The sequence below is a fragment of the Ranitomeya variabilis genome, chromosome 2 (assembly GCF_051348905.1).
Source record: "Ranitomeya variabilis isolate aRanVar5 chromosome 2, aRanVar5.hap1, whole genome shotgun sequence".
Classification (NCBI taxonomy): Eukaryota; Metazoa; Chordata; class Amphibia; order Anura; family Dendrobatidae; genus Ranitomeya; species Ranitomeya variabilis.
In genome coordinates, this window is record NC_135233.1 from 775,686,735 (window position 1) to 775,758,823 (window position 72,089).

The following is a 72,089-nucleotide window of genomic DNA, read 5'->3' on the forward strand; positions in this document are numbered from 1 at the left end:
GGACTGAAAAATTGAAGGCGCATTGGAGAGCCCAAAAGGCATCACCAAGTACTCAAAATGACCTTCGGGCGTATTGAATGCGGTTTTCCATTCATCACCTTGCTTAATGCGCACAAGGTTGTACGCACCACGAAGGTCTATCTTGGTGAACCACTTGGCACCCTTAATCCGGGCAAACAAGTCAGACAACAGCGGTAAAGGATACTGAAATTTGACAGTGATCTTATTTAAAAGCCGATAATCAATACAAGGTCTCAAAGATCCGTCCTTTTTTGCCACAAAAAAGAATCCCGCACCAAGAGGGGAAGAAGACGGACGAATATGTCCTTTCTCCAGAGACTCCTTGATATATGAACGCATAGCGGTATGTTCAGGTACCGACAGATTAAACAGTCTTCCCTTAGGAAACTTACTGCCTGGGATCAAATCTATAGCACAGTCACAGTCCCTATGAGGAGGCAGTGCACTGGACTCAGACTCACTGAAGACATCCTGATAATCAGACAAATACTCCGGAACTTCCGAAGGCGTAGAAGAAGCAATAGACACAGGCAGGGAATCCCCATGAATACCACGACAGCCCCAACTTGAGACTGACATAGCCTTCCAGTCCAGGACTGGATTATGGGTCTGTAACCATGGCAGCCCTAAAACAACCAAATCATGCATTTTATGTAAAACCAGGAAACGTATCACCTCGCGGTGTTCAGGAGTCATGCACATGGTAACCTGTGTCCAATACTGCGGTTTATTTGCTGCCAATGGTGTAGCATCAATACCCCTAAGAGGAATAGGATTTTCTAATGGTTCAAGAGTAAAACCACAGCGCTTAGCAAATGAGAGATCCATGAGACTCAGGGCAGCACCTGAATCTACAAACGCCATGACAGGATAAGATGACAGTGAGCAAATCAAAGTTACAGACAGAATAAATTTAGGTTGCAAATTACCAACGGTGACAGGACTAACAACCTTAGCTATACGTTTAGAGCATGCTGAGATAACATGTGTAGAATCACCACAGTAGTAGCACAAGCCATTCCGGCGTCTATGAATTTTCCGCTCATTTCTAGTCAGGATTCTATCACATTGCATTAAATCAGGTGTCTGTTCAGACAACACCATGAGGGAATTTGCGGTTTTTCTATCACATTGCACCGAATTAGGTGTCTGTTCAGACAACACCATGAGGGAATTTGCGGTTTTGCGCTCCCGCAACCGCCGGTCAATTTGAATAGCCAGTGCCATAGTATCATTCAGACCTGTGGGAATGGGAAAACCCACCATAACATTCTTAATGGCTTCAGAAAGGCCATTTCTAAAATTAGCGGCCAGTGCACACTCGTTCCAATGTGTCAGCACGGACCATTTCCGAAATTTTTGGCAATACACTTCAGCCTCGTCCTGCCCCTGAGACATAGCCAGCAAGGCCTTTTCTGCCTGAATCTCAAGATTGGGTTCCTCATAAAGTAAACCGAGCGCCAGAAAAAAACGCATCAAGATCAGCCAATGCCGGATCTCCTGGCGCCAGCGAAAAAGCCCAATCCTGAGGGTCACCCCGTAAGAATGAAATAACAATTTTTACTTGCTGAGCAGAATCTCCAGATGAACAGGGTCTCAGGGACAAATACAATTTACAATTATTCACGAAATTCCTAAACTTAAACCTGTCTCCGGAAAACAGTTCAGGAATCGGTATTTTAGGTTCTGACCTAGGATTTCTGATAACATAGTCTTGTATGCCCTGCACACGAGTAGCCAGCTGGTCCACACTTGTAATCAAGGTCTGGACATTCATGTCTGCAGCAAGCATAGCCACTCTGAGGTAAAGGGGAAGAAGAAAAAAAAAAAAAAAAACTCAGAATCTTCTTTCTTATAATCCCTCTTCTGCAATGCATTAAACATTTAATACTGGCCTGGCAAACTGTTATGACCCCAATGGCGAGGGTCTCAGAGGAACGTGGAAGTCTGCAGAATACAAAAATCCAGCTCATAGGGCAGTGGTAACTGGGTTGACCATATATCTACTCCTAACGCCAACACTAGAAGTAGCCGGGGATCATTCCTACGTTGATTCTAGATGACACGCGCCAGCCGGAGAATCTAGCTACCCCTAGTAGAGGAAAACAAAGACCTTTCTTGCCTCCAGAGAAGGGGACCCCAAAGCTGGATAGAAGCCCCCCACAAATAATGACGGTGAGGTAAGAGGAAATGACAAACACAGAAATGAACCAGGTTTAGCACAGAGAGGCCCGCTTACTGATAGCAGAATAAAGAAAGGTAACTTATATGGTCAACAAAAACCCTATCAAAATCCACACTGGAAATTCAAGAACCCCCGAACCGTCTAACGGTCCGGGGGGAGAACACCAGCCACCTAGAGCTTCCAGCAAAGGTCAGGATATAGATTTGGAACAAGCTGGACAAAAATACAAAACCAAAACAAATAGCAAAAAGCAAAAGGCAGACTTAGCTGATATAACTGGAACCAGGATCAGTAGACAAGAGCACAGCAGACTAGCTCTGATAACTACGTTGCCAGGCATTGAACTGAAGGTCCAGGGAGCTTATATAGCAACACCCCCAACTAACGACCCAGGTGCGGATAAAAGGAATGATAGAAAAACCAGAGTCAAAAAACTAGTAACCACTAGAGGGAGCAAAAAGCAAATTCACAACAGTATCCCCTTGACATCACCCATCTTTCATAGCTTTTTTTCTCATCCTCAATTGCCAAGCTCCATCCTATTTGGGTGTGACATATCTCCACCTTTCTATCCATATCTTCCTCTTAGATCAGCCTCACAAACCACCCGAGCTGCCGCCTCACCACCACCAGAGCTGCCGCTTCACCGCCACCAGAGCTGCCGCCTCACCAACTGCCCGAGCTGCCGCCTCACCACCACCAGAGCTGCCGCCTCACTGCCCGAGCTGCCGCCTCACCACCACCAGATCTGCGGCACCCCCGACCTTCTGTCTCTTCCCCAGTATCCCATAGAATGTAAGTCAGCAAGGACAGGGTCCTCTCCCCTCTGTACCAGTCTGTCATCGTAAATTTGTGTACTGTAAGTGATATCTGTAACTTGTATGTAACCCCTTTCTCATGTACAGCACCATGGAATTAATGGTGCTACATAAATTAATAATAATAATACCTTATCCCCTCCCTCCTTTTGCAGTCTAACCCCACTATGGTCACATCATGCTTCAGTCTTGGCCATGACTCTTTCCTATTGCCTACATCCTCTCTCTTTATTGCAGACAGGCTTGGACTGGCCCACAGGAGAAACCTCCGGTGGACCCCTGTGCAATACTGTGCCACCACCCTCTTATATGAGCAGTAATTGTCACAATATACTTGAATCACTATGTACAGACAAAGGCGGCATCTTATTCATTTAACCCAGTTCACTGTTATATAATTTTGTGACTGAGGATAATGTTACATTAGCCTGCAGCTGAAAAGTGGGGCCCTGAAGTTGGTTACTGGTGGGCCCTTGGCACCTAGGTCTGCCACTGATTGCACTTAATGGCTACTTCTGTTATGCTAATTAGTTTAAAGGGCACCACTTTTGCTATTTATACCACATACATGTGGACTTTTGCTATATTTGGTCTGGTGAAGATACCGATTTGGTATCAAAACGCATAGCCTGAATATCTTCCTAATAAGAAATTTGGATGGTCACTATCAGCTTTGCCCTTGTCCTGCAGTTTCTTCTGTATTGAGTATCTATAGTGTTGTTTGTTTGCCCATCATTGCCCAAGAAAGGCACTTACCAGAAGGTGAGCATATGGCCAATAATCTACATATATCTCTACCTTATTTTAGATTTATTGGGCTCAGAGGCGTTATGCCTTTTCTCATGTTTTGCATCAACTATCATTCCTCACTGCAAGCAGGGAGTAAGCACCTCAGTTAAAGTCTTCGTCACCGCTGTCAATAGAGACTGTGGCATCTAAATGGTTAGACAGAGGCCCCACTGGCCCCCTACCACTCTGTACAGAATAAGACCCTATTTCAATTTAATTTATTCTACAGCTCTGGCAAAAATGAAGAGACCACCACATCAAAATCCTGTCATGGGCAGCCCAATCTCCAGACCTGAACCCCACTGAAAACCTCTGGAAAGTAATCAAGAGGATGATAGATTGTCACAAGCCATCAAAGAAGAAGTGCTTACATTTTTGCGCCAGAAGCAGTGTGAAAGACTGGTGAAAAGCATGCCAAGATGCATGAAAGCTGGGACTAAAAATCATGGTTATTCCACAAAATAATGATTCCTGATCTCTTCCTGAGTTAAAACATTAGTATTGTTGTTTCTAAATGATTATGAACTTGTTTTCTTTGCATTATTTGAGGTCTGAAAGCAATGTTTTTTTGTTTTTTTTAGACCATTTTTCTTTGTCAGCAAAAAAATACACAATTTATTGCTTGGAAATTTGGAGACATGTCAGAAGTTTATAGACTAAAAGAACAATTTACATTCTGCTCCAAAATATAACTCTAAAGAGAAAAATCAGACAACCTGAACATTTTGCAGTGGTCTCTTAATTTTTGCCAGAGCTGTGTATTCTAATAATTTATTTTAATTTGCACTGAGATATCTGCTCGTTGTCAATATTCTTATATGTTTTCAGCTCCATTATTATTTTATTGTAACTGCGCTAATAATATTATTTTTCTTCTATTATCATCACTTTATATTTATTACTCCATTTACATTGGCCTGCCGCACCAGTCACAGAATGGTTTTGCACAAATCCTCAGATTTTACCCAATGTAATGTTAAAGATAAAGTTTCAGTCAAAGGTTTTATGTAATTTTCAGATTTTGCTTCAGTTTCCAATGGCTTTGGCTGTTTTCTTAAAGGGACTGTTTACGTTCTTTTCTTTTAATCAGTTTTTATTTTAATTGTATTTTATTTTCTGCACCTGATTATGAAAGCAATCATCTTTCCTGCATTGCGGATGATGGCATTTAGAGATTTGCTTTAGGCTATGTTCACATATGTATAAAGCCCTGGAAAGCAGGATTCGGACATTTGTGCAGATGTGACCATTAACTTTAATGGTGCAGATGGGAGTCACTATGTGCTCTGTCGGACATTGTTTCCGACAGTATCCGCCTATTTCAGATTTGCTTCAAAATCTCTTAGAAAACTCAAAACTCTTCAAATTAATTTCTATCTGAGAAATCAACTCTGATGTTTCATCAAAGAAAATTTGAGATGTTTTTCACCTAAAGAGTTTTTCAAAATTTCTGAAGGAAAAAAAGAAAATTCATGTCATTTCTTGGAAGGAAACCTCTTCAAAATAAGCACTATCCAAATGTTCCAAAACAGTTTCAGGAAAGACTGAAGAAACCAAAAAAGTCCTCCAAAATCTTTACAAACAGGAGTGTTTCCTCAGGCTGTTTCTGCTTGAAAACTTATATTTTTTTGAAATTCTACAAAAAGTGTGAAAATATTCTTAAACCCTGTAGCTTACATTCACATTTTTTTCAGGTGGCCGCACCATAGTATGTAATAAGAATCTTCTGTCAATACTTTATTTGATGCATTTTTGTCCATTTTGTTTTTAACAAAAATGCTTTGATTCTGCACTGCATTTTTTTAACTAGCATTTTTCTCAGGCTCCCCATTGAGAAAAATGCACAAATCTTCAGTCTGTCTTCAGATGCACAGTGTGAAACAATTTTCATGACATCACATCCACTTTGGGGGGACAGTTACAGGGGTTATCCGGCGTTAGGTTGCAAGTCTGCAGTCACTATGTCCTGACATCTTGCTCACTGCCTGCTGTAAGGATTCTCCGGTGGCAGCGGTGGTGGAGACGTGACCACAAGTATGTGATTTGCATACTTGCGGTTGCGTGACGACTAGAGAGGCACGGCCTCGCTCAATGCAAGTGTAGGCCAGATACAGTGTAGTCAGAATATGGTTGGAAGTATGCAATTTGCATACTTGCAGTCACATGACCACCTGCTCCCGTCACCGGGGAATCCTCACAGTGTGCAGAGCACACATTTTTAGGATTCATGAGTTTGCAATTGCATAGAGTGACTGCAGACCTGCCGGCCAAGATCGGACAACCCCTTTAAATGAGCAGATTTTCAGCACACAAAAAAAAGCAGCATTTACGTTGAAAAGACTATTTTACCAACATGTAACCACTCTTAGGCCAAGATCACATTCTCTTTCGGAGTGCTGTAGGGGAAAAAACGGACAACAATCAGACCAATGTTATTCAATGGGGCAGAGCAGATGAGCAATTTTTTTTTTTTCACGGACCAATTTTGTGCGTAAAAAAAACCAAAAACATGCAGCGTGCACCAATTACTTCCATATGTCAGATGAGACTCCCCCTGCCGAGTATGTGGGCACGCAAAGAAAGTCAGATTCCATACGGAGCTACTGTATAGCATTTGATTTTAAAGGATACATTGCAATTTTTTTTTACGTAGAAAACTGGTGTAAAAAGTCTTGCAAATTTTTAACATTTTTAATACAATAGATGACAAGTGAGAAAAAAAAAAATCATGTTTTTTTTATGGATGAAATGAAGGCGATTTTTTTATATGGTTGTGTGAACTCCGCCTTAACAGTGTAAAACACATAACAGTGATGATCTGGATTCTTCTTGATGTTCACACGATTACACATAAACCAGACCGTGTACATGGAAGGTATCAGCTTTATTCTGCACTTTATATGTGGTGCAGACGGCAACAGAACAATTCTGTAAATCACATAACAATCTTCTTTCTTCTTGCTGATAAGTCTTCAGTAAGAACCAGAAACGTCCATGTCTAGGGTATCACCCGAACTTAGGATTCCTCCACATCTCTTGTTAGATTAACCTTAACCATGTTTGTAGGCTTCGATAACCTGCAGCCGCGTAGCCCTGACAGGAAGGTCTGTGGCTTCGGCACATTGCTGGCACTATCCCGTTTTGTCTGTGTGCCTACTTGTTTTGGAAGATACACCTGACTGAAGTTCTCCCGTCTCATGTGGCTGCCATGGGTCTGCATGGAACGAGTCACCTTCTGGCGCAAATTTGTCTGGAAGAGAAAGAATGGATGTGAAAGCTTTGAAAAATGTAAATCATCGCTCCGATCTCACAACAGTGCGCGATGTATTATATAGCGGGAGGGTATTAAGACTTCAGATTTTATCCCAAGGAATTATATGGATTACGAAGCAAATGCCACTTTATTAATGTGATGCAATTTTTATAAAGTTTGAGGTGAGAAAAATTACACATTTTAGTGCAGACATGGCATGTCGCAAATTATACAAGGTTTTTTATAGCAAATAAGTGAGCGTAAAGCTGTCGATAAATTCCCCCTATAATGTTCTTACAGGTATTTAAGTCATCTCATCTTTTTCCTCTCACCTTCACTGCTGTCTCTCCTCTCACATTCAGACTTTAATCTGCTTGCATATAGATTTCTCATTAATATGCAACTCAATGGACTCGATTCATCAAAGCGTTTACGCCAGTATTCTGGTGTAAAAAGCTTTGAAAAGACGCAGAATTGTGGCGCAATTGGTGGCTGCCCTAAAATTTTGCAACTTTTGGTGTTCTCTCACCATTTTTGCCCAGCTCTTACAAAGTGGTTGGCGGGACGAGGGCTTGGTGACTGCCGCTTGTCAAATCCATGGGGTGGCGAGGTGCACACTTAGATGTGCCCAACTTGTTCTGATTCAAGAACAGGTCTACACCTAGTATGAAGCAGGAACGTCTGACTCACGCACACCTCCTCAAGACTGGTGTGAAGAGCGTCAGTCTTAATGTATCGGGACAAATGTATCCATAGTGTAGGAGTCTCTTTATGGCATCTGTTCATACAGTACTGGTCAGTATATGTTTTGCCCACTGTACCAATATGGATAGTCCACTATGCTTTTGAGTACATACGGTATATTGTAAATTGCTCAGAAAAGTTTTGAGAGTTAATTTACCTTTTAGACCGTGTACATCACATAGGCTTCCGCATTTGGTACGCATAAAAATTACATTATTACCCCCCTAGGTCAGTGGAAATTTACTACCCACCAAAGGGGAATCATTACTGAAATGTCAATAGAGGCAGAAATAAGGATCTCTATTCTGCTGCTGTTCAGATTTCTACTCTATTTTACAGTAATATTTCAGAACAAGTATTTCCATACCAGTTTGATTGCTTTTCTCCGCAGTTCCCATTCATTCCACTCATAGGACTTCACAATGTTGGTTTCCAGGATGTGTGTGTCAGTTTGGGTGCTGCTATTGCACTTAGTGATTGGTTTCATCAGTAGTTTTTCAGCAGCCTGAGCCTGTTAGGAAGATAATGTTTAGTATTTCCTCGCACTGAGGGGTCGATACATCAAAATGGCAGAAAACACTTTGTAAAGTCAGAATTTTTTATCGGACATTTTTGCGACTGTTGGCGTTTTCACGCCAGTCCCAGCCAGCTCCGCCAATGTATGACCAGCTTCCTGATTGGAGCAAGTTTTGTGACCAGGCACTTAGTGGAGAACCCCACTGCTAAGATGCATGATTCATTAAGTGGGGTGCAGCTCTTAATCAATCAGGCAATACCCACTCCACCATACCCCTTAGTTAAGACTCACGTGTACAACGCCAGTCTTGATAAATCAAGGCCCATGTCTGTATTGCTGGGTTTTTAAAACAGAAACTCTCCAAAATCCTTGGCAAAAATTTCTTCTTCAAAAACTTAGCATGAAGACTCAGTGTGAACACTGGTGACACTAGTCACACACAAATCTGCTCCGAGGTTAGTAGACAACTATTTGAAGTCTTCTCCTAGTGAAGAGTGTAACAACTAGAAAGGCATTCTCTATGGAAGCTGAAATCTGAGGGTGAAATCTGCTGTGAAAGTCCGTAGCTTACGAGGCCAATGACAAATCTGCAGCGAAGGCCATTTTCCACTGCAGGGATTTTTTCCGTTACGAAAATATAGTTGAAAAACCCGCTGCATATTCACACCGCTGTGTACATACCTAATGTTGATGTCCATAATAAACCCTTTTATCACGTCAGTGTCATGCCAAATCTATATATAAAGGGTTCCCTGGTATACACAGCTCTGGCAAAAATTAAGAGACCACCACATCAAAACCCTGTCATGGGCAGCCCAATCTCCAGACCTGAACCCATTGCAAGTCTCTGGAATGTAATCAAGAGGATGATGGATAGTCACAAGCCATCAAACAAAGAAGAACTGCTTACATTTTTGAACCAGAAGCAGTGTGAAAGTCTGGGGGAAAGCATGCCAAGACGCATGAAAGCTGGGATTAAAAATCATGGTTATTCCACAAAATATTGATTTCTGAACTCTTCCTGAGTTAAAACATTAGTATTGTTGCTTCTAAATGATTATGAACTTGTTTTCTTTGCATTATTTGAGGTCAGAAAGCACTGTTTTGTTTTGTTTTTTACTTTTGACCATTTTTCTTTTGTCAGAAAAAAATAGAAAATGTATTGCTTGGAAATTCGGAGACATGTTGTCAGAAGTTTATAGAATAAAATAACATTTTACTTAAAAACATACCTATAAGGCCGGAGTCACATTACAGCGAGATACGGCCGAGTCTCGCAGAGGGTGAAAACCCAGCTCTGGCGCCGGCACTCCGGAGCGGAGTGTGCAGCTCCATGTATTGCTATGCGGCCGCACGCTCCGCTCCGGAGTGCTGGTGGCAGAGCTTGGTTTTAACCTGCGAGACTCGGCCGTATCTCGCTGTGTGTGATCCCGGCCTAAAGAGAAAACTCAGACAAACTGAACATTTTGCAGTGGTCTCTTAATTTTTGCCAGAGCTGTATATTTAGACTTCACAGGGAAAGTGAAGCCTGAAGAAAGAAAAAAAAAAGACAGACTGTAACTACAACTAGAATTGGCTCCAGTGCTGCCACTCCAACATTCTCCGCCGGACTAGAAGGAATGGTGTCCTGACCACGAGTGACCCAACCTTTAGGCCACTGATTGGCTGGTGGTAGAGATAACTTCTGGTCTAGGTTGAACTGTTGGGCTTGCAGAACTGGAGCATGGGATGGATTCTAGAGGTATATACAGGTGCTTCTCACTAAATTACAGTAGAATATCATCAAAAAGTTACCGTATTTTTTGGCATATAAGACGCACTTTTTCCCCCCCAAAAAAGGGGGGGAAATGGGGGGTGCGTCTTATATTCGCAATGCAGGCTTACCGTGGACCGTGGCGGCAGAGGTGCGGCGGCAGAGGTGTGGCGGCAGAGGTGTGGAGATGAGGAGGCGCAGTGAGCGGGGTCCCTTTCCCCGGTGAGGTGATGCAGCAGCCCCGGTAATGCAGCAGAGCCGGGTGAATCCTGTTGTTATCGGTGCGCGCGGCCATCTTCCTGAGGCCGCGCGTTCGCAGATGGAGCTCTGCTGCCCGGGGCTTCAGGAAAATGGCCGCGGGATGCCGCGCGTGCGCAGATGGGGATCGCGGCGGCCATTTTCCTGAAGCCCCGGGCAGCAGAGCTCCATCTGCGAACGCGCGGCCTCAGGAAGATGGCCGCGCGCACCGATAACAACAGGATTCACCCGGCCCTGCTGCATTACCGGGGCTGCTGCATCACCTCACCAGGGAAAGGGACCCCGCTCACTGCGCCTCCTCGTCTCCACACCTCTGCCACCACGGTAACAACAGGATTCACCCGGCTCTGCTGCATTACCGGGCTGCTGCATCACCTCACCGGGGAAAGGGACACCTCTAACGCCATACCGCTCACTGTGCCTCCTCATCCCAACACCTCTGCCGGTAACCACTGCTGCCACCCTCCCATGGACACCAGGCCATGGCGTCGCCCACCTAAGCAGGAAGGGACCCAGCTCAGGTGCACGCCGTACCGCCTCACCCCACCTCTGCCGACACCATGCCTCCTGTGACCCTGCTCTGCCACCACCAGCCCACAGGTAAGATACTGTAAATTCGGACAATAAGACGGACCCCATCTTATAAAAAATCTTTTTTTCTGCAATTTTCACCCCAAATTTGGGGTGCGTCTTATGGTCCAGTGCATCTTATAGTCCGCGAAATACGGTAATTTATTTCAGTTCTTCAATACAAACAGTGAAACTCATATATTATATAGTCATTAGAAAATAAGTAAGCCATAATCATCAACATTAACAGAAATAAACACTTGAAATAGATCACTCTGTTTGTAATGACTCTATATAAATATGAGTTTGTAATGACACTATATAATATGACTTTCACTTTTTATATTGAAGAACTGAAATAAAATAACTTTTTGATGATATTCTAATTTTGTGAGAAGCATTTGCATATATTCTGTTTTCTCTCCGGTGAAGTTTAAAAAAAATAGATGAGGATCCCTCGTAACATAATCAGAGTCATATTTTATCTGCGAGGTCCCATTCAACTACCAATGATGTTCTCCTGCCTGCAATCGAATGATACCTAGGAGTTTAGTCTCCTTCCAGACCTGGCTATTGTCTGGGAGAGAACAAGCAGGGCAGATGCAGGAGGACCAAAGCGTTAAAACTCCAGGTATCGCCTAACCCTCTATACATGTGGCCATCTTATTTGCATCTCAAACATCTTAATGTCACACAGTAAAACGTAACCTCTGAAATCTACATACCTGGGAATAGGCTGTGATGGCTGAGAACTGTTGGTGAAGCTCCAATAACTGTATCAGCTCTGCACACTGTTTGGCTTTTTCCCCAATTAAAGTGATGTAGTGATCCGGATCCTGAGCGAACCTGGAGGCGGCTTCCTTGGAGCTGAAAACGTAATATCCTTCTCTGTGCTTTAGAATACCAATGCCTGGGTTCCCTGATCCAGAACAGAAGGAAGTAGCTTATCATCCTTATATATGTACAAATCAAAACTCTTCCATTACTGAGTTTATGAAGTGCATCTGTCAGTAGGACCAACCCTCCTAAGCCGTCTATATGGACATGTAGGTCATAGGAAGCTGAGCACCATGGTATCTGCGATCTGATGTCTTATTACAGGCAAATCCACGGTTTTGAAACATGTAAATGAGCTGTTGAGGATTAAGGGCCGGACACTGATCTACCGGGAAATTAGATGAAAGGAGGCGTTACCAGTGTGAGACATGTAGATCAGAGAGCAGACTGTCAGTTATTACATAACACATTGGATCGCAGATATCAAGGTATCACATTATTCAGCTTCCTATGACCTATGGTACATGTCTATATAGACGGCTTTGGAGGGTTGATCCTACTGACAGATGCCCTTTAAACCAATGGAAAACTGCTATAACTATTCATACTGATTTAAAATAAGCATATGTTCATTTAAGGGGCAAGTCTCTTCATATATTTGGTGCATCTTTTAAGCTGTCCATGCACCAAAAAATGGTTGTCTAGTGCCATGTAATCCACCTGCTCTGTGTAAGGCCGGTTTCACACGTCAGTGGCTCCGGTACGTGAGGTGACAGTTTCCTCACGTACCGGAGACACTGACTCACGTAGACGCATTAAAATCAATGCATCTGTGCAGATGTCATTGATTTTTTGCGGACCGTGTCTCCGTGTGCCAAACACGGAGACATGTCAGTGTTCGTGGGAGCGCACGTATTACACGGACCCATTAAAGTCAATGGGTCCGTGTAAAACACGTACCGCACACGGACGTTCTCCGTGTGCCGTGCAGGAGACAGCGCTCCAGTAAGCGCTGTCCCCCCCACATGGTGCTGAAGCCGCGATTCATATCTTCTGTGCAGCAGCGTTTGCTGTAAAGAAGATATGAATAATCCATTTTTTTAATGGTATTTCGTGTTTAAAATAAAGCTCCATGTCCCCACCCCCTGTGCGCCCCCCCGCTGTTCTGAAAATACTCACCCGCCTCCCTCGTTGGCTGTCGCTGCTTCCTGTCCTGGCCGCACCTTCTCCTGTATGCGGTCACGTGGGGCCGCCGATTACAGTCATGAATATGCGGCTCCACCTCCCATAGGGGTGGAGCCGCATATTCATTACTGTAAATGAGCGGCCCCACGTGACCGCATACAGTAGAAGGTGCGGCCAGGACAGGACACTGCGAGGGAGGCGGGTGAGTATTTTCAGAACAGCGGGGGGGCGCACAGGGGGTGGGGACATGGAGCTTTATTTTAAACACGAAATACCACTAAAAAAATGAATTATTCATATCTTCTTTACAGCAAACGCTGCTGCACAGAAGATATGAATCGCGGCTTCAGCACGATGCAGGGGACAGCGTTAAACTTTAGCGCTGTCTCTCCTGCACGGTCCGTGTTGTACCCAGGCGGCACACGGCTGCCGCATGTGTGCCACACGGATGGCCTACGTGAGCTCACGGACACGGATAACTCCGGTACTGATTTTTTCCGGTACCGGAATTATCTGGATGTGTGAGACTGCCCTCACAGTGATTGGAAGCTTTCTGTTTAGTGATCATAGAAAGCTGTGAATCACTGGTGTGGGTGGTTATACAGAGCTCAGTATTCAGACAACTGGTTGATCTGCAGCAGAGAAAGCATTGATTTGATCAAAATGACAGCATGCACATCTGTAAGTGACACATCACAGGAATCAGGGTTTCTGTCTCTATAGGAAACTATTGAAGTGAGTGAAAAATAAAAAAATATATCTTTTTTTACAACAATAACCCCTTCACGCCGCACCCCTTTTTCGTTTTTGCATTTCAGTTTTCAGTTTTTCGCTCCCCTTCTTCCCAGAGCCATAACTTTTTTTATTTTCCATCAATATGGCCACGCGAGGGCTAGTTTTTTGTGTGGGATGAGTTGTACTTTTGAACAACACCATTGGTTTAACCATTTCGTGTACTCGAAAATGGGGAAAAAAATGTGATGAAATTGCAAAAAAAAGTGCAATTCCACAACTGTTTTTTGGATTTTTTTTACCATGTTCATCAAATGTGAAAACTGAGCTGCCATTATGATTCGCCAGGTCATTACAAGTTCCTAGAAACCAAACATGCATACGTTGTTTTTTATTTAAATGGTGAAAAAATCCGTATTTTTCCAAGACCCGTAGCGTCTCCATTTTTTGTGATCTGGGGTCGGGTGAGGGCATTTTTTTTGTGTGCTTGGCTGACGTTTTTAATGATACCATTTTGGTTCAGATAAGTTTTTTTGATCACCCGTTACTGCATTTTAATGCAATGTTGTGGCGACAAAAAAAAACGTAATTCTGGTGTTTTGACTTTTTTTTTTCCCTACGCTGTTTACCGATCAGATTCTTTCAATAGCTTGATAGATCGGGAGATTCTGAATGCGGCGATACTAAATATATGTATTTTTTTTAATTATTTTATTTTTATTTTTATAATATTTTTAAAAACATTTTTTTTTACTTTTTGCATGCTTCAGTAGTCTCCATGGGAAACTAGAAGCTGCACTACTTTGATTGGCTCTGCTACATTCAAGCAATAAACAGATCGCCAGTGTGTAGCAGAAATGCTCACTTGCTATGAGTGCCGACCGCTGGGTGGTGCTCATAGCAATCTGGCATTGACAACCACAAGGGTCTCCTGCAGATCCCGGGTTGTCATGCCAACCCATTGGCGACCCGCTGTCATGTGACACGGGTGCCCATGGGTGGGATTAGTGACTCACTTCCGGCGAGATCATGTGAAATGCCACTATCAAGAGATTGATAGCGGCATTTAACGGGTTAATAGCTGCGGGTGGATCGCGGCTGTTAGGGGCACGTCAGCTGCTCAAAACAGAAAAAAATATATAAAAAGTTCAAATCATCTACCTTTTGCCCTACTCAAAATAAAACAATAAAAAATACACAGAATTACATTTTTTTTGGTAACCGCAACATTGCAATAAAACACCATAATAGGAGATCAAAACATCGTATCTACTCCAAACCAGATAGCATCGATAAAAAAAGAAAGTCAGCTTGGCGAGCAAAAAAGAAGCTCTCACCCAGCCCCAGAACCAGAAAAATGGGGGTTTTTTTGTTTTTGTTTTTTTAAATACAAACTTTGTTTTTTTCTTCTTCACCACTTAAATACAAAAGACCCTAGACATGTTTGGTGTCTGCGACCTTGTACTGACCTCGAGAATCATAATGGCAGGTTAGATTTAGCATTTAGTGGACATGGTTAAAAAAGCAATCAAAATACAGCACTTTAAATTTTTTTCCCGTTTTCCAGTACACTATATGGTAAAAACCAATGGTGTTGTTTAAAAGTACAACTTGTTCCGCAAAAAACAAGCCCTCTCTAGGACATATTGACGGGAAAATAAAAGTTATGGCTCTGGGAAGAAGGGGAGCAAAAAACGAAAATGCAAAAAAACGGAAAATCCCAAGGTGGCGATGGGGTTAAAACTCATCATCTGCCACAAGATTAAAGAAATGACAAAACAATACAACAAGAAAACCAAGATAAACCATCACAGTATAAACTAGAGAGATCACTGAAAAAGCAAACACATTGTGTCATGCCTAATGGGCATAGGGCTTGAAGGTGCAGGACAAACACAGGAAATCAAAGAATACCAAAGATCTAACCCTAGTGTCATGGTCCATATGGCACGCTATCCCAGATCACAGATTCTGCCATAATGACGCACACCTCAGCGATCATCTCATCGAGGTCCTTTGGGCACCAAGAGTTTCAGTCTTGGAAAGGATCCAGCATGGTGTGAACAGATGCCACAACCCTGATGTATATAGAGCCATACATTTCATGGGTTCTTCTAGTCAAGCATATAACGTACCTGGTAAGAGAAGCCCATCTCTTGTAGCAATGGTGAAACCACAAAATCCATGGTATTGAATGGGAAGTCGATCATAATTTGCGGTGGTTTCTGGAAAATACCACTCTTGACTACGAAACTCCACGGGATTTACACATTCTCCTAAATGACAGAAAAGGATGAATCATCCGAGTATATTGTTCAAACAAAAATGGTTACCACATAATAAAGTGCCCATACAACGGGTCGATGAGTGACACATGGCTATTAAGAAGTGTTATTTGGAAGTTGTGGATCCAAAAGAAAGAAGTACTGTATTATACAGTCTCCCGAGATCTAATTCTGCGCATGCCCTGCCTCCTGCAGGGAAGATCAACTCATTACAGCAATGGAAGTTCAGGGGCTCTGGCCTTTCACAAAGCGCCGGCGGTGCCCCCGCACCACCGATCATCTGCAAAAGTGCCGCGCACCAGCCCAGGATGGTTGTGCGGGGGCTCTGGGATTTCCACAAATGCCAGTGGAGCCCCCGCACCACCGATCACCTGCCAAACTGCCGCCCATCAGCGTGGGATGGATGTGAGGGGGCTTTCACAAAATTGCGGAGCCCCCGCACCACCGAGCCTGCTGCACCAGCCTGGGATGAGCCAGACCACCGAACACCTCCTAGCACCCCGCTCCACCAGCGCTCCCTCTCACACCCTACTCCCCAGGTAAGCTGAATAATTTGGACTGTAAGACGGACCCTCATTTAACGCGTTAATTTTTTTCTCCATTTTTCTTCAGAAAATTTGGGGTGCGTCTTATGGTCCAGAGCGTCTTATAGTCCGAAAAATATGGTAGTTTAGAGACCGTACAGAAAAATAAGGATCTGTTACTTTGTCGCATGGTTCGCTCATGTGCGTATAAATCTGACGAGTGCAATCCAATACAAAAAAATCGGATTGCTCTCGGCCCAACGTTATTGGATGAGGCAGTGCAGATCTGTGGATTTTTTACTCAGCTATAGTCTGCATGAGAAAAAAAATGTCAGCATGCTGTGATTTCATTCAGAAATAGAATAGTGCGAGAAAAAAATTGCATGGAACATCGGCTGTGAGGGAAAGCAGTGTAAGGTGGTCTTATTTCACTCAGGAAACTTTTGCATTGAAGAAGCAGCTGTCCAAGTAGTAGGCAACCCCTTTAAGAAGACGCAGCAATAATGACACCAAACTGCACGTGTGAACCTGACCTTGAAGTGCATGACTTCTAAAATGTGGGAGGCTTTTATGCAGCCACTGTTGTCTCAACAAACTTTCTAGAAATCAATAGAAGTAGTAAATATAAGAAAGTTTGTAATAAAACTTGTCAGAGAAATCTTGTTTTTCCACTCATAAGTCTCTTCCTTCCTAACCACCTCCCCCTCAGCTCATCATTCACTCAAAAAACAGCTCAAATCGATTTACGTTAAAACAAAATGGACTCAGTGAGGTGTCAGGTGAGAGCTGATTTTTTAAGTATATGAAGAGAAGAGGAGAGAGAAACAGAGTGGGAGTGACCGAGACACACACACAGCACTACTGCATGGTTCATAAATGTTTCTATAATCTCAGTGCTGGATTCACAGCTACACTGCTTACTACGGTTGTATTATGGTCTGTATGCTGCTGCTACGTCTGAAGATATGATACATACAAATTACCCATGTCTTGGTGTACTGTGTATAGGGTGTATCATAGCAGCTACTGTCCACCCACTAACTCAGAGACAACTGGAAACAAAATATATAGCCTCCAGCAGGAAAGCTCATCAAGGTATCAATTCCATTGGTGCCAGAAACTCATAAATGTAATCAAAACTACAAAACGTTTTGAAGACTGCCATAACGATGTGACTGGTTTACTGCAAACCAATAAGCTGTACAACAGTGTGCAAAACATCAGGTCTCTTTAAGGGTCCCACGTTAAGGTTTCTAATCTTTGAACAAATGAAACGCTTTCAGGATTCCTGCTACTTATTGTTAGCAATGTCACCTGTAATTTTGCACACAAAAGTATCCATTTGAATTTAAAGGAACCTGTAACCTGATCTATGCTGCCCAAACTCCAGGCAGCATGAACCAGAGCATTTCAGAGAAAATACACTTTTACACTTCGGTTGAAGTTGGTGTTGAGACTAGTCTAGTCTCTGCCCACGGTCCCCGGCAGGACCTTTAAACGCCATAGAGTTTCAGAGAAAGATATCCCCGGGTGCAACCATGCAGCAAGACTCTGATTTGTGCTGCCCACAGCTTGGGCAGCAAGAATCAAGTGACAGGTTCCCTTTAACCCCTTCCCGACCTCCACCGTACTATTACGGCGGAGGTCGGGTACCCTGCTTTGATGCAGGGCTCCGGCGCTGAGCCCACCTCAAAGCCGGGACATGTCAGCTGTCGTGAACAGCTGACATGTGCCTGCAATAGTGGCGGGTGAAATCGCGATTCACCCGCCGCTATTAACCAGTTAAATGCCGCTGTCAAACGCTGGCAGCGGCATTTAACCGGCCGCGCGGCCGGAAATGATCGCATCGCCGACCCCCGTCACATGATCGGGGGTCAGCGATGCTTCTGAATAGTAACCATAGAGGTCCTTGAGACCTCTGTGGTTACTGATGCTGGCCTGCTGTGAGCGCCCCCCTGTGGTCGGCGCTCATAGCAAGCCTGCATTTCAGCTGCATAGCAGCGATCTGATGATCGCTGCTATGTAGCAGAGCCGATCGAGTGGTGCCAGCTTCTAGCCTCCCATGGAGACTATTGAAGCATGGCAAAAGTTAAAGAAAAATATTTTAAAAAATATGAAAAAAATAAAAAAGATAAAAGTTTAAATCATCCCCCTTTCACCCCATCCAAAATAAAAAAAAAAAAAAAATCAAACCTACACATATTTGGTATTGCCGTGTTCAGAATCGCCCGATCTATCAATAAAAAAAGCATTAACCTGATCGCTAAACGGCGTAGTGAGAAAAAAATTCGAAACACCAGAATTACGTTTTTTTTGGTCGCCGCGACATTGCATTAAAATGTAATAACGGGCGATCAAAAGAACGTATCTGCACCAAAATGGTATCATTAAAAATGCCAGCTCAGCACGCAAAAAATAAGCCCTCACCTGACCCCAGATCACGAAAAATGGAGACGCTACGGGTAACGGAAAATTGCGCAATTTTTTTAAGCAAAGTTTGGAAATTTTTTTTACCACTTAGATAAAACGTAACCTAGTCATGTTTGGTGTCTATGAACTCGTAATGACCTGGAGAATCATAATGGCAGGTCAGTTTTAGCATTTAGTGAACCTAGCAAAAAAGCCAAACAAAAGTGTGGGATTGCACTTTTGTTTGCAATTTCACCGCACGTGGAATTTTTTTTCCCGTTTTCTAGTACACGACATGCTAAAGCCAATGATGTCGGTGAAAAGTGCAACTTCTCCCGCAAAAAACAAGCCCTCACATGGCCATATTGACGGAAAAATAAAAAAAGTTATGGCTCTGGGAAGGAGGGGAGCGAAAAACAAGAACGCAAAACCGGAAAAGGGCAAGGTCATGAAGGGGTTAATTCAAATGGGTTGTTTTATGTGCAAAATTAGTGGTCACATCAGTAACAATAGCAATATCTATATCTTGTTTCCAGTTGTCTCTGAGCTAGTGGGTGGACAGTAGTTGCTATGATGTTCCCCATACACTGTAAACCAATACATGGGCAATTAATGCTGTGTGTATCACATCTTCAGAAGTAGCGGCTGCAGCATGGAAGACATAATACAGCAGTACTAAGCAGTTTAGCTGTGAATCCAGCACTGAGATGATATAAACATTTATGAACCCTGCAGTGTCCTGTGTGTGTCTTCCTGCCTCTCTAGCACTCTTTTTCGCTCTCCTCCTCACCTCTTCAAATACTTCAATAGGCAGCTCCAATCTGATACCTTAATGAGCTGGCAGTCCATCTTGTTTTAACATAGATTAGTGTTTTCCAAACTCCAGTCTACTAGGCCCTTCCTTGTTGCACAGCTGGGAGAACCTGCAGCAATTCCTGATGCCTTGATGATAACTCCTTCACCTGCCCAATAGTAAGGAAATCTTGAAATCATGATCTGTTGGGGGCTACGAGGACTGGAGTTTGGGAAACTGATGTAAATGGAAGTGAGCTGATTAGGGTGAATGATGAGTTTAGGATGTTGATTCTCTCCACAAAGCAACAGGTGATTGACAGATCTCTCTCATAGCGAGACACCTGTCAATCACAGACAATATTTTTACATACGTTGCTTTGAAAAAGTATTCATACTCTGTGAACTTTTCCACATTTTTTCACCTTACACTCACAAACTTACATTTTATTAGCAATATATGTGCTATACCAACACAAAGTACCAAATATTTGTGAAATGTAAAGTAAATGATATTTGGTTTTCTAAATATTTAAAAGATATAAATTTGAATATTGTGACGATTATTTATATTCAGCCCCTCCATGTGACAGTGAGTTGCGGGACCACCTTTTGCTGCAATTACTGTGATAAGTCTTTGGGGTATGTCTCTACCTTCTTTGCGTATCTAGAGGCTGACATTTTTGTCCATTCTTCTTTGCAAACTAGCTGTAACTCAGTGATAGACCGGGATCACACATGCGAGAAATCCGTCCGAGTCTCACATGGTAATACCCGGCATTGCCGCCGTCACTCAGGAGCGGAGCGTGCGGCCGCATGTATTGCTATGTGGCCGCACTCTCCGCTCCTGAGTGATGGCGGCAATGCCGGGTATTACCATGTGAGACTCGGACGGATTTCTCGCATGTGTGATCCCGGCCATATTGGATGGAGGTAGCAATATTCAAGTCTCGCCACAGCTTCTCAATGGGATTTCAGTCTAGACTTTGAGCCATTAACACACATGAATATGCTTTGACCTAAACCATTCCATTGAAGTTCTGACAGTATGTTTTAGGTCGTTGTCCTGCTGGAAGTTGAACCTACACCCGAGTCTCAAGCCTTTTGCAGCCTCTAACAGGTTTTTCTCCAGGATTGCCCGGCATTTAGCTCCACCTACCTTTCCATCAAGTCTGACCACCTTCTCTGATCCCAGCAAAAGAAAAGCATCCCCACAGCATGATGCTTCCACCACCATGTTTGATGGTGGGTATGGTGCTTTCAAGACAAATGCTAGTTTTCAGCCACACAGTTTTACATTTGGCCATAAAAGTTCTCCTTTAATCTCTTCTGATCAGAGCACTCCATACCTTAGATTTGGCAATACACCAGCCTCCATGCACAGACATTACCTGTAGTCTCTTTAATCCTTTCTTCATCAGATTTAACGTGTAAATCACCGAGATGTGGTTGGATGATGTGTGCAGGAAAGAGCTCTTCATGAAGTTCCAGAAATGGTTGCAGATTTGCAGTCATATTACTGAGGACACTTAACAATACAATTTCATCTTGGAAGCTGTTCCACAGCTTAGACAATGAAATAAAAAGTGGCTGAAAGAAATGAATGCAACTGTTTTTTGTATAAAGTATTGCACAGACTGTAAATGATAGTTAAATCTTTCACTACTTTAGAAGAATGTAGTTTATCGGAAAGTTTATACTAAGAAATAAGCTATCTTAAAGGGTACTTATGTGTATATACATCATAGGACGTTGGGCTTTGCCACACGCACATACATTTACATCATGATGATGGCGCTGGCACAGAAGATGATCTTGTCAGCGCCTATAATATATAACTGACAACCAGCCCAACACTTAGGATTCAGGATAACGCAAATTCCAGTCATTTACCCCTTGAGATGCCGTTGAAACGGGAAGGCGGCATTTATTTTGGTTTGACAGAGACACAGCAGTAACACGATTGCTTGGTGATGACGGAATTTCATGGCAGCAGGGGGCCTAATGTGGGTCTCTTGTCTGCCTGCCATATTCGTACACCAATTAGATTCTGCCAGAGACCCGGCCTAAAATGATGCAGGTCGGAATTAGGCTGTCCGGCATAATATAGTGCAACATTTCTGTATTACAAGAGTGATACAGAGACTCATATGCTCTGGTCCCTAATGGAACTAACAAAAAAGGTATAGAATAGAATATGATCAAAAAGCCTCTTGAACCCCAAAATAATACCACGAAAAGCTACAGCAACCATAGAACTTCAGTGAACAGGACTGAACACACAGACATCTGCTCTCCACTGGATGTAAGTGGTCTTATGTTCTGCGCAGGAAATATACAATGTAGCAGTTCTCCAGAGTACAGAGGGTCTCGTGTAAACTGCGCTCAACGCTGAACTCTACACAGTACTGGCCTCAATCAGGACATACCATGAAGAAACTATGCGTCAATGTAAGGAATGTTTCTTTTACCTTCATAAACAATGCAAACAAAAAACTGAAAGAAAGAAATTCTGCGTTCTGTACTTACATAGACCTGTGCCGTGGGGATGGCAGTCTTTGACTGAACTGTGGCTTTTAAGAGTTCCATTTGTGCCCCGTACTGTCTGTCCATCACTTCCAGTTGTTGTGCACAAGTGCTGACATCTGTCTACAAATCATGAGATCAGATATATACCCGCCATACTATAACTAAGGCTAGTTTCACATTTCCATCTATGTGTGCAGCGTATCATCCACAAACGCATGCAAAAACACATGCTAAGGCAGCGTATTTTTATCCACATCAGCTTACGCATGACGGCAAAAAAACGCAGCGTCTGCATGCGTTTTTACTTGCGTTTGCGCTTTTTATGAGCATGCATTCTATATTTCCAGGAGAGCGTGTCTCAAAATAGTTCCTGGACATGCGCAATCCGAAGTACGCAAGCGCATCGAACGCATGCGTTCGCATGTGATCCAGGACATACTAGAGCATTTCACAACAATAGAGGACATACTAGAGCATTTCACAACAATAGAGGACATACTAGAGCACTTCACAACAATAGAGGACATACTAGAGAATTTCACAATAGAGGACATATTAGAGCATTTCACAACAATAGAGGACATACTAGAGCATTACACAACAATAGAGGACATACTAGAGAATTTCACAATAGATGACATACTAGAGCATTACACAATAATAGAGGACATACTAGAGCATTTCACAACAATAGAGGACATACTAGAGCATTACACAACAATAGAGGACATACTAGAACATTTCACAATAATAGGGGACATACTAGAGCATTACACAATAGAGGACATACTAGAGAATTTCACAATAGAGGACATACTAGAACATTTCACAACAACAGAGGACATACTAGAACATTTCACAACAACAGAGGACATACTAGAACATTTCACAATAATAGAGGACATACTAGAGAATTTCACAATAATAGAGGACATACTAGAGCATTACACAACAATAGAGGACATACTAGAGCATTACACAACAATAGAGGACATACTAGAGCATTTCACAACAATAGAGGACATACTAGAGCATTTCACAACAATAGAGGACATACTAGAGCATTTCACAACAATAGGGGACATACTAGAGCATTTCACAACAAGAGAGGACATACTAGAGCATTTCACAACAAGAGGACATACTAGAGCATTTCACAACAATAGAGGACATACTAGAGCATTACACAACAATAGAGGACATACTAGAGCATTTCACAACAACAGAGGACATACTAGAGCATTTCACAATAATAGAGGACATACTAGAGCATTACACAACAATAGAGGACATACTAGAGCATTACACAATAATAGAGGACATACTAGAGAATTTCACAACAATAGAGGACATACTAGAGCACTTCACAACAATAGAGGACATACTAGAGCATTTCACAACAATAGAGGACATACTAGAGCATTTCACAACAATAGAGGACATACTAGAGCATTTCACAACAATAGAGGACATACTAGAGCATTTCACAACAATAGGGGACATACTAGAGCATTTCACAACAAGAGAGGACATACTAGAGCATTTCACAACAAGAGGACATACTAGAGCATTTCACAACAATAGAGGACATACTAGAGCATTACACAACAATAGAGGACATACTAGAGCATTACACAACAATAGAGGACATACTAGAGCATTTCACAACAATAGGGGACATACTAGAGCATTTCACAACAATAGAGGACATACTAGAGCATTACACAATAATAGAGGACATACTAGAGAATTTCACAACAATAGAGGACATACTAGAGCACTTCACAACAATAGAGGACATACTAGAGCATTTCACAACAATAGAGGACATACTAGAGCATTACACAACAATAGAGGACATACTAGAGCATTACACAATAATAGAGGACATACTAGAGCATTTCACAATAATAGAGGACATACTAGAGCATTTCACAACAATAGAGGACATACTAGAGCATTTCACAACAATAGAGGACATACTAGAGCATTTCACAACAACAGAGGACATACTAGAACATTTCACAATAATAGAGGACATACTAGAGCATTACAAAACAATAGAGGACACACCAGAGCATTACACAACAATAGAGGACATACTAGAGCATTACACAACAATAGAGGACATACTAGAGCATTACACAACAATAGAGGACATACTAGAGCATTACACAACAATAGAGGACATACTAGAGCATTACACAATAATAGAGGACATACTAGAGAATTTCACAACAATAGAGGACATACTAGAGCACTTCACAACAATAGAGGACATACTAGAGCATTTCACAACAATAGAGGACATACTAGAGCATTTCACAACAATAGAGGACATACTAGAGCATTACACAACAATAGAGGACATACTAGAGCATTACACAATAACAGAGGACATACTAGAACATTTCACAATAATAGAGTACATACTAGAGCATTACACAATAATAGAGGACATACCAGAGCATTACACAACAATAGAGGACATACTAGAGCATTACAGAACAATAGAGGACATACTAGAGCATTACACTAAAATAGAGAACTAGAGCATTACACAACAACAGAGGCCAACTAGAGCCGTTCACACTATAGAGGGCATACTAGAGCCATTCATGACAATAGAGAACAAACTAGAGCCATTCACAATTATAGCGGACAGCTAGAGTCATTCACAACACTAGAGCACATACTAAAGCCATAGAGAGAATCCAACACCTACCCAGAGGTGGCAACCTGAACATGCACCTTATTGACTGAGGTACTGTTTTTCCAGATGGAATGAATCAACAAAGAGTTAATGTTTCATTTTTAGTTATTATTGTCATCAGGTCCAATTGATAATCACTTTTACACATATTATCCAATATCTAAAAGGTGTTTGATTCTATACAAATGGGAATATTTAATATATCATATGCTTTTCTTTCTGTGTTTCTTTTTTTCATATATTATTCATTCATGTATATTCAGTTGTTTTCTCAAATGACAGTGTCCTATAATTCTACAAAATTGATAGCCTGAGATACAGATATTGTTTTTAAATAGTTTGTTTAGATCGTGGTCATTGCTATTACTCATGGGTGACACGAGTGTGAAATCACATTCAGCAGTTTTGCATTCACATCGAAGACATTCACCTGTCTATTTACTTTCATGTTGTTCAGTTTATACTATGCCATGACCAAGGATGCTTGCAGCATTTGAAACCAGTTGCATTTGTTATTTATGTGTATCATCTTCCCTTGAGAACTGTACAACAAAATTATGTATTATGCATTATTATACATCATATAGCCATTGGAACACTGAAGTCATTGATCAAAAAGTGGCTTAAATTTAGCACAACAGTGACAGTATTTTGAACTAAACGTTCCTTAAAATTTGATGAAAAGACAAAAAGAAAATGTATCTAAGAGGCTTCCAATATCCCTAAAGCAACATTAAAGGAGCTGCAGGAAATTCTTATTGGTTGTATACTGAATATGACAACAACTTCATGTATCCTTCATATGTTTGGTCTGTTGGGTAGGATGGCAAGACAGAAGCCTTTTCTTACAAAAAAAAAAATACATACAAGCCTGGCTATAACAAGTCTGAAAAACGCATGTGGTAAAACTGGTTATGGTGTAATGAGACCAAGGTTGAATATTTTGGTCATAATTTCAAAATTCCACAAAGCAAACAATGTACATCACCAAAAGAAAATCCCATACCCACAGTGAAGCAAGGTGGAGGCAGCATTATCCTTTTTAGCAGTTTTTTGGCAGCTGGAACTGGAGGTTTTGGTCAAGATAGAAGGGTTATTAAAAGTTCCAAATTTCAAAAAACATAAGACATGTACAAAAGATCGGTTGCACTTCCTAAATTTAAACAATATGAGTATTTAGTATGTGACAAACACTAAAACCTAGACAGGACAAATAAAAACATTTGAAAATACGTTCATGGCCCCAGAACCTGTTTCCTAGGCCAAAATCTAGCACTAGGATGCAAGCCATATTACCAGCATGTCAGACGGCCGCATATATCAAATTGAGATTGGATCGCAATGCTCGGACTGGACCTGGCTCACCCGAGCTGCATATAAATAAATGAATGATGCTGTCATGCTCAGATCGTGAGAACCGCAAGTCCGGTATGATTTATTCGGCCCTCTGACTGCACCCTTAGCCTCAGAAGCCCCACAGCTGCTTTGTGATGACACAGAAGGGACCCTAAAAAGGCAGATCAGTGGCAGAAAGGTGCAAAGGAGGGCATCGGGTAACAATACTCCAGGTACTAATTTATATTTTAATTTCTTACCAATAAAATATTTAAGAGAGCCTCATGCTGCCTTGCATTGTAAAGGGCTTCCTTCAGCTGGGTAAGGTTGAGCAGATTGCTCTTCTGTTTTTTGCCATCCATGTCTTCTATGAGAGCCGTGTATCTATATATCATCTCTCGGGATGACTGAAGTTCTGAATCGATATGTTTTGTGGTGGCGGGTATGGCCTCCTTTAGAATAGTTGGCACTGCCGAAACAAGAACATTTTTGCATAAAAGAAAATTCAAATCTGTAAATTCAATGGGAAATGTAGCCTGACCGGCCGGTAGCACGGTACGGAGCAGGCGGTGTGTGGGGGAACATTAGTTACATTACAGTGTGGTTACTTTGGCCGATCGATGATCGTCTAGTGATTAGAGAGGATGACCACAGCTCCATGTGCGCAGAACATCACGTTATCGGCAGCACATGTCTGATTTACACAGGACGATGTGCTGCCGAGAATGAGGATTTTTAATCAAGAAAGCTTAAAAATAATTTCACCTGACGAACGAGCATTTTCTTGTTTATTGGGTGATTGGCAGCTAGATTAGACAGGCCGATTATCAAGAATCAGCTTTCCTAGGAACGCGAAATGACCCTTAGGGTATGGGCACATAGTATCTTTTAGATGCCGGCATACCTTACTTTTGCTATAGGAAAAAGCTTCAGGAAAATGCAGGTGGTGTTTTATCTAAATGTCTCTTTTGATACAGTATATGCGATGCTTCCTGCAGCTTTATTTTATATGATGAATGGTCAAAGTCAATTTTTTGAGCCTCTTCGCGGATTTCGAAGCCTCACAATTGTTGATAGAAGTGACAAAAGATATAACATGTGCGTAACAAGTCTGACATTGCTGTGCAGTTTGTTACTTTTTTTATGCTTTTTATTAGCGCTTTCAGATGGGTTCCAGGCAGATTATGCCAGAAAAAGGACACCGTGTGCACATGCCTTATGGCTGCATTCACAAGGAGTGGTCATCCTGATGATGAAAACATTACTCTGCATTTGTAGTCTTTCCACTGTTTACCTGGACAGTGACTAAATATATCAGGGAACCTGCAACTTCACCTGCAAAATTGCAAAGCCATTAAAACAGTGGCATGTAAAAGTTTGGGCACCCCTGGTCGAAATTACCGTTATTCAGCCTTCTGCAAGTATCACAACTTGTAAATGCTTTTGTAGCCAGCCAAGAGTCTTTCAATTCTTGTTTGAGGGATTTTCATCCTTTCTTCTTTGGAAAATTCCTCCAGTTCTGTGAGATTCCTGGGTCGTCTTGCATGCATTGTAATTTTCAATGATGTTCAGATCAGGGGACTGTGAGGGCCATTGTAAAATCTTCAGCTTGCACCTTCTGAGGCAGTCTAATGTGGATTTTGACCTGTGTTTGACCATTTGTAGAAGCCATTCTCTTTTCAACTTCTGCTTTTTTACAGATGTTATAGTGTTATGTTTGCATCAAGAATTTGTAGAAATTACATTAAATCCATTCTTCCCTCTACCCGTGAAACGTTCCCCTTGCCATTGGCTACAGCACAACCCCAAAGCATGATTGATGGTCTAATGGTTTGCGAGATGTTCTTTTCCTGAGATTCTGTGCCCTTTTTCTTCACACATCTTTGATCATTATGGCCAATGAGTTCTATTTTAACCTCATCGGTCCACAGGACTTGTTTCTAAAATGCGTCAGGTTTGTTTAGATGTTCTTTTGCATACCTTTGATGCTGAATTTTATGATAAGGACGCAGGATAGGTTTTCTTCTAATGACTCTTCCATGAAGTCCATATTTGTGCAGGTGTCTCTCAACAGTAGAACAATGTACCACAACTTCACAAACCTTGATCAAAGTTGTCTGACCACACAAATCTCCAAGTGTGCCCAAACCTTTGCATATGCCCATTTTCTTTTTAGTACTTTTTAAAATGCAAAAAAATTTTGTTTTTTTTTGCCTAAAATACAAAGAAAATGTGTCATCTTTAACTTTAGGCCTAGAGATCATTTCATCATAAACCTGATTAACTGTTCACAATAAAAGTAATTTTGACCATGGGTGTCCACACTTTTACATGCCACAGGCTGCATGATCTTACTCATGAAACTGCAAGATTAAAGGGGTTGTCCACTACTCAGAGAACTTCTTCTCAACTGCTATATTCCCACTTCTAAAATAACTCGCCTCTGAAGCCAACAGAGTTTCAGCAACCTTGGCGCCAGGTCTCAGGTGACGTTATCTCACAAGAGCCCTGCAACCAATCAGATACTGCTTCATTCTGACTTCTTTCTATTCTAATGTCAGTTTTGTCAGAAGGAAGTGAGAGTGAGGCGGTCAATTAGCGGCTTCTGATTGGCTGCAGGGGTCACGTGACATAACTGGAGCACTGGAGGAGAGCACAGCGATTTTAGCTTCAGGCCATATATAGGTAATATATGGGATATATAAATCTCCCAGGATTGTAGGTGTTAATATATTATGTGTGCAGCCAGCAGCCATGATAAGGGTTACTATACCCCTTGAGAAAGGCTACACTGCCGAAACGCGCGTCGGGGAGGACGCTCACGGACATACTCCTGGCTTTACTGGTAATTACAGCAGCTCTTATAGCTGCCTCTATGTGATTTACATTATATGTGCTGGGTTACCAACGCAATAGGCCATATGGGTAATGTGCAATAGATATGATTAAACACCATATAATTATATATGATCCCTTAGCCTATATTGCTATTATAGATTTTGTCGTGTGAGTATCCTATTCTTGGCATGTGCTAGTGGGTGTAACCCCTTCCCTTTCCTTGTCATCTGTACCTGGCTATTTAATAAAATGTAAATGTTGATTATTTAAATTATATTGGAAGTTTTTGTCGTTGTTTTTCTTTGTTATTTATGGTTACTGCGACTTTTTCCAGTTATGTCCATATTAATATAACATCACAGTACATTAATATTAGATCTAATGATACAATCACTGTCTTGCCTGTTTCTTTGATGAGGTGTTTTGACTATGTATCATGACATGTAGGGCCGGTTTCACACATCCGCAGATCTCGGAGTACGGACCTCGATATATGGAGCGCCGCGGGTCTCCTGACTGAACTCAACAGCCTCATATAGCCCAGTCCGTAAATTGCGGTCCGTACACAGATCATGACTTGCAGATGTGTGAATCCGGTCTTAGTCCAAGGTTATTCTTATTTAAGGCTCTACTGCATATGCATCATATTTAGCGGTTATATACGGAAACCACAGCACTTACATAACCCACCCGACAGACATTGCATGCACCCAACTTACCCCCCTGACTAGTATCAGAATTCAAAGGGTCCTGATAGTAAAATACTACTGCATGCTGTCCTACTTTTCAATCAAAACTTATGGAACTGGATCAAGTCTAGGGTACAGATGTGAACATAGCCCAAAAAAATCATTAAAAAGGCCGGAGAAATGATGATAATTGCAAATAGTTGTATAGATGTTGAATTTTTGTAGGTAACACTAACTGAAATATGAATAATTATTCCAAATAATTTATCCCCCATGGACCCTCCGACCATCCAAACCAGCCTCAGGCACAGGACCCACGCACTTACAGTCATCAATGCCCTCTCCACCTTTTCCACAGTCTTTGTTGAACAGACGGATCCCGGTAACGATCATAGTGAGCTCTTTCAGCTGTCGCTCTTTGTCTTTTTTAACAAGGGATAGAAAGGTACCAAGTTCTGTGTGTGGGAAGATGCTCTGAAGGGCAGCTAGGAAAATACACAGAAACCATTAAAGGAAATCCGTTAGCAGGCTTTTGTTATGGAATCTGAGAACAGCATGATATAGGGGCAGAGGCCCTGATTCCAGTGATGTGTCACTTCCTGGACTGCTTGGTGCAGTTCTGATAAAATCACTGTTTTCTCTCCTGTAGCAGTGCTCTGAATGCTGAGCTGTGCATAACTCCGCCCACACCACTGATTGGCAGCTTGTGTACACTGCACAATGTCAGCATGCTGCCAATCAGTGGTGGGGACAGGGCCACACAGATTAGCTGGACTACCTGGCATGAGACACCTAGTCTCTAGTAATACTCTCCTGCTGATAAAACACTGATTGTATTAAAACTACAACACACAGCCCAGTAAGTGACACATCCCTGGAGTCAGGATCTTTGCCCCTACATTATGCTGCTCACAGGTTACAGAACAAAAACCTGCTAAATTCATTTTAACACATTACATTCTATGATAAAACTAACAGAAACAAACTATCTGATAATATGTCATAGTCACTCCGTAGTTTACAGATTGCCTCGTCACTGAATTTTAACTGGCCACCTACTGACCATGAGTTGTGCCTGGTATTGTAACACAGGCCGAGGTACAGTACCAGACACAATTCATGGTCCGTGGTGGCACTGCTTCTGAAAGAAAGGAGACATGTTTTACTAATCCAGGTCAACCCCATTAAAGTAAACTTCATCTATAATGGACTCATGACGTCAAGGCATTTCGAAGCTAGACTAACAATGGTAAATGGATTGTGCCCCTGATCAGTCTAGCAAAATGCCAAATACAGGGTTGGACGCGAGCTAACCACATACTGTCTGGAGTCCACTGTTCATTTATTGGTAGTCTTACGTGAATGGCTGCCTTTGTGATTCATGTGTGGCTTACGTCTGTCCTATTAACACACAGGGCACATGGACAGCGGTCTTCATGGAACCACCTCATTCATCATTTTATATCCCTGCCAATATGATTGATAGTATATGGCCAAAATATGGCTGGATGAGTAAATGTCTTACAACATCACCCCTAATCTTGAGTTGTTTCTGTTGCTCGCTGCTGTTGCTTTGCTGACCTGTAGCTTCTCTGACAACCTTGATATCCGTAGGAGACCCAAGACCAGATCTGAGCAGAACGTAGCTGACAATCTTCCGATACAGGCTCTCTAACTCCTCAGCTATGCGAGCTCGGCTGTCAGTGATCTCCCTGCACACTGGTGCCAGTCGTGATTCTAGGACACGATGATGTTCATCAAGAAATTCACCTAGAATAGGAAAGGCGACTTTGGGAATCACTGCTAATCCTTTCATTCAATTCATGCATATGTAATCTGAGACATGTAACTGATCGGATCTAGATGTCTAACTGGAATATACATATAAAGCCAGCAGTAATAAGGACTAACCTAAACCCTGTGGGCTAGTATTAGCATGATTACAGTTAGTTGAAAGCAGTGATGGAGGAAAGAGCATTAGATGACGCTCCCTCTCCCATCATTCTCCTCTGCTTGTGACATCACTATCGTGCGCCACGCTATGCCAGCAGTGGCGCTGATGAGACCGAAGCAGCACCTGGAGTAGCGTGGGGAACGAGGAGAGGTGAGTAGTGTATATGTGTATATATGTGTATGCATTATACTGTGTGTATGTACAGTATGTGTATGCATAATACTGTGTGTGTGTGTGGGGGGCTGCATTACACTATGTGTGTATGGGGGTCTACATTATACTGTGTGGGGGGCTGCATTATACTGTGTGTGGGGGGCTACATTATACTGTGTGGTGTGGGGGGCTGAATTATACTGTGTGCGGGGAGCTCATTAATAGTGTGTTTGGGGGAGGTGCATTATACTGGGTTTGGGGGGAGCTGCATTATACTGGGTGTGTGGGGCGGCTGTATTATACTGTATTTGCTGAGCTGCATTATACTGTGTGTGTGGGGACTGCATTATACTGTGTGTGGGGGGGCTGTATTATACTGTATTTGCTGGGCTGCATTATACTGTGTATGGTTGGGGGGGACTGCATTATACTGTGTGTGGGGTGCTGCATTATACGCTGATGGGGCTGTATTGTACTGCGTGTGGAGGGCTGCATTATACTCTGAGGGGACTACATTATACTCTATGAGGGGGCTGCATTATACTCTATGAGAGGGTGTGGTGCAGTGACCAATCTTACAGCCAGGGGGCGCTGTGTGTGCGCTGCAGGGTGCGCTTGGATGTATAACTGTGTTGGTGAGAGAAAGTGCAGCAGGATTATAAATGGCCGGTATGTGTGTTGCAGAGGAGGACACTCTGCGCTGTCAGTCTAAAGATATGTTGTGTTCTGGGACCTGTAGTCCCACAAGTAATTGTATAGTTCTGATGGGAGATTGGCAGGGCTAGTTGTGAGAGATTGGAGAGTCAAACTAGCCACACACCCATGGGAGTGGTTACAGGTAGATAATGTGACCAAGGTATGGGTCACATGTTCCTGTGAGGTTCCTGTGTAGGGAGCCGTTTGTTCCTGTGCAGGGTCCTAGACGGTCAGTGTTGGAGACTCCTGAGAGAGTGTTTGGAGTGGTCCTGGAAGCACTGTGAGACCGTCGACCTGGATGGTCAGTGTTGGAGACTCCTGAGAGAGTGTTTGGAGTGGTCCTGGAAGCACTGTGAGACCGTCGACCTGGATGGTCAGTGTTGGAGGCTCTTGGGATTGGAGTCGTCCTGGAAGCACTGTGAGACCGTCGACCTGGACGGTCAATGTGGTGAGGACCATGGGACTGACGGGTAGTCAGCATGAGGAGTCGAACTCCTGAAAGGTAACCCCGGACAAGGGGATTATATTGTACAGCAGAGAAGCCTATCGGCTGCATGAACGGACTGAGGGTCGTGATAAGCTCATGAAATGTAACGCAATGGACTGTACATTATGTGGTTTATGATGTGTAATAAACCAAATAAGACTGATATGTGTGAGATATCGTGCCTGAAGTGTTTATCCTGCTGCCAAGCGAGTATTCCCCAACCCACTCAGGTAGCGTATTTCCACAAGGGTTACATTATACTGTGTGTGTGGGGCTGCATTATACGCTAATGGGGCTGTATTATACTGTGTGTGGGGGGGGCTGCATTATACTCTGAGGGGACTACATTATACTCTATGAGGGGGCTGCATTATACTCTGAGGGAGTTGCATTATACTGTGTGTGTGGGGGGCAGTGCATTATGTTGTATGTACTATATGGGACCTGAACTATACTGTATCGAGGACTATCTGTCCCCATCACACTTCCTCTGCGTGTGGTGTGTTTGGGGGAGCTGCATTATACTGGGTTTGGGGGAGCTGCATTATACTGGGTGTGTGGGGGGGCTGTATTATACTGTATTTGCTGAGCTGCATTATACTGGGTGTGTGGGGGGGCTGTATTATACTGTATTTGCTGAGCTGCATTATACTGTGTGTGTGAGGACTGCATTATACTGCGTGTGGGGGGGCTGTATTATACTGTATTTGCTGGGCTGCATTATACTGTGTATGGTTGGGGGGACTGCATTATACTGTGTGTGGGGTGCTGCATCATACTGTGTATGGGGGCTGCATTATACTGTGTGTGCGGGAGGCAGCATTATATTCTATGAGGGGTCTGCATTATACTCTATGGGAGGGTTACATTATACTGTGTGTATGGGGCAGCATTATACGCAGCTGGGGCTGTATTATACTGCGTGTGGGGGGCTGCATTATACTCTGAGGGGACTACATTATACTCTATGAGAGGGTCTCATTATACTGTGTGTGTGGGGCTGCATTATACGCTGATGACGCAGTATTATACTGTGTGGGGGGGCTGTATTATACTCTGAGGGGACTACATTATACTCTATGAGGGGGCTGCATTATACTCTGAGGGAGTTGCATTATACTCTATGAGAGGGTTACATTATACTGTGTGTGTGGGGCTGCATTATACGCTGATGGGGCTGTATTATACTGTGTGGGGGGGCTACAATATACTCTGAGGGGACTACATTATACTCTATGAGGGGGCTGCATTATACTCTGAGGGAGTTGCATTATACTCTATGAGGGGGCCGCATTATACTGTGTGTGTGTGGGGCAGTGCATTATGCTGTATGTACTATATGGGACCTGAACTATACTGTATCGAGGACTATCTGTCCCCATCACACTTCCTCAGTCGGTGTAAAGAAACTCAAGAACAAGCGTTGAACGACTTCAATATTGTCGATCACGCTCATTTATTGGCCTGAACTCAGCGCATGTAAATACAAGCAAAAAGTTTCTGTGTGATGTGCAATATGTGAAAATTTGAGACCCACTATAAACTTTTCCCCAGGGCCCCACTTTGTCTAAAACCGGCCCTGCTTATGGGGCTGCATGCGCTGCACTCGGCTTTTTCCAGAAGCATAGAGAATAAACAGAGCAGTGGTCGGTCGTCCACCTATTTTGTAATCGGGCTAAAAGTTCTCCTTCAGGAATAACAATTCACTGATTTGCCAATTAGTGCATCTCCCGGCGATGGGATACCCACCGGTCCATAAGTTACCACTGATCCTGTGAATAGGTAATCATGTTTTCACTGAAAACTGAAAGGAAACTATTTAAACCTCCGTAGAAGGGGCTTAGCCCTATGCCGTGTGATCCTGTGTGCAGAGAGCGGCTTCTATGCCTGCTATACACAGGAGAGGGATGAGAACACACCGACACTGTGTGCACGTGGTGCTCGGCCGCTGTCATCTCCTCCTTTGTAGAGCTGCCGGGTGGACTTGCCAAACACCACTGTGGCCACTATACAGTGCATGCAGCCCCATAAGCAGGGCCGGTTTTTCGACAGAGCTGCACTATTCCGCTACGCAACTGATCACATCCAGCCGGCGGCGTCACAAGAGCAGCTGATCGCCGGGGAAGCCGAGTATCACACCCCGCCGTTCGGATACAGATGACCTATTCTAAAGAAAGGCAATCAATATAAAAGTCCCGGACAACCCCTTTAATGCTGGCTTAATATTCAAGTTACCTCTGGTTGTATAGTTCATGTCAAAATACACTTGCATCTTTATTGTTTCCAGGGACGGGCTCTTTGTGTCCAGTAGTCTATCCACGCAAAGCTGAAGCAAAGCATACACATATTAGACAGAGGACAGTAATAAACATAACCAAGGTAACAACACATTGCCTTCCATCCTGCTGATAGGTTGATCTGGTGGACATTTCGATTTCGTGATCAGTTATATTGTCGGAAAAAAAAATGTTCAGCTGCCATGTTTTGCCAAGGGAAGCCACTTCAGAAAAATGATGGCAGTCGTTATTGATGCACCTTCGCCATCGTTCTTGTGGCGGACTACCGGCAGCAGCTTTCCCAAGTCCTATTAAAGGGGTTGTCCGATACATGAAAAGCCCTTTACACCTTTATAAATACCCATGCTTAAACCTTAATCACTTTTGTATTGTGCCTTATATATACACTCACTGGCCACTTTATTAGGTACACCTGTCCAACTTCTTGTTAACACTTAATTTCTAATCAGCCAATCACATGGCGGCAACTCAGTGCATTTAGGCATGTAGACATGGTCAAGACAATCTCCTGCAGTTCAAACCGAGCATCAGTTTGGGGAAGAAAGGTGATTTGAGTGCCTTTGAACGTGGCATGGTTGTTGGTGCCAGAAGGGCTGGTCTGAGTATTTCAGAAACTGCTGATCTACTGGGATTTTCACGCACAACCATCTCTAGGGTTTACAGAGAATGGTCCGAAAAAGAAAAAAAAATCCAGTGAGCGGCAGTTCTGTGGGCGGAAATGCCTTGTTGATGCCAGAGGTCAGAGGAGAATGGGCAGACTGGTTCGAGCTGATAGAAAGGCAACAGTGACTCAAATCGCCACCCGTTACAACCAAGGTAGGCCTAAGAGCATCTCTGAACGCACAGTGCGTCGAACTTTGAGGCAGATGGGCTACAGCAGCAGAAGACCACACCAGGTACCACTCCTTTCAGCTAAGAACAGGAAACTGAGGCTACAATTTGTACAAGCTCATCGAAATTGGACAGTAGAAGATTGGAAAAACGTTGCTTGGTCTGATGAGTCTCGATTTCTGCTGCGATATTCGGATGGTAGGGTCAGAATTTGGCGTAAACAACATGAAAGCATGGATCCATCCTGCCTTGTATGGAGCATCTTTGGGATGTGCAGCCGACAAATCTGCGGCAACTGTGTGATGCCATCATGTCAATATGGACCAAAATCTCTGAGGAATGCTTCCAGCACCTTGTTGAATCTATGCCACGAAGAATTGAGGCAGTTCTGAAGGCAAAAGGGGTCCAACCCGTTACTAGCATGGTGTACCTAATAAAGTGGCCGGTGAGTGTAAATCCCTACCGCTCACCCTACACTGCTAATCCAAATATGTGAATGAAATGCATTATAGATATTGGACAACCCCTTTAAGTATTACAAGCAGGCGGCTAGGAAACCACCCGAAGAATGAACATGTCACTTCTTTTAATCGCTTGAGGGTGTCCATATCCTGACGCGGTTAAAAGAAATGACATAAGACGGAACACGTACACAGCAATATCGCTCTGACATTGCTGTGCATTCGGATCATTTTATTAGGTGGTTTTATGGCTCTTTTTCAAGGGGATTCCGCCTGAAAAGGACGCCGTGTGCACATACCCTTAGGAAGCCAATTCAGATTTTCTTAAAAATCTCTCCAAATATTGTTCCCTTCTGGAAACCATAGCATGACAGACCCGAAACCAAAATCATTTTTCCCCACAATGGGAAGGTAATGGACTGCAGAGAATTTATACCCACTTTAAACCAATTCTGAATACTCTCCAGTTGGCCGTGACCCTGCAAAATCACAGAGGTCACATAAAAGAGACATAACATCAATAACGCCACTATAATAATACAAATTGTTAATTCCGCCTAAAGCTATGTTCACACATCAGTATTCGTACTGTACGCCAAAACCAGGAGTGTCTCCGAAACACAGAACAGGGGTCAATCATTCAATTAGAGTTTTCCTCTGATTGTTCCACTCCTGGTTTTGGACGTGTGAATGAGACCTAACACATATTTTGGGTAAAGTACACTGTCATTTTTAGCCGGATTCCACCTGGAACCCATCTAAAAAAAAGCAAAACAAGACCACTACAAAAGGTGTCCATAACGCACAGCAATGTAAAGGTGGCATTGCTGTGCACATGGTCAGGATTTTGTTACTTCTTTTAACTGTTTCAGGGCTGTAAATGTTAATTCGTTCGCGGCGTCAACTAGGAAACAACTTGCTGGTTACAGTTTAAATTCTAGAGAAAAAAAAACGACACATGAGCAAAAACGATAGCAAAACCGCCACTGTAGAAGCTTCAAGTAAAAAGACCACCGGCTGTTTTCTAAGAAAACCTTGGCGGTTCTGCTAGCTTCTTAATGACGCCCTATACACATACTGTTCACGATTTTATAAAATTCCTGAACCATTTCTGTCTGAAATTAACATGTATTTATGAGTGAGTAACACAGACTACTGATCCCAGCCTGCGAGCACCAACGCATGGTTACCTTGATCAGCTTCTGCACATCATCCTTTGTCAGAGTGCGATCCACATTAAATCCATTTCTGGGGTCTAATACTATGGCTTTCACCTGAGATTTAGCATAAAACACATAAAATAAATGGTTATCTTATTGTCTTCATTGTATATTAATATGTTTTGGATAACAACAGAAGTCATGAACCCAAAAATGTTATCAGTTAGGGCTTTGTTAAATGAGTTATCGATTACTTGGACCATACTTTCTGAATTCCTATGCTTCCCCCTTGTAAAATAAGAACACCTAATAACATCTAAGGCTTCAACACACCAGAGTCGGGCTCGGCCCATCGCAGTGCGTCGGGCCGAGGTTACCGACGCTAGCGTTGTATACGCCGCACAACGGGGGCAGCGGATGCATTTTTCCAGCGCATCCGCCGCCCCATTGTGAGGTGCGGGGAGGTGGGGGCAGAGTTCCGGCCGCGCATGCGCGGTCGGAAAAAGCAGACACGTCGCACAAAAAAACGTTACATGTAGCGTTTTTTTGTGCCGACGGTCCGCCAAAGCACGACGCATCCGTCGCACGACGGTTGCGACGTGTGTCAATGCGTCGCAATGCGTCGCTAATGTTAGTCAATGGGGAAAAAACACATCCTGCAGACAACTTTGCAGGATGCGTTTTTTCGCCAAAAGGACGCATTGCGACGTATTGCAAAAAACGCTAGTGTGAAAGTAGCCTAACCTCCGGTGCCGTTCCGGCTGGCTCTCCCCGGGATTACTAAGGGTAAGTACACACTTGCGCTTGGCTGGTCTGCGTACATCCTCCGTTAAGCTCCGCCTGCGCTCCGCCAACTTTTTGCGTTCCCGTGCGGTCGTTGAGCATGTCAAAACGCCGCATGCGGACGCATCCGCATACAACGCATGTCCCTGCATACCTAATGTTAAAGATAGGGATAGGTATGCAGAATGCATGCAGAAGTAGGCGGAGCTTAACAGAGGATGTACGCAGCCATACCCAGACCAGCCAAACGCAAGTGTGAAACTCGACTAACCTCTGGTCTTCATGTCAGCCGCCATAAAACAGCTGACATCAACCCCACAACTATTACCCCACTTCCCACTGCATCAAGGCAAGCGGGAAGAGCTAGACAAAGAGCCAAAACTGGCCCATCTAATGGATGCGCCTTTTCTGGTGCAGCTGTGAGCTGATATTTTTAGGCTCAGGAGGGCCAAATATCCATGGACATTCCCAGCCTGAAAATACCAGGCCTCAGCTGTCTGCTTTACCTTGGATGGTTAGCAAAAATAGCGGGACCTCACGTCGGTTTTTAAAATGATTAATTTACTGTATGTACTCGTGTATAAGCTGAGATTTTCAGCACATTTTTTTGTGCTGAAAACGCCCCCCCCCTCGGCTTATACACGAGTCATTGTCCAGAACACAGAGGGGGAGCGGCGGAGCAGCGGCAGGAGCCGGCTAACAGAAGACATCATACTCACCCTCCTCGCGCCATCACTGCATCTCCGTCCCGGCGCCGCAGCTCTCCTGTGCTGAGCGGTCACGTGGTACTGCTCATTAAGGTAATGAATATGCACGCTTCTCCACTCCCATAGGGGTGGAACGCATATTCATTACCTTAATGAGCAGTACCACGTGACCGCTCAGCACAGGAGAGCTGCGTCGCTGGAACAACAGAGATGCAGCGACGGCGCGAGGGTGAGTAGGACAGGGGGAGGGTGTGAGCCATGCATACAACGATGGGACGGGGGTGGTGAGCCATGCATCCGCTGCCCCCGTTGCGCTTAATTAATACACTGTCCGTCGGTACGTTTGTGACAGCCCGTACCGATGGACTAGTGTGTTAAGTAGTACAACGGGGGCAGCGGATGCAGTTTTTCAATGCATTCGCTGCCCCATTGTAATGTCCGGGGAGGAGGGGGCGGAGTTTCGGCCGCGCATGTGCGGTCGGAAATGGCAGACACGACGCACAAAAAAACGTTACATGTAACTTTTTTTTGTGCCGACGGTCCGACGCAACACGACGCATCCGTCGCATGACTGATGCAACGTGTGGCAATCCGTAGCAATGCGTCGCTATGTATAAGTCTATGGAGAAAAAACGCATCCTGCGCGCAACTTTACAGGATGCGGTTTTTCTACATAACGGCGCATAGCAACGTGCGTCGTACGACGCTAGTGTGAAAGTAGCCTACAGCTTGTTGATTGGCTGCGCTGCAGTCTTTCAACAAGCTTTGTTCGGGCTGCCGAAGCTGAACAGTAAGGCCGGCCTCACACTCAGCGTATGCAAATACGGTCCGTTTTTTATGGCCGTAATACACAGAAAAGTCCCCAAAATAGTGATCCGTATGTCATCTGTAGGCAGGGTGTGTCAGCGTATTTTGCGCATGGCATCCTCCGTATGTAATCCGTATGGCATCCATACTGCGATATTTTCTCGCAGGCTTGCAAAACCGACATCTAATGGATTTATGTGCTCAAATGTTCGTTAAAACATATATATATATATATATATATATATATATATATATATATATATATATATATATACACACACAGGGTGGAGCGCGGTAATTTGCTGATTTGGGAATGAAATAAAAAAATTATGATCATTAGAAAAATTTATTTTATATTTTAATTATACTGAACAGTAATGGAATTTTTAAATTACATGGTTTTAAATAGTGTATCTGGCAAATGTCGACCTTCGCTATCCACACACTGCTGCATACGTTTTCTGAAGTTTTCATGAACTCTAACAAGCATGTCCACTGGTATTCTGCCAATTTCAGCTTCAATATTGTTCCTTAGGTCTTCCAAGGTGTTGGGACGGTTGATATACACCTTAGACTTCAGGTAACCCCAAAGGAAAAAATCGCATGGGGCTAAATCTGGTGAGCGTGCTGGCCAGTTCACATCTCCCCTCAAAGAGATAAGCCGTCCAGGAAACATTTGCCTCAAACAATTCATGGTAACCCTCGCTGTGTGTGCAGTGGCACCATCCTGTTGGAACCATGTATCCTCTAGTTCCATTGCCTCAAGAGCCGGCTGAAAATAATCCTGTATCATAGACAAGTACCGTTCGGAGTTCACAGTTATGGCACGACCGTTATCCTGAAAAAAGTAAAGACCAATGATGCCTACTCGTGATATGGCGCACCACACAGTGACGCGGTCCGAATGCAGAGGTCTCTCGTGAACTTCTCTGGGGTTTGTTTCACTCCAGTAACGCATATTTTGTTTGTTTACACACCCACTGAGGTGAAAATGTGCCTCATCAGAAAAAAACACAATTGCGTCACGGGGTATCGTTGCTAACATGTCTTCACAAGAGGTCCGCCGTGTCAAATAGTCCCGTGCTGACAATTGTTGGACCACGCACATTTTATACGGGTGAAAATTCAGTTCATCATGAAGAATCCGGTGGAGAGAACGTCTTGAAATGCCAAGAGCAAATGATTGCTTCCGAGCAGAGCGTTTCGGAGATTGCAGTACTGCTGCTCTAACTCTCTCGATGTTTTGTGGTGTTGTAATCCTTCTCTCAGGTCCCCTTCGTACACATGACACATTCCCTGCTGTTCTGAATGCATTCACCCAATTTACAATTGATTGCCGTCCAGGAACACGTCCGCGTGGAGGAACAGCGAATTGTAAACGAAAAGCACGCTGCACTGCAATCATCGAGTGGGCATTTGAAAAATACGCTTCAACACAAAATGACCTCTCCTCACGTGTCCACTGCATGATGGCAACTGAAAGGCGGAGGAATACAAATCTCCCATCAGCCACTGTAAGCCACACCCACTCTCCCCTCTCTTCGACCGACAGTGCCGCCACAGCATGCAGTGCAAAAAAGCAAATTACCGCGCTCCACCCTGTATATACACAATGGTGTTCAAAAGTCCTGCATAGGCGTGAAGAAAACTATATGTTTCATACCTCTGCATCTCTACAGTGAAACTGGTGGAACATATATGTTTTTGTAATCCCTCATTGTATGCCATACTCATTTTTGAATGTCCCAAGTGTATAAATTGTTATGGTATGCGCATTTTTGATAATTTTTTTTACAGCATAACCATACCTTCACCAGTACAGTGTGTAGAATGGTGAACAGGTTTCTAAGTTCATTAACTTCCAATGCAAGTTCACACAGACAAATTTAACTTTTTAAGATGTATTATTTTTTATTTAATTCAGAGTCCTGAAAAGGGCTTTTTTAGTGCATCTTTAGCTTCTAATACTTTATTGGCCTGCCTTTGCTCTTGAGCACCAGCTTGCATCTCTGTGGCATTGAGTGAACAAGCTTCTGCAGATGTTCACGAGTGATGATGTGGTTCCAGGCCTGTATCAGAGCCTCAATCAACTCACTCTTGGTCCTTGGCTGTTTTCTAGATATCTCTAATGATACCTTGTGCCACAAATTTTCAATTGGATTGAGGTCCGGGGACTGAGCTGGCCAGTCAATAGTAGCCACCTTGTTCTTTTTTTTCCTTTCCGTTACTGTCTTAGCTCTGTGACAAGGAGCATTATCATCCTGGAAGATGTAATCCCCTGAAAAGAGGTGTTGAGCAGAAGGCAGCATTTTCTTATTAAGGATGTCTATGTATTTTTTTGCATTAACCATACCCTCCACAATATGAAGCCTTCCAACACCATTGGCTGCCATACAGCCCCAGACCATTACTTTCATTGGATGTTTCACAGAGAAGCTCAAACACTCTGGCTTGTACTCTTCATGTGGGAACCATCACACATAAGACTTGCCATCATTTCCTAAAATGCAAAAAGTGCTTTCATCACTAAATAGCACTTTTTCCCACTCCTCCTTCCTCCATTTTAAATATTTCAATGCCCACAGTTTTCGCCTTTGTCTTTGTATGGCTGTCATCAATGGCTTCTTTCGGGCCTTGCACAGTCTCAATCCTGCTTCCAATCATCTCTTCCTAACAGTTGATGCTGCTTCCTCAATATTGCACTTTTCTTGCCATTCTCGCAGAAGCTGAGGAGAGGTGAGCTTTCGATTGGCAAGGGATGTTCTTATCAGTACTCTATCCTCCCTTTTAGTTGACTTTCTGGGCCGACCAGATCTGGGCCTGTCCTGGGTAATTCCAAGCTGCTTATGTTTCTGCTAAATTCTTACGACTGTACTCTGATTACAGCCGACCTTCCTTGCGATCTGGGGGCCAAGGGAGAGAATGCAAAATTGTACTCTGAACAAAACCATATATAATATGTCATATTAGCATCGAAGATATTCGACAGAAAACGTTTAAAACTTGAAAAATCAGTTTATCCTATGCAGGACTTTTGAACACCACCTGTATATGTCATTGAGACACATCTAATATATAATTGCCTAGAATACTACTTCCTGCAATTTGTGCCAACTTCCGTGGCTTTGTCCGGAGCTAATGTCCGGAGATAATGTCCGGAGCTAATGTCCGGAGCTAATGTCCGAAGATAAGTGACGTCACCAGTGTCCTACACCCAGGCAGAGCACAGGGGCCCCAGGCAGCATATGGGGCCCCAAGCAGAGCACAGTGGCCCCAGGCAGAGCACAGGGGCCCCAGGCAGCATATGGGGCCCCAGGCAGAGCACAGTGGTCCCAGGCAGAGCACAGGGGCCCCAGGCAGCCTATGGGGCACCAGGCAGAGCACAGGGGCCCCAGGCAGCATATGGGGCCCCAGGCAGAGCACAGGGGCCCCAGGCAGCATATGGGGCCCCAGGCAGAGCACAGGGGCCCCAGGCAGAGCACAGGGGCCCCAGGCAGCATATGGGGCCCCAGGCAGAGCACACACCAAATCGGAGGCCGAGGGGCCCCGCCAACCAAATCGGAGGCCGAGGGGCCCCGCCAACCAAATCGGAGGCCGAGGAGCCCTGCCCACCAAAGCGGAGGCCGAGGGGCCCCGACCACCACATCGGAGGCCGAGGGGCCCGGCCCCGCCCACCAAATCGGAGGCCGAGGGGCCCCGCCCACCACATCGGAGGCCGAGGGGCCCCGCCCACCACATCGGAGGCCGAGGGGCCCCGCCCACCAAATCGGAGGCCGAGGGTCCCCGCCCACCAAATCGGAGGCCGAGGGTCCCCGCCCACCAAATCGGAGGCCGAGGGTCCCCGCCCACCAAATCGTAGGCCGAGGGTCCCCGCCCACCAAATCGGAGGCCGAGGGTCCCCGCCCACCAAATCGGACACCGAGGGGCCCCGCCTACCAAATCGGAGGCCGAGGGGCCCCACCAACCAAATCGGAGGCCGAGGGTCCCTGCCCACCAAATCGGAGGCCGAGGGTCCCCGCCCACCAAATCGGAGGCCGAGGGGCCCCGCCAACCAAATCGGAGGCCGAGGGGCCCCGCCCACCAAATCGGAGGCCGAGGGGCCCCGCCCACCAAATCGGAGGCTGAGGGGCCCCGCCCACCAAATCGGAGGCCGAGGGTCCCCGCCCACCAAATCGGAGGATAAGGGGCCCCGCCTACCAAATCGGAGGCCGAGGGGCCCCACCAACCAAATCGGAGGCCGAGGAGCCCCGCCCACCAAAGCGGAGGCAGAGGGACCCCGCCCACCAAATCGGAGGCCGTGGGGCCCCGCCAACCAAATCGGAGGCCGAGGGTCCCCGCCCACCAAATTATTCTTACATTTGAATAAATAAAGTATATATGGATTCTAGACTCCTGATTCTTTAGAATCGGGCTGCCATCTAGTATATATATATATATATATATATATATATATATATATATATATATATATATATATATAATCTGTATTTATATTTAATTCAGCGCGATATCTGTGAAAAGCAGGTAATTCAATTGCCGGCTTTTCATTTCTCCTTCCCAAACCCGACATGATATGAGACATGGTTTACATAGAGTAAACCATCTCATATCCCTTTTTTTTTTTTGCATATTCCACACTACTACTACTACTACCACTACTACTACTTAGTAGTGTGTATGTGCAAAATTTGGGCACTGTAGCTTGTAAAATAAAGGGTTAAATGGCTGAAAAAATTGGCGTGGGCTCCCGCGCAATTTTCTCCGCCAGAGTGGTAAAGCCAGTGACTGAGGGCAGATATTAATAGCCTAGAGAGAGACCATGGTTATTGGCCCCCCCTGGCTACAAACATCTGCCCCCAGTCACCTCAGAAGATGGAAGATGCGCCTATTCTGGCACTTGGCCACTCTCTTCCCACTCCCGTGTAGCGGTGGAATATGGGGTAATGAAGGGTTAATGTCACCTTGCTACTGTAAGGTGACATTAAGCCAGATTAATAATGGAGAGGCATCAATTATGTCACCTATCCATTATTAATCCAATAGTACGAAATGGTTAATAAAACACACACACATTATTACAAAGTATTTTAATGAAATAAAGACACAGGTTGTTGTAATATTTTATTAGACTCTTAATCCACCTGAAGACCATCGTCCTGAAACAAAGTTAAAAAAAAAAACAACAATATTAAATACCTTCCGTCGTTATGTCCCCCGATGTAAATCCATCTGAAGGGGTTAAATCATTTTACAGCCAGGAGCTCTGCTAAAGCAGTGGCTCCTGCCTGTAAAACCCCGGGTACTGAATGCAAAGCAGTTTGATCTGTAGTTACCTTGAGTCGCGGTGATGCGCCCTCTGCTGGATGTCCTCATATGAACTCGAGCGTGGGAACTTTTCCAAGGCTCCAGTTCATGAGGACATCCAGCAGAGGGCGCCTCACCGCAACTCAAGGTAACTACAGGTCACCCTGCTTTCCATTCAGTACCCGGGGTTTTACAGGCAGGAGCGAGTGCTTTAGCACAGCTCCTGGCTGTAAAATGATTTAACCCCTTCAGATGGATTTACTTCGTGGGATGTAACTGATCATCGGAAGGTATGAGATATTGTTGATTTGTTATTTTTACTTTGTTACAGAACGAGGGTCTTCAGCTGGATTAAGAGAATAAAATATTACAACAACCTGTGTCTTTATTTCATTAAAGGACTTTGTAATAATGTGTGTGTGTTTTATTAACCATTTCATACTATTGGAATAATAATGGATAGGTGTCATAATTGACGCCTCTCCATTATTAACCTGGCTTAATGTCACCTTACAATAGCAAGGTGACATTAACCCTTCATTACCCCATATCCCACTGCTACACGGGAGTGGGAAGAGAGTGGCCAAGTGCCAGAATAGGCGCATCTTCCAGATGTGCCTTTTCTGGGGTGGCTGGGGGCAGATGTTTGTAGCCAGGGGGGGCCAATAACCATGGACCCTCTCCTGGCTATTAATATCTGCCCAGTCACTGGCTTTACCACTCTGGCAGAGAAAATTGCACGGGAGCCCACGCCAATTTTTTCCGCCATTTAACCCTTTATTTTAGCAGCTACAGCGCACAAATTTTGCACATACACACTAATAACATTAGTAGTGTGGAATATGCAAAAAAAAAGGGGATATGAGATGGTTTACTGTATGTAACCATGTCTCATATCCTGTCGGGTTTGGGAAGGAGAAATGAAAAGCCGGCAATTGAATTACCGGCTTTTCTATAGAACACCGCTGCGTATTTCTCGCAGGTCACACTGCTGGTCCGTGTGTAATCCGTATTTTTCTCGCCCCCTTAGGGTATGTGTCCACATTCAGGAAACGCTGTGTTTTTGACGCAGCGCTGAGCCGCAGCGTCAAAAACGCAGCGTCCAGATGTTACAGCATAGTGAGGGGATTTAATGAAATCCCGTCTCCACTGTGCATTAAAAAAACGCATGTGTTTTTCCCGCAAAAACGCACATGCATTGCGTTTTTTCAGAACGCAGCATGTTGCTACAATGAGCAAAACACGCAGGAACACCGCAGGTGACCTGCCAGTGACCTCAGGTGCATTTTTGGTCAGGATTTTACCTGCATAAAATCCTGACCAAAGCCTGAAGCAATCCTGAACGTGGACACATACCCTTAGACTTACATTGGCGATTTTTTTGTGCAATACGGTGACAGAAGCAGCATGCTGCGATTTTGTACGGCCGTAGAAAGCCGTATAATACGGATGTGTAATATACGGCTGATAGGAGCTGGGACATAGAGAATCATTGGGCCGTGTGTAATGCGTATTTTACGGACGTAGTTTCGGCGCTCATACGTCCGTAAAACTCGCCAGTGTGAGGCCGGCCTAACACACACACGTCTGTGAGAGGTCATTGTTCGGGGTAAGTGCATGGACATTGGTGTCGGGTACGGATCCCCAACCTTTTCTGTTCGGGTTTGCCCATACCTAATGACTATCTTCAAAACTACAAGTCCCAGCATGCTCGGCCTGCCTGAGATCAGGTAGAGCTCACACAATCAGGTCACTCACCACAAACGCTGCCATGGTCTCTGACACCGTGTGCCCCTTTGCTGCACATTCCTGGGCGATTTCCCTTATAATGTTCCTGATCACACTCTCGGCTTGTGTAGGAGACATAGTAGAGCAGGACGAGCAGGGCGGCGGCGGCACGGTCCGGTCTCATCCCGGATCACGGCGTATACTACTCACAGCCGCACGTTGTTTACACCGCCGTCACCATAGAAACAGCAAGAGCCGCGCGGCGGAGCAAGGCAAGATGCCTTCTGATGTCAGATGGTCATGTGACAGTGTAAGATCACGTGGTTCAGCTGAAGCCGCCATTATACTTCCAATCGTCGTCCGCTTTGAAGCCTCTTCACTTCTCTTTTAGTTTCAGACAGTCAGCGACTGTGTAGACACTCATTAGCAGAGCGAGGCATGCGTGTCTGCGGCAGCACTGAGGTGCATGGGGGCGGTGTGAGGGTGCACTGAGGTGCATGGGGGCGGTGTGAGGGTGCACTGAGGTGCAAGGGGGCAATGTGAGGGTGCACTGAGGTGCAAGGGGGCAATGTGAGGGTGCACTGAGGTGCAAGGGGCGGTGTGAGGGTGCGCTGAGGTGTATGGGGGCGGTGTGAGGGTGCACTGAGGTGCATGGGGGTGGTGTGAGGGTGCACTGAGGTGCATGGGGCGGTGTGAGGGTGCGCTGAGGTGTATGAGGCGATGTTATGGTGCACTGAGGTGACTGGGGTCAGTGTGAGGTGCACGGGGTGATGTGGGGATGCAATGAGGTGGTGTGAGGGCACACTGAGGTGCTTTGGGGGCGGTGCATGAGTGCGTGCTGAGTTACTTTGTGGCGGTGTGAGGGTGCACTGATGAGGTGCATGGGGGTGGTGTGAGGGTGCACTGAGTTGCTTTGTGGGTGGTGTGAGGGTGCACCAAGGTGCATGGGGGTGGTGTGAGGGTGCACTGATGAGGTGCATGGGGGTGGTGTGAGGGTGCACTGAGTTGCTTTGAGGGTGCATTGAGGTGCATGGGGGGGTGTGAGGATGCACTGAGTTGCTTTGAGGGTGCATTGAGGTGCATGGGGGGGTGTGAGGATGCACTGAGTTGCTGTGAGGGTGCACTGAGTTGCTTTGGGGGCCGTGCATGAGTGCGTGCTGAGTTGCTTTAGGGCGGTGTGAGGGTGCACTGATGAGGTGCATGGGGGTGGTGTGAGGGTGCACTGAGTTGCTATAGGGGCGGTGTGAGTGTGCACTGAGTTGCTTTGCGGGTGGTGTGAGGATGCACTGAGTTGCATGGGGGCGGTTTGAGGCTGCACTGAGTTGCTTTGCGGTTGGTGTGAGGGTGCACTGAGTTGCTTTGCGGGTGGTGTGAGGGTGCACTGAGGTGCATGGGGCGGTGTGAGGGTGCACTGAGGTGCAAGGGGGCAATGTGAGGGTGCACTGAGGTGCAAGGGGCGGTGTGAGGGTGCGCTGAGGTGTATGAGGCGATGTTATGGTGCACTGAGGTGACTGGAGTCAGTGTGAGGTGCGCGGGGTGATGTGGGGATGCAATGAGGTGGTGTGAGGGCACACTGAGGTGCTTTGGGGGCGGTGCATGAGTGCGTGCTGAGTTGCTTTGTGGCGGTATGAGGTGCATGGGGGTGGTGTGAGGGTGCACTGAGTTGCTTTGTGGGTGGTGTGAGGATGCACTGAGGTGCATGGGGGCGGTTTGAGTGCACTGAGGTGCTTTGGGGCGGTGCATGAGGGCATGCTGAGTTGCTTTGGGGGGTGGTGTGAGGGTGCATTGAGTTGCTTTGGGGCAGTGTGAGGGTGCACCACCCGCAAAGCAACTCAGTGCACCCTCACACCAACCGCAAAGCAACTCAGTGCACCCTCAAACCGCCCCCATGCAACTCAGTGCATCCTCACACCACCCGCAAAGCAACTCAGTGCACACTCACACCGCCCCTATAGCAACTCAGTGCACCCTCACACCACCCCCATGCACCTCATCAGTGCACCCTCACACCACCCCCATGCACCTCATCAGTGCACCCTCACACCGCCCCAAAGCAACTCAGCACGCACTCATGCACGGCCCCCAAAGCAACTCAGTGCACCCTCACAGCAACTCAGTGCATCCTCACACCCCCCCATGCACCTCAATGCACCCTCAAAGCAACTCAGTGCATCCTCACACCACCCACAAAGAAACTCACTGCACACACACCCCCCATAGCAACTCAGTGCACCCTCACACCACCCCCATGCACCTCATCAGTGCACCCTCACACCACCCCATGCACCTTGGTGCACCCTCACACCGCCCCCATGCACCCTCACACCACCCACAGGTGACCTGACATACGCTGACACTGAGCACAGCGCGGGAGCGCCGCTCTCCTTGATTTTCAAGGTCCATACCCTCCACAAGGGGAACCTCTATTTACATATCCATCTATTTACCAGTGTATTACTGAAAGAATCTGCTGCACCACTGGGACTTATCCCTTCCCACACACTATCTTCTATTGGAATAAGCGATAACGTGAGAAAGGCTCAGGTTGAGCCGAAACGTTGTTAATCGCATATGCTGTAATATTCTGTTACGCTCCCATCAGGTTAAATAAACTGTTGCAATTTTTTCACATATCCAAAGAGAGTGCGGTGAATTTGATTAATTGCCAATTCAGGACCTCTTGGTCCCTTACACCAGCACCTCGTCTCATTAGGCCGAGTGCACGCCAAATAACCCCCCTCTATTCTTATATTTAGTACTGTGTGATATTGGCTGCTACCAGGGCCAGGACAAAGCATTTTGGCGCCCTAGGTAGATGAAGCCAGCGGCAACCCCCCTTTCACCCTTGGCCCCACCCTAAAGCAAAGGAATGGCTCAGAGACTAAGGTAACAGGACCCCTAATGCACACCCCCCTTCAACGCTGATGAGTTAAGTTACATGCACACGTTGCAGATTTGACTGGAATTTTCTGTGCAGGTTCTGCATTTCTAGGCAGAAAACGCTAGAATCTGCGTGGTTTTTGTGCTTTTTTTTTTTTGCAGATTTCTTTTTTTTTTTTACCCCTGCGGATTTCTATTATGAAATGGGTGCAGAAACGCAGCAGATCTGCAAAAAGAATTGACATGGTCCTTTTTTTAATCTGCTGCGTTTTCCGTGTGGATTTTTCCGCACCATTAGCACAGCTTTTATTTTTGCCATTGAATTACATTGTACTGTAAATCATTTGCGGATCTGCAGTGTTTCTGCACGGAAAAAAACGCTGCGGATCCACAGGAAATCTGCAATGTGTGCACATACTCTTAGGTAGCAAACTCTGATGACCTCTTGCACTAGAATTGTTACCTTTTTTCACAAACAAATGTTATCAAAAGTAAAAAAAAAAGTGGTATACTTTAGGGATGTGACTTAACAGGCAGTGCAATTTCAATTGAGATATAGAATCAATAATTTTTCTCTGACCATTTGCACAATACAGGGGGAAAAATAGCAATATTCATACCTGACGTCCTGTATTTTAAATGTAGAACCCAAGGGAAGTTATGGAAACTAATAAAGCGTAACTATAATGGGAGCTGTTCAGTTTCAATTAAGGTATCCAGCATTTGAAAAATACCCTAATGGAAAATAAACAGCCCCCTATTTTAAATAAAAGGATACATCTCATGTTTTTTTTAATCCCATAATCCGACATATAAATGGTGGTAGCACTTCAAATATACATAATTACCAAAGTTTACCTAATAAGGTATGAAGTGACGCAAGTAGCAGTAGACTAAAACAATTTTTTATTATCAAAAATGTTTAAAACAACTAATTTAGTATAAAAAGATAGGGAGATGAAAAATAAATTGTAGGACCTCCAAAGAACTAATCAGGATGTGACACGAGAAGATGGTAATTTTTCGATAATATGTCTGCTCCCGGAAAGTGTTCCCGAAGGAGGTTGAAAGGGTATATCTCAGAAAGGTGATGGACGCCAAAGCGTCTCAAAAGTTTCACCTCATAGTCCTCTATCCCACGGAGAACAAGAACCAGGAAAAGCCTAACGCCACAGGTTTTAGGCTGCCATCACACTAGCAGTATTTGGTCAGGATTTTACATCAGTATTTGTAAGCCAAAACCAGGAGTGGAACAATTAGAGGAAAAGTATAATAGAAACATATGCACCACTTCTGCATTTATCACCCACTCCTGGTTTTGGCTTACAAATACTGATGTAAAATACTGACCAAATACTGCTAGTGTGATGGCAGCCTTAGCCTAACACCACAGGTATGCAATTTAAAATTGCTGAAAACAGCTCACAAAAAGGTGAAAAAAGTGAAACGAATCACAATCTATATTAGAGCATAGAAATATCCTGTGGACTGTAATTACATGAACAACCACCAGATGGCAGGAACGTATAGGATAATATGCAATGCATAGGAAATACAGGATTCGGAGACAAGCATGATGTAATGGAGCTGATGAAACATGATCAAAGATTACCTGAGTCAAGAGGCTGGAAAGGAATGCAGCATAAAGATGTGGTTGTGTCAGCGTCCTGCGCCCGACAAGTGCCGTTTCGCGTTTACCGCTTCTTCATAAAGGATATGGGGTAATAAGGGGTTAATGTCACCTTTGTATTGTAAGGTAACATTAAGCCCGGTTAATAATGGAGAGGCGTCAATAAGGCTACTTGCACACTAGCGTTAACTGCAAACCGTCTCAAAACATCTTTTTTCAGAAAAAACGCATCCTGCAAAAGTGTTTGCAGGATGCGTTTTTTCCCCATAGACTTGTATTGGCGACGGATTGCGACGGATTGGCATACGTCGTGTACGTCGTACGACGGATGCGTCGAAATTTGGCGACACGTCGTCGGCAAAAAACGTTGATTGTAACGTTTTTTGTCTCCGCCTAAAAAACGTGTCGCGATGCATCCTTCGGCATGCGTCGTTGGCTACAATAGAAGCCTATGAGCGACGGATGCGTCGGGACACGTCGTACGACGCAATGCAGCGCTGCAATACGTTTTTTTACACTGAGCATGCTCAGAAGCTGGATTTTGTTGCCAATTGGCCAGACACCCCCAAATCTATATAAACCTGGCCTGGGCCTTCAACCCCACATATATGGCCACGTACATAAGTGCCACGTATTTTAAGTGCCACGTATTTCACGTAAATGCCACGATATTTCAGTGCCATGCATTTAAGTGCCACGTATTTACGTGCCACGATATTTCAGTGCCACGTATAACCACGTAGTTATAGTATTTATAGTACGTGGCACTGAAATACGTGGCACTATGACTGTCAGAAAATGTTCATTAAACGGTTAGGGGTGAGGTTAGGGGTAGGGTTAGGCTAGGTTCACATTGCGTTAGGGCAATCCGTTTAGCGCTAGCGCTAGCGGATTGCGCTAACGCAATGTTTATTTAGGGGCCGCGTTCAGGGGTCGCGTTAACGCCCCGCTCTCGCAGATCCCCGATCTGCGAGAGCGGGGAACGGACCTCGGGCGCGCCGCGGACGCTGCTTGCAGCGTCCGAGGCGCGTCACAGAAGAACGGCACATCACTAGCGCGAGCCGAAAAAGGCACGCGCTAGTGATGCGCTGCAGGCGAAATTTACATTGCTGTCAATGGGTGCGCTAACGGACCCGTTGCACGGCGTTAATTGCGACATTTTCGCCGTGCAACGCTGTCCGTTAGCGATCACCCACTAACGCAATGTGAACCTAGCCTTAGGGTTTGGATCCCTTTATCATCATCCGTAGTTCATTAATCGGATGTATCCAGAGTCGCCTCCATCTCCGTTGCTGCAGAAAAATCCTACGTTTTTCCGCTGCCGCCTCCTTCTCCCGCACTATGATATCAAGGCGATTCGTCTCAAAGATAACGTCGGTAACCAAACTAGCAATCCTCACAAGAACACCTTCCATCGCTGCCACAAAACTAAAACCCTCAAAGATGGGCTGTAAAAACAGTAACTATATAGTTTTCCATATTTTCCAGTAGCCAATCAAATTTGGGAGCCTCCCATTTTAAAAACGGATCCGTCGGAAAAACGGATGCAACGGATGGTAAAAACGTATGCAACGCATCCAGTATTTTCGACGGAAACGTTTAGCGGATTTGCGACGGATCCGTCGAAATGCTGTATGCGTTGCATACGTTTTTCACTTTTTTGACGCATCCGTTTTTTTCGGCAAAAAAACGGATTTGCGACGTAATGCAGTTAACGCTAGTGTGAAAGTAGCCTAAGACGCCTATCCATTATTAATCCTAGAGTAGTGAAAGAGTTAAAAAAATAAAGACAGCCAGAAAAAAGTATTTTAATATTCTTAATTTAACCATACTTACCATACTCGATCGCCTGCAAAAAAAAAAAATAGACCGTATACTCACTTTCCGCCGTAGTCCAATTAAAACAAGTGTCCCAGGACGATCTCCCCTATAGAACAGTGACATCGGGTGATGTCACCGCTCAATAGGCCTCCAGTGACACACTGACAGGAGACAATGGCTCCTACAGTGCATCACTGAGGTTACCTCAGTTCAGGGTCTCACTTTATGGCAATGCTGCATGGGAATTTTCCCATACAGCAGTGCCACAAGTGAGACTAGACTATTTTTTACAGTGGCGGAGGAATACAGTGTGGAAGGATACCTTCCATCATTGTATTCCTGGAGCCCCTGGACAGCAGTCGCATCAGCTAATGCTGCTGCTCTCCACGGGAGATGGTGGTGGGACACTCGTTTTAATTGGATTTCTGCAGATCAGGAAGTATAGTGTTTGTTTAATGTTAATATTTCTTATAGGTGAGAATGGCTTCGGGGATCAAAGTGACAAGGTGATGGTGAGTATGTACTCTATGTTGTATGTACTGTATGTCTATATGTATGTATTGTATGTAGTGTACTGTATGTATGTATTGTATGTTGTATGTTCTGTTATATGTTGTATGTACTGTCATATGTTGTATGTTCTGTTGTATGTACTGTTATATGTTTGTGGGGGTTTTTTTTTGTTTTGTTTTTTCACATTCAACACGTTAGCCAGATGATGGGACTACTATTGTCCTATCATTGGCTAATGTGTCACTCACTGTAGCAGGCATAGCCCGATGGGACTTGTAGTCCCATCGGACGATGCCTGCACACACACACACACACACCCCCGACAGACACGGCAGACCCCCGGCAGCCCGCACAGATTCCCAAGAGCCCTGCACAGACCCCACGGGCAGTCTGCACAGACGCCCCGGCAGCCCGCACAGACCCCCCGGTAGCCCGCACAGACCCCCCAGCAGCCCGCACAGACCCCCCAGCAGCCCGAACAGACCCCCCAGCAGCCCGCACAGACCCATACACACACACGCAGACCCCGCACACATAGACACACACAGTCTCCGCCCACGCACTTCCCTCCTCCCGATCTGCAGCGTTTCCCCCGCAGCAAAACCGCAGATCTTTTTTACATCTGCGGTTTTGCTGCGGATGTGCCCGACTCAATGCAAGTCAATGGGTGTAGAAACGCTGCTGATCCGCACAAAGAATTGACATGCTGCGGAAAAAACGCTCCGTTTCCACGTGTTTTTTTCCGCAGCATGTGCACAGTGGATTGGGTTTTCCATAGGTTTACATGGTACTGTAACCCGCATGGAATACTGCTGCAGATCCGCAGCGTCAAAAACGTCGCGGATGTGCGGTAAAAACCGCAATGTGTGATCATGGCCTAAGACGGATCCCTATTCTCACATTAAATTATTTTTTTTTTTTTCTTTTTTTCCTCGACTAAATTTGGGGAGTTATCGCCATCTACACAGACACTAATTTAAATCTGAATAGGTCCCTAAAGAGACAGGTTTTGTAAATTTGTTGAAAAAATGAAAAACTGCTGCTTATCTTTTAACCCCCCTCTAACTTCCTAACAAAAAAAAAACATGTTTAAAAAATGATTCAAATGTAGAATAGACATATGGGAAATGTTATTTATTAATTATTTTGTGTGATGTAACTACCTGGTTTAAGGCATACAAATTTAAAATGTGAAAATTGCTAAATTTTGAAATTATATGTAAAATTTTCTATATTTTCACGAATAAACTAAAATCGTACTGACCAAAATGTACCAAGTACAATATGTCATGAAAAATTAGTCTCAGAATCAGTGGGATCTGTTGCAGCGTTCCAGAGTTATTACCTCATAAAGTGACACTGGTCAGATTTCTAAAATTTGACCTGATCATCGAGGTCAAAATTGGCTCCGTTACCAAGGAGTTAAGGACTTGGGAATTATTTTTTTTTTAGAATTTTAATTTTTTTTCCTCCCCTTTTTCCAAGAGACATTAATTTTTTATTTATTTTTTGGCCTAAATAGCTGCAGAAGGACTTGAGTTTTGCGGTACTAGCTGACGTTTTGAATGACACTATTTTTTTTCACTGGAAAACAGGAATAAAATCCAGTGCAGTGACATTGCAGACAAAAAGATGAGTAGTAACCAAAACCCTGCAGTTCAGACGCTTTGAATTTTTTTGCAACTTTTTCTGTACAGGTTAAATTTATATTTTTGAGAATACGCTTGTTTTTTTCTCCTTGTTCTAACTGGGCAAAAAGGGGTGATATGAATTATGTTTGTTTTTTGTGTTTTCATACTTTTTAACCCCTTCTCGACAAAAACGGTTTTCACCTTCGTAACCATGCCAAATTTTATATTTACGACCAGTGTATTCTATGTGGAAATAACTCTGGAACAGTTCGATGAATCCCAGTAATTTGAGAGAGTTTTTTTCTTGATACAACGTATTTTTATGTTACTGGTAAATTTAGGTGAACATTTTTGTATTTCTTTGTAAACTGAAAATTTCACAATTTTTATACTTTTAATTTTTATATCCATAAACCAGTTAGGCATGCTGAACAAAATAATATATAAATAATATAAAAAATAAATAAATGCAGCAGCAGCATTTTTCAAACATAATTTTTCTTTTCTTAGGAATTTGTAAGGGTTTAAATTTTATCAGCAATTTCTAATTTTTCCGTCAAAATTGTCCATATCCGTTTTTCTCCTTTGCCTCATTGGGGGACACCGGACCATGGGTGTATGCTGCTGCCACTAGGAGGCTGACACTAAGTGAATATAAAAAAATTAACTCCTCCTCCTCTGTAGTATACACCTACCATTGGCTTCAGCCAAACCAGTTCATGCTTAGTGTTTGTAGGAGCCACATGGGTCTAGTCTTCAGACCACAATTTTTTTATTTTATTCTGTTTTTTACTTTTTAATATTTTTAATATTTTTTAAAGGATTAGGGGGCGACAGATCCCCTCAGGGGACCAACCAACAACAGGCGGGAACGTGGAGTGTCGCCTCCACGTACCCCTTCTTGCACCGTTCATAGGCATTCCTGAGCTCTATTCTAGGGACACCGGGTCCCTTCAGGGCACCGCTCTCCCTGCACCAACAACAGACGGGAACATGGAGTGTCGCCTCCATGTACCTCCTTCTGGAGCCAGGCTTACTACTGCCGGACCATTAGCCCTGTCCCATCCTGGGGGAGTTAACCCCTAGGATGTACAGAAGCACTGATGGCGTCCGTGCGGCCCCCACTGCATCACCACTGATAGAACAGCGGTGATGGAAGGAGGTGGACGGTCCCTCTCCACATCCCTAACAAAGGGATGGTGGATGGAGGGTTCCTGCACCGTCCACTGTTGTGAATTTGGATTCTGGGCTCCCCCGGTGGCCGCTTGTGGAATTGGACTTGTCATCCTCTTTCCTGTTTCACCTGATTCCATCAGTAGTGGGTGTCGCTATTTAAGCTCATTTCTCTGGTGGTTTCTTGCCGGTCAACAATGTTATCTGATGCCTCTCAGTGCTTGTTCCTGCTTCTAGACAACTACTGATAAGTTGGACTTTTGTCCATGTTTTGTTTTGCCTATTTGTTCCAGTTCGCAGCTGAAGTTTTGTTACTGTGTCTGGAAAGCTCTCGTCGATCAGGGATTGCTACTCTGGCGTTATGAGTTAATGCCAGAGTTTAAGGTAATCTCTGGATGGTGTTTTGTTAGTATTTTTCTGCTGACCATGAAAGTATACTATCTGTCTTCTGCTATTTAGTAAGCGGACCTCAAATTTGCTAAGACTATTTTCCTGCTGCGTTTGTTGTTTCATCTGAACTCACCGTCATTATATGTGGGGGGCTACTGTCTTCTTTGGAATATTTCTCTAGAGGTGAGCCAGGTCTTATATTTCCCTCTGCTAGCTATTTAGGTCTTAGGCCAGAGCTGGGCATCTAGCTATAAATAGGAAATGCTACCTGGCTATTTCTAGTTGCGCGGCAGGCTTAGTTCATGGTCAGTATAGTTCCATCTTCCGAGAGCTTGTCCCTCTATAGGCTTGCTATGATCTCTGCCTGCAGAGATCATGACAGTTTGACCGGCCAGTAAAGTGTTAAAGACCCAGGTTGAGAAAGGAGAGTTATAAGAAGTCTGCTGGAATTTTTTTTTTTTTTTTTTTTTTCCTCCAGTCTGCCTTGCTGCAGTCTTTTTTCTCCCTCTTCCATTGAGATGGATCCCGTCAAGGTGCAAGCTATTTGTGACTGGACTCAGCCCTCCTCTCTTAAGGGTCTTCAGAGATTTTTGGGCTTTGCCAACTTTTACCGCCGATTTATTGCTGGTTTTTCGGATGTCGTTAAACCACTGACTGATTTGACCAGACAAGGCGCTGATGTTGCTAATTGGTCCCCTCATGCTGTAGAGGCCTTTCAGGAGCTTAAGCGCCGTTTTGCCTCTGCCCCTGTGTTGCGTCAGCCTGATGTGAATCTGCCTTTTCAGGTTGAGGTTGACGCTTCGGAGATCGGAGCTGGGGCAGTGTTGTCGCAGAAAGGTTCCGACTGCTCCGTCATTAGGCCTTGTGCCTTCTTTTCTCGCAAATTTTCGCCCGCAGAGCGGAATTATGATGTTGGGAATCGGGAGCTTTTGGCCATGAAGTGGGCGTTTGAGGAGTGGCGCCATTGGCTCGAGGGGGCTAGGCATCAGGTGGTGGTATTGACTGACCACAAAAATTTGATTTATCTTGAGACTGCCAGACGCCTGAATCCTAGACAGGCGCGCTGGTCTTTATTTTTTTCTCGCTTTAATTTTGTGGTGTCATACCTACCGGGTTCTAAGAATGTTAAGGCAGATGCCCTTTCTAGGAGTTTTGACCCGGACTCTCCTGGTAATTCTGAACCCACAGGTATCCTTAGGGAGGGAGTAATTTTGTCGGCCGTTTCTCCTGATCTGCGGCGGTCCTTGCAAGAGTTTCAGGCGGATAGACCGGATCGTTGTCCGCCTGATAGACTGTTTGTTCCGGATGATTGGACCAGCAGAGTCATCTCTGAGGTACATTCTTCTGCATTGGCAGGTCATCCCGGAATTTTTGGTACCAGGGATTTGGTGGCAAGATCCTTCTGGTGGCCTTCTCTGTCACGAGATGTGCGAGTCTTTGTGCAGTCATGTGACGTTTGTGCTCGGGCCAAGTCTTGTAGTTCTCGGGCTAGCGGACTGCTGTTGCCCTTGCCTATTCCTAAGAGGCCTTGGACACACATCTCGATGGATTTTATTTCAGATCTGCCTGTTTCCCAGAAGATGTCTGTCATCTGGGTGGTCTGTGACCGTTTCTCTAAAATGGTCCATTTGGTTCCTCTGCCCAAGTTGCCTTCTTCTTCTGAGTTGGTTCCTCTGTTTTTTCAGAATGTTGTCCGATTGCACGGTATTCCTGAGAATATTGTTTCTGACAGAGGTACCCAATTTGTGTCTAGATTTTGGCGGGCATTCTGTGCTAGGATGGGCATAGATTTGTCTTTTTCATCTGCTTTTCACCCTCAGACTAATGGCCAGACCGAGCGGACTAATCAGACCCTTGAGACATATCTGAGGTGTTTTGTCTCTGCTGACCAGGATGATTGGGTTGCTTTTTTGCCATTGGCAGAGTTCGCCCTCAATAATCGGGCCAGTTCTTCCACCTTGGTGTCCCCGTTTTTCTGTAATTCGGGGTTTCACCCTCGATTTTCCTCCGGTCAGGTGGAATCCTCGGATTGTCCTGGAGTGGATGCGGTGGTGGAGAGATTGCATCATATCTGGGGGCAGGTTATGGACAATTTGAAGTTGTCACAGGAGAAGACTCAGCGTTTTGCCAACCGTCATCGTCGTGTTGGTTCTCGGCTTTTTGTTGGAGATTTAGTGTGGTTGTCTTCTCGTTTTGTCCCTATGAGGGTCTCTTCTCCTAAGTTTAAACCTCGGTTCATCGGCCCTTATAGAATATTGGAGATTCTTAATCCTGTTTCTTTCCGTTTGGACCTCCCTGCGTCCTTTTCCATTCATAACGTTTTTCATCGGTCGTTATTGCGCAGGTATGAGGTACCTGTTGTACCTTCTCTTGAGCCTCCTGCTCCGGTGTTGGTTGAGGGTGAGTTGGAGTACGTTGTGGAGAAAATTTTGGACTCTCGTGTTTCCAGACGGAAACTCCAGTATCTGGTCAACTGGAAGGGTTACGGCCAGGAGGATAATTCTTGGGTCAATGCTTCTGATGTTCATGCTTCTGATCTTGTTCGTGCCTTCCATAGGGCTCATCCTGGTCGCCCTGGTGGATCTGGTGAGGGTTCGGTGCCCCCTCCTTGAGGGGGGGGTACTGTTGTGAATTTGGATTCTGGGCTCCCCCGGTGGCCGCTTGTGGAATTGGACTTGTCATCCTCTTTCCTGTTTCACCTGATTCCATCAGTAGTGGGTGTCGCTATTTAAGCTCATTTCTCTGGTGGTTTCTTGCCGGTCAACAATGTTATCTGATGCCTCTCAGTGCTTGTTCCTGCTTCTAGACAACTACTGATAAGTTGGACTTTTGTCCATGTTTTGTTTTGCCTATTTGTTCCAGTTCGCAGCTGAAGTTTTGTTACTGTGTCTGGAAAGCTCTCGTCGATCAGGGATTGCTACTCTGGCGTTATGAGTTAATGCCAGAGTTTAAGGTAATCTCTGGATGGTGTTTTGTTAGTATTTTTCTGCTGACCATGAAAGTATACTATCTGTCTTCTGCTATTTAGTAAGCGGACCTCAAATTTGCTAAGACTATTTTCCTGCTGCGTTTGTTGTTTCATCTGAACTCACCGTCATTATATGTGGGGGGCTACTGTCTTCTTTGGAATATTTCTCTAGAGGTGAGCCAGGTCTTATATTTCCCTCTGCTAGCTATTTAGGTCTTAGGCCAGAGCTGGGCATCTAGCTATAAATAGGAAATGCTACCTGGCTATTTCTAGTTGCGCGGCAGGCTTAGTTCATGGTCAGTATAGTTCCATCTTCCGAGAGCTTGTCCCTCTATAGGCTTGCTATGATCTCTGCCTGCAGAGATCATGACAGTCCACGCTGCAGCACCTGACCCGCAGGCAGAGCAGTACTCCACTCTGTAAGGCCTGTGATCCCGAATGCACTCAGAAGCCCTCTGCCGCTACCAAACCCAGTGTATCTATCCCCCTGAGTGGGCTTTGTCACTGTCGCAGTCCATGGCTTCTCTAGCTAAAGTGATTGAGTCCCTTCAAGACCCCTCCCCGGGTCGGGGCATTCGTCTACCTGTCTTAGAGGGTTCCTCCACCACACGGAAACTGTCAGCCTGCAGGGGCCGTTCTTAGTCAAAAGATACACAGGCATCTAGAAAACAGACCCAGAGCACGTCTCCTGGACCCTCTCGCGCCTCGGCATCCCTGAGCTCCGTTTCTCGCCCCCTTTGACCAGGGATTCGCAGTGACCAGAACTGAGTATGAGTCTGACGGGCCCCTCGACCTCGATTTGTCAGATTATCAGGCGATGGTGGATAGTCTCATAGAGGTCGTCAACCAGACTTTGAAGGTTGACAAGGACTCTACCTCCACCCCGGATCACGTGGTGTCCTTCAAAAGGACCAAATGTCCTCATAGGGTGTTTGCCAATCACCCAGAGTTTCAGGACATAGTTCAGCGGCATAGAGAGCGGCCAGACAAACGTTTCTCAGGTCAGAAGCCTCTTGAAGCGAGGTACCCTTTCTCATCTGATCTGCATAAGCAATGGGCAAAATTCCCTCCGGTAGATCTACCTGTATCTCCTCTGGCCTCCAAAACCCTCCAATCCTTACCAGACGGATCCTCGATTAATGATCCCACTGACTGTCTGATAGAGAACCTTGCCCATTTGGTTTTTGAAGCCTCCGACTCTGCACTCTCTCCCTTTTTTGCCATGACGTGGGTAGCCAAAGCATTGGTCTCCTGGGCAGATGCTCTGAGCAGGACCATACAGGGTAGTGATCTTCCCCCAGCACCGGATCTGGCCAATCAGATCTCTTTGGCCGGGGACTATTTGGTTCACGCTTCTCTGGATGCGGATTTCTGCACTGCGCTTGCAGCCTCAAACGCTGTCTCTATTAGGCGGGCACTGTGGCTCAGGGAATGGCGAGCGGACTCTGTATCCAAAAAGTCCCTAACATCTCTGTCTTCCCAGAGTGGTCATTTTTTCGGAGAGAAGCTGGAGATCAGCTTATCTCTGACGCCACAGGAGGGAAGAGTAAATTCCTCCCCAGCAGAAAGTTAAGCGACCCTTTCGCCACCCACAACAGTCACGTTTCCGGTCCTTTCGCAGCAATCCCGGTTGGTCCACTACAGCCAACTCTTTCAGATTGGGGAGCTCCCCTCATGGGGACAGAGATCCCCAGGTTTTGTATAAGACCAGCCAGTCCAGTCTGGACTGCCTAGGTCGGAAGAGCCAACCTAGGCAGTCCAGATCTAAGGGATCCAGGTCCCATAGATTATCACCTAAATGACTCGTGACATTGTCCGGTCGACACCAGCAGAGTAGGCGGTCGTCTACTCCGGTTTCATCATGCCTGGCTCTCAGTTGTTCTCGACGAATGGGTCAGGGACCTGGTGTCCTCCGGATACAAAATAGATTTTTCTTCCCACCGTCCAGCACGGATCTTCCCCTATCGTCATTCCAAAGCAGAGGCGCGGACACGGTCCTTTTACTGGGCCATCGATTTGCTTCGTCAAGACAGGGTCATTATTCCGGTCCCAGAAAAAGAGAGATTTAAGGAATCTCACGGGAGAAGGGGGGGCATCCACTTCACTCACCTCGGGGGAGGAGAGAGAAGGACCCAGCAGGGATCGGCACTCTGATGCCACCACTTGCCTCGGGTCAGTCATGGAACTGCACCGAAGGCAAATAGTCACCGGAAAGGCTTCCTTTATAGGTACAAGTGAGTGAGGCGCTCCCAATGAGGGGGGATATATATCACCAGTCCAGCCTGGGGATATATATCTAAACCTCCCGGCCATCACTGCCAGAGCTCCTCACTAAAACAGTATTGTATTCTGCCACTAGTTCCTTATTTAAAATAAGACCTGTCCGACAGCAGGCTTATATCGGGTCAGGAACCAACCCTGGGGTAGCGTATAATAACCAACGGAGCGTGCGGACGTGAGGATTCGTGGATCGAGATAAAAGAACAGCCCAAGATTAATTTTATATTTATTCGCCGAGGAGACTCAGTAGAAAATACGGATATACATACACAAGTAAATATATACAGTCAGGAGTGTAGTACAAGGATAGGGTATAGATAGGATGCAATTACCTTGTTATGTAGCATGCGACCACATGGGGGAGCTGATGGATCACAGGTCCAAATCTTAGTTACAGGCATTCCGGGTTGCATCAGCAAACGTATCCTCTGGCCATCAGAAAAAACCTCAGTCCAAAATGAGGGGCTGCCTTATATCTCCTAGGCTGCTACCTCACACATATGCTCCCACCCCTGGGTGGTTCAGCCTCTCTGCTCTCATGTCTGAGAATTTGATTTTCTGCCTAAAACAGTGGCTGTCCCATAACTTTGCGCCCGAAGCTCTGAATGAGTTGGTTGTACCGCCACTGGATTCCGCTGGATTTTATCTGCATAGAGACTAAATATGACCACCGTATGTAATTACTGTTAGCTATGCTTTGTAACTCCATAATCCAGAGTGCTTGGGGAAAGCATATGGATGCGTGGGGAAAGGAACGCCGATTCGGAATATGTGCTAGGCTTATCTTAGAGATATTGCATTCTGTTATTATAGGTCATTTTCCAGATTCCATACCTCAGTCTGTTGTGACTTGTACCATGTGCTTAGTCACACAAGAGGTTCAGGTTGCTATAGCTGCAGAAGAGTTCGCACCCTTGTGTTAAGAGCTTCAAAAAGCTTGAGTTAATTAAAGGTAAACACTGCATGGCTTTTTATGGCCTTGGGGGACACCAAGGAAGAAGGCACATTTCAGGAGTGGACAGACATTTACTTTGTCCCTCACAAGAGGTTTGTGGGGTTCTACTCAAACCTATTCGTGGTCCGGAAGAAGGATTGAACAGTGAGTCCCATCCTGGACCTAAAACTCCTAAACAAATTTGTCAAGGTCAGGATGGAGTCCCTACGTTCTGTCATCTCCTCAATGGAGATGGGGGAGTTCCTAGCATCCATTGACATCCGGGATGCTTACCTTCATATCCCGATCTTTCCCCCTCACCATGAGTTCCTGCGCTTCACTGTCAGCAAGGAGCATTTCCAGTTCACAGCCTTGCCCTTCGGCCTCACCACCGCCCCCAGAGTATTCACAAAGGTTATGGCGGCCGTCATGTCCATTTTGCACTCTCGGGGCATGTTCGTGTTGCCTTACCTAGACGACCTTTTAATCAAGGTACCGTCCTTACAAGTCTGCACGGAGTGCGTGCTTATCACTATGGATTCTCTTTCTTGCCTGTGATGGATGATAAACTAAGTCTTCCCCCATTCCAGCTCAGCAGATATCCTTTTTGGACATGACCATAGACACTTCCTGAGGGTTGGTGATTCTCCTTCACAACAAGGTCTTAGCCCTTCAACAGGGAGCCCAGGTACTTTGTGGTTCTTATCCTCACTCCATCGGATTCGGCATGGGGGTCCTGGGCAAGATGGTGGCAGCCAGAGGCGTATCTAGGGTTTCTGGCACCCGGGGCAAGAATTCATTTTGGCGCCCCCCAGGACATATGCAATTTGCACACTTAGTCATGTACCCACAAGCCGCTCTCCTTAATGCTCAATATTCAGTGAAAAACTGAGAGAAGCAGGAAGAGAAGCTCGTTGTCACAGGACCATAAGTATGAAAATCACATATGAGTGAAGTGTCCATGTGACGACTACTGGAACCTGCAGAGCTGAATCCTGACATCGCAGCTTCTGAATTCTCACAACGCATGCACTGCACACTTTTAGGATTCTCCCTTGCCGGTGGACAGTCATGTCAGCACAAGCATGTGATTTGTATACTTCTGACCACATTCCGACCAGACGTGCCCGGCCTCACTCAGTTCATTTTCATAGAGTGAGGCCACGCATGCCTAGTCAGCACGTGACCGCATGTATGTAAATCGCCGGCACGAGAGAATCCTGACAGCGTGCAGGGCGCACTGTGAGAACTCAGAAGTCTGCAGTCACATAGAATAACTGCAGACTCATTACAAACCTGGACATCCCCTTTAAAGCTCCTAACATAAATAAAAACATGAGAATTAGTCAGTATCACAAATAACATTTACATCCAGGTACCTTATAGATGACGTCGTCTCTGGAGCCGATTTCCTTCTTTTCTTCATCTTGTCCAGATCCCATGATGAGTTTTCTCATCTACAGCCGTCTCTGCAGACTTCCATCTTCTCCATTCTTTTGCAGAAAATCTCCACATGATGCCCTTAAAGATACAAGTGTCATTATAATGCTCCTGAATAAAAAATTGCCCCTCACTATATTGTCTGCATAAAATATGACCCCCCACTGTCCCTCTTATGGTACATGCTCTTCACACTGACCTCTCCTTTCCATACCGGACCCCTCTTCACACTGTCCTCTCACACTGTGTCCCCCCTATAGGGCCCAGTATTTATACTGTACTCTCTCATCACACTCCCCCTCCTTGGTATACTGTCCCCTCCTGGCTGTGCCTTTACACTGTCCCTCCATGCTACGCCCCCACTACTCAGTTTCTATTCTATGCCCAATCACTTTTCTCCCCCCATACTGTCTCCTCACACTATTCCCCTCCCTCCTCATACTGTCTCCTCTCACATCCCTCCTGTTCACCATACTGTCTCCTCATATATTTTCCCCCTCACTTTCTATACTGCCTGCTCACCTGACTCCCCATTGTGTCTGCACACATCCCATCACCCTCACTCCCCGTACTCTGTAAACATGCATTTTTCACATCGCTACTCATACTGTGCCCGCATACATTCCCCCATTCGCTCCCCATACTGTCTGCACCCATCCCCCCGTACTGTTTCCTCATACATGCCCCCATTGCCCATACATGCCCCCCATTCTCCTGTACTGTTTCCTCATATATGCCTATTTTCCTCTACCCCACCCCATCATTGCTCTCTTCACCACCACCCCATAATTTCCCATTCCACCACCTCAATCATTTCCTCCTTTGTCTCTTCCCCCACCATCTCCATCATTGCCCTTTCCACCACGATCATCATTGTCCTTTCCGCCGCCATCACCATACTTGCCCATTCCACCACCTTCATCATTTTCTCCCCCTCCAATATCATCAGTGTGCTTTCCACCACCACCATCCTTGTCCATTCTACCACATCCATAATTTCTTCCCCCCCCATTATTGCCCTTTCCACCACCTCCATGATTTCTTCCTCCCCACCATCATTGCATTCTCCCCCCACCACCATCGACCATTCCAATTTCCACCTCCATCATTGCCCATTCCACCACCTCCATCATTTCCTCCCCCATCATTGCCTATTCCACCTCCATCATTGCCCATTCCACCACATCCATCATTTACTCCTCTCCATCCCAATTATTGCACTCTCCCCGTCAGCCCCATCATTGCCCTCGCCTCTCCTCCCCGTACACACTCACACACAAAACCATTTACCTCTCTGCACATTCACCTGCAGCGCTACGCATGCACGCACAAGCACACACACATATTGTGTACAGTATAATGGCCACACCTAGTTACTCCTACACGCGGCTGAGCTCCGTACACCTTGCACACACGGCTCCGCTCCGTACACCTCGTACACACCCAGCTCCGCTCCATACACCTTGCACACACTGCTTCCGCTCCGCACACCCCCAGCTCCACTCCATACACCTTGCACACGGCTTCCGCTCTACACCTCGTACACACCCAGCTCCGCTCCATACACCTTGCACACACGGCTCCGCTCTGTACACCTCGTACACACCCAGCTCCGCTCCATACACCTTGCACACACGGCTCCGCTCTGTACACCTCGTACACACACGGCTCCGCTCCATACACCTTGCACACACTGCTCCGCTCTGTACACCTCATACACAAACCACTCCTGACCCCACACAAAACCTTACCCTTGTCCAGCACCATGAAAACCAGCAGAGTCCTGCACTACACAGAGGTCCTCCCGTCCCGATCATGTGACTCTGACTCCTCCCCTCCTGTGACCTCATCCTGGGTCCTGTGCGCACAGAGCAGCAGCAGCCATAGTTGTGGTGTGCGGCTCTCTGCGGTGGAGGGGCTCTGCTTCGGGACAAGTGCAGTCCCACCTGCGACCGCGGTAGTTACGCTGCTGACACTTGGGATTCCACGCGCAGCTGAGCCGGCTGTCAATTTGACAGCCGGCTCAGAGAACGGGACTATAATCTCAGTGTGGGGGCGGCAGAATGCCGCCGACGAGGAGCCTCCTTGGACCGCCGCATCATCAGGCGGCCCTCTGGCGCCCCCCTGTCGGCTGCGACCGGGGCACATGCCCCGGCGGCCCCCCCCCTGGATACGCCACTGGTGGCAGCGATGGAAGCTGTTACCTTCACCTGGCTACACCTCCGTCTTCTGCAGCATGCGCTTCTGGCAGCTTTGGACAGGAACCTGGTCTCCCTTGACCGACTGTGCCGTTTCTCCCCATGGATCAAGCAGGCGCTCAGGTGGTGGACGTTGCTGTCCTCTCTCATCCATGGGAAATCCCTTCTCCTGGTTCTTTGGCTGGTGGTCTCTACTGACGCTGACCTCCTCGGCTGGGGAGCTGTCTTCTGTCACCACACTACCCCGGGGCATTGGTCACCTCGGAAATCGCGCCTCGCTTCGGACTAGCCACGCCGAGCGTGGTACGCAGAGTTGGTGCAACTTCGTCATTGATGCCCCCTGGCAACTACCAGATCGTCAGGACTTACTCTCCCAAAGCCGGATTTGCCACCAGAATTCAGCAGCCCTGTGTTTTAACAGCATGGCCGTTGAATCCTGGGTCCTAACCCAAACTTGTTCTCTAAAGAGGTAGTTCCCACCATGATTAGCGCTCGGAAGCCTTTTCCAGGTGCGGTGATAGATGCACACCAATAAACTTTTTTCGCATGGTGCAGAGACTGCAGTCGTCCTCCTCTTGTCTTCTCCATCCCCACCTTATTGGAGTTTCTTTAGTCTGGTCTGGACTCGGGTCTAGCGCTTAGCTCCCTTAAAGGTCAGATTTCTGCTTTATCTGTTTTGTTTCAGCACAGGATCGCTTCCAAGCCGCAGGTGAGGACTTTCATTCAGGGGACTCCCACGTGGTACCTCCCTATAGAACGCCTTTCGATGCCTGGGACCTTAACTTGGTCCTGGGTGTTCTACAGGAGACTCCTTTCGAACCACTGCTGGATGTTTCGCTAACCCACCTTTCATGGAAGGTCACCTTCTTTGTCACAGTGATGTCAATCAGGCGGGTTTCGGAGCTGGCCGCCCTGTCCAGCTCCTTTTCTAATTTTCCACCAGGACAAAGTGGTTCTCAGGACGTCCACATCCTTCTTGCCCAAAGTGGTCTCCTTTCACCTTAACGAAAACATTCTCCCGCCATCGTTTTGCCCGGCCCCAGTAAACCGGGTTGAAAGGGCTCTTCACACTCTGGATCTAGTGAGGGCTCTCATAAAAGGTACGTCTCACGGATGGCGCTTTTCCATTAGAGGTGTTGTTCGTGCTTCCTGAGGGTTACAGTAAGGGACTAGCCGCTTCAAAGTCTACAATTGTCAGGTGTGAAGGAGCGCTATACAGTACTGATTAGCCAAACGGCAAGTCTCGGAATGGAAGGAGCGCTATTTGACTCCATAACAAATTATCGTAGAATAGTTTGCAGACTCCATATACAGAGCCCTTAAGTGCCAGAAGAGCAGAATCCCCCCCCCCCCCCAAGAGACCCTTGAAATTACACCCCTCTGGGAATTTATCTACAGATGCAATGACGATTTTTTAACCCAAAAGAAAAGTATTCACAGAAATGTACATATAATACAAACTTTATTTGATAAATATTGAAAACATGATTGCACAACAAGAAAATTAAAAATAATTGTACAAGGCATAATTATGTGAAAGAGAAATTAATAAACGAAATGTAAAACAATAATAGATAAGGGGGCAGGATATATCACTCAGATTGGCTAGTAATAAGTCAAAATTACATCCATAACAGAAATTGAGGGGGGGCTTCTGTACACGCAAGAATGAATATAGATACAGGAAATGTATAATATTCAGATAAATACTGTATATAAATAAGTGCATATAAAAAATAACTGCATCTATAAAACAAAACACCTGATTACATAATAAAAATGATACAATGCCATGTTAAATTCATATTATTAGCCTCCAAAAAAAGTGCATAGTGCAAATGGTGTTGTAATAGAGTATCTCAATAGCATGTTCAGCAAGGTCAACAATGAGGAATATAAGAACAATTTCAATGGGATAAAATAATAATCAAATACCAACCACAATGACACACCACTGCCCCCTCACCCCCGATGACAATTTTGACTCCATGGGTGTTTGCCAGAAACAAGCAGCAGTGAATGTTGATGAGTAAAATTGCAAATCTTTCAGTGTAGTGCCCGTACTTTGCAGTGCTTGTACATAGAGCCCAGCTCATGCTTCTGGAGACATGGACCTCATAAATTGAGCTCTCAACTATACAGAAATGTCAATGCTCAGAAGGGAGAGGAGCATTTGGATTTTGAAGAGCAGAATTAGCTGGATTTTTGAGAACAAGCCATTTTGCTTTTCCAGACACTTTGTTCTTCCAGTAAAGTGGAAACCCCCTATATTTTCATTGACAAACCTGGGTGCCAATTAGCTTTTTTGTAGATTAAGTTGATGCTTTTATTGGGAACATTATACAAAACATTTTGTATCACATTTATCCTGTTGGAGGGTTGCAGTAGCTCCGGAGGTGTTGAGGTAGTAGCGTGGTCATTGCAGTTTGTAATCTTTCTTCAAGAGATGGGTTTTCAGGTTCTGTCTGAAGGATCTGAATGTGGTGGATAATTGGATGTGCTGGGGCTCACGATTTAAGAGAATTGGGGATATTTAGGAGATGTCTTGGAGGAGATTTGAGTGAGGAATGCATTAGTATGGAGGACAGAAGGTGGTCTTGGGAGAACCACAGATTACATGAGTGAGTATATTGGGAGAGTAGTTCGGAGATGTACAAGGGAGGCAGGTTATGGATGGCTTTGTAGGTCAGTGTTAGTAGTTTGAACTGGATACAATTGGGAGCCAATGAAGGGATCTGCAAAGGGGAGAAGTGTGAACAGATTTAGATAACAATGCACAGTGTTAAATATATTAACCCCTTCAGGACCGTGGGATTTTTCGTTTTTCCGTGTTCGTTTTTCACTCCCCTCCTTCCCAGAGCAATAACTTTTTTATTTTTCCGTCAATTTGGCCATGTGAGGGCTGATTTTTTGCGGGACGAGTTGTACTTTTGAACGACATCATTGGTTTTACCATGTCTTGTACTAGAAAACGGGAAAAAAATTTCAAGTGCGGTGAAATTGCAAAAAGAGTGCAGTCCCACACTTGTTTTTTGTTTGGCTTTTTTGCTAGGTTCACTAAATGCTAAAACTGACCTGCCATTATGATTCTCCAGGTCATTATGAGTTCATAGACACCTAACATGACTAGGTTATTTTTTACCTAAGTGGTGAAAAAAAAATTCCAAACTTTGCTTAAAAAAAAAAAAAAAAAGCGCCATTTTCCGATACTCGTAGCGTCTCCATTTTTCATGATCTGGGGTCGGTTGAGGGCTTATTTTTTGCGTGCCGAGCTGGCGTTTTTAATGATTACAATTCGGTGCAGATATGTTCTTTTGATCGCCCGTTATTGCATTTTAATGCAATGTCGCGGCGACCAAAAAAAACGTAATTCTGGCGTTTCGATTTTTCTCATTACGCCGTTTAGCGATCAGGTTAATGCTTTTTTTTTATTGATAGATCGGGCGATTCTGAACGTGGCGATACCAAATATGTATAGATTTAATTTTTTTTATTGATTTATTTTGATTGGGGCGAAAGGGGGCGATTTAAACTTTTATATTTTTCACATTTTTTTTTACTTTTTTTTTTTACTTTTGCCATGCTTCAATAGCGTCCATGGGAGGCTAGAAGCAGGCACAGCACGATCGCCTCTGCTACATAGCAGCGATCTGCTGTTCGCTGCTATGTAGTAGAAAATCAGGTGTGCTGTGAGCGCCGACCACAGGGTGGCGCTCACAGCTACCGGCGATCAGTAACCATAGAGGTCTCAATGACCTCTATGGTTACAATGGAGAAGCATCGCCGACCTCAGGTCATGTGGTAGGGGTCGGCGATGCTGTCATTTCCGGCCGCCCGGATGCGGTAGTTAAATGCCGCTGTTTGCGTTTGACAGCGGCATTTAACTAGTTAATAGCAGCGGGTGAATCGCGATTTCACCCACCGCTATTGCGGGGCACATGTCAGCTGTTCAAAACAGCTGACATGTCCCGGCTTTGATGCCGGCTCACCGGAGCCCTGCATCAAAGCAGGGGAGCTGACATCGGACGTACTATCCCGTCCGAACTCAGTAAGGGGTTAAACACCTGTGCCCTTGCAGGGAATTACTTACTAGAAAATTGAGTGCAAAAAGTATAATTAACCCATATAAAGAGAAAAATGCACATAAAGGATCAGATGTGATCATAAAAAAATATTTTATTAAACTCCTTGGTATTAAAATTCATAAACTATAACAGTATTGCAGGATTCTAAGATGGAGAAAACTACAAAATGGAACCACAGGTCAGAGGCAAATCCATATGAATTGTCATTCCAGCGCCCTTCATCAACCATTAATCATATGCATAGCCACTTCAATCTGTAGTGAGACAAAATGGCTCCACTGGTGAAATAGCATCAAGTAAAGAGTATTATAAATGTCGGAAGGGAAACTACAGAGTAGACTCAAACATAATTACCTCAGACCTGTGGTGGATAATTGGACGTCCTCAGGCTCAAAATTTCAGAGAATTGGAGATATTTAGGAGATGTCTTGGAGGAGATTGGGTGAGGAACGCATAAGTATGGTGGACAGAAGGTGGTCTTGGGAAAACCACAGATTACATGATTGAAGATATCGGGAGATTAGTTTGGAGATGTACAAAGGAGGCAGGTTATGGATGGCTTTGTAGGACAGTGTTAGTAGTTTGAACTGGATACAATTGGGAGCCAATGAAGGGACCTGCAAAGGAGAGAAGTGGAAGAGTAGCGAGAAGATTAACTAGTCGGGCAGCAGAGTTAAGGACGGAGGTGCGAGAGTGTAAGCAGGTAGGCCAAAGAGGAGGATGTTGCAGTAGTCGAGGTGGGAGATGATGAGGGCATGCACAAGCATTTTAGTAGATTGAGGGTTGAGAAAGGGACAGATTCTGGAAATATTTGAGCTGGAAGCGACATGATGTGGTGAGAACTTAGATTTGCGGTTTGAAGCACAGGGCAGAGTCAAGAGTTAAGGTACCTTCACACTAAGCGACGCTGCAGCGATATCGACAACAATGCCGATCGCTGCAGCGTCGCTGTGTGGTCGCTGGAGAGCTGTCACACAGACAGCTCTCCAGCGGACAACGATGCTGGTCCCCGGGTAACCATCGGGTTACTAAGCGCAGGGCCGCGCTAGTAACCCGATATTT

The 72,089-nt window shown here is 45.1% G+C and overlaps 1 protein-coding gene across 1 annotated transcript; it reads right to left on the reverse strand.

Moving 5' to 3' along the window:
• Window positions 1-6,678: 6,678 nt before the first annotated feature.
• Window positions 6,679-47,434, reverse strand: CFAP206 (cilia and flagella associated protein 206). Its single transcript, XM_077289754.1, has 12 exons — window positions 47,115-47,434; window positions 37,786-37,869; window positions 35,242-35,332; window positions 31,298-31,486; window positions 30,043-30,201; window positions 26,450-26,658; window positions 22,142-22,261; window positions 21,004-21,202; window positions 15,738-15,878; window positions 11,634-11,827; window positions 8,178-8,321; window positions 6,679-7,063 (listed from the first exon to the last, which is right to left on the reverse strand). Exons 1-12 carry the CDS (start codon window positions 47,220-47,222, stop codon window positions 6,830-6,832), a joined length of 1,872 nt encoding a protein of 623 aa, XP_077145869.1. The 5' UTR covers window positions 47,223-47,434; the 3' UTR covers window positions 6,679-6,829.
• Between the last annotated feature and the right edge of the window lie 24,655 nt (window positions 47,435-72,089).

Bases quoted from the DNA above. Each gene is read 5' to 3' on its own strand.
- CFAP206 (XM_077289754.1), bottom strand. From the start codon at position 47,222: ATGTCTCCTACACAAGCCGAGAGTGTGATCAGGAACATTATAAGGGAA. The intron at 22,262-26,449 runs GTAAGAAATTAA...CATGATTTGTAG, and splicing joins CTCTCTTAAATATTTTATTG to ACAGATGTCAGCACTTGTGC. The intron at 15,879-21,003 runs GTAATGTCTGTG...TCTGTCATTTAG, and splicing joins AAGGATTAAAGAGACTACAG to GAGAATGTGTAAATCCCGTG.